The 72,089-nt window shown below is 32.3% G+C and overlaps 3 protein-coding genes, 1 long non-coding RNA gene and 1 pseudogene across 10 annotated transcripts in view; 3 read left to right on the top strand and 2 right to left on the bottom strand.

Moving 5' to 3' along the window:
• Positions 1-11,101, bottom strand: part of LOC145054261 (uncharacterized) — a 12,155-nt gene extending 1,054 nt beyond the window's left edge. The window contains exons 1-3 of one of the 6 annotated variants that reach the window (XM_079002413.1): positions 8,348-11,101; positions 8,133-8,222; positions 1-459 (exon numbers count right to left, since the gene is read on the bottom strand). The exon at positions 1-459 is cut by the window's left edge and continues 1,054 nt beyond it. In XM_079002413.1, the coding sequence (XP_078858539.1) occupies positions 1-167 (167 nt within the window). In that variant the 5' untranslated portion in view covers positions 168-459; positions 8,133-8,222; positions 8,348-11,101. Of the gene's footprint in view, positions 472-8,132 lie in introns of all 6 variants that reach the window. The other 5 variants (XM_079002412.1, XM_079002415.1, XM_079002411.1 and 2 more) reach the window with 5 other exon arrangements.
• Positions 496-2,542, top strand: LOC145054264 (uncharacterized). Of its 2 annotated transcripts, XR_013684743.1 has the most exons (4): positions 496-1,116; positions 1,560-1,607; positions 1,734-1,810; positions 2,144-2,542. It is a non-coding gene; the product is annotated as an uncharacterized LOC145054264 (long non-coding RNA). The 2 variants fall into 2 exon arrangements; XR_013684742.1 differs by lacking the exon at positions 2,144-2,542 and having other exon boundaries at positions 505-1,116; positions 1,734-2,140.
• Positions 11,102-11,280: 179 nt separating the features above from the next.
• Positions 11,281-12,169, top strand: LOC145054262 (pathogenesis-related protein PR-1 type pseudogene; annotated as a pseudogene).
• Positions 12,170-40,997: 28,828 nt separating this feature from the next.
• Positions 40,998-42,197, top strand: LOC145054260 (uncharacterized). The gene is made up of 3 exons (XM_079002410.1): positions 40,998-41,150; positions 41,579-41,781; positions 41,861-42,197. Exons 2-3 carry the CDS (start codon positions 41,590-41,592, stop codon positions 41,984-41,986), a joined length of 318 nt encoding a protein of 105 aa, XP_078858536.1. The 5' UTR covers positions 40,998-41,150; positions 41,579-41,589; the 3' UTR covers positions 41,987-42,197.
• LOC145050483 (protein NRT1/ PTR FAMILY 6.4-like) lies at positions 42,185-51,341 on the bottom strand. Its single transcript, XM_078998727.1, has 5 exons — positions 51,299-51,341; positions 50,830-50,954; positions 43,750-44,082; positions 43,103-43,644; positions 42,185-43,023 (listed from the first exon to the last, which is right to left on the bottom strand). The coding sequence occupies exons 1-5, from the start codon at positions 51,339-51,341 to the stop codon at positions 42,210-42,212; spliced, it is 1,857 nt and encodes a 618-aa protein (XP_078854853.1). The 3' UTR covers positions 42,185-42,209.
• Between the last annotated feature and the right edge of the window lie 20,748 nt (positions 51,342-72,089).

Below are 72,089 nucleotides of genomic sequence, written 5' to 3'. Positions count from 1 at the left end.
AACTCCTCACTAGTTTCTTCTTCATTTCTTTCGGGAACCGGATCGTCACTAGAACTATCAGATTCTACGTTCTGAGAATCACGGAACTGGAAATGCTCGGGTTGGGAAGATTGGAATTGAGTTTCTGGAACCCTTTGAGAAAACTGATTACATGGATTATAACTCATATTTTCCTCTGAAAGCGTAAATGTGTTGTAAGATTGTTGCACCGGGTAATATTGTTGTGGATAGTTTTGGTTTTGTTGGTAGTTTTGGTTTTGTTGGTAAATTTGGTATTGTTGATAGTTTGGATTTGGGTTATGAAAGGTTGGAGAAGAAAATGGAATATTTTGACTTGAACCGTCTTGCGTGGATTTGCGTCTTTAGTTAGAACCGGTTTGTTTGCCTTTGCCTCGGGAATCCATTGAAGGTTACTAGAGGAATTGAACCAACTTGTAAAGTATTTCCAGACAAATCACACTACAAATAACACTACAAATAAGTAAATTTTGCATTCATCGTAAACTTATAAAAAGAAAGCAAAAAAGTAGATAAATAAATAAAATAAATACTCATGAGTAGTTGGTGAATATTGTTCAAAAATACTCACATGCAATAAAAGTAAATTAAAGTTTAGCAGGAATCTTTACATACAATGATTGCATGCATGCATGAATAGTCAAAGAAAAGTTGAATGGTCAAGGAAATTGAATGCATTAACTCACGGGTTGGTGAACCCTATAGAAACAAACAACTCATCCAAGGCGCTAAACCCAATTAAAAGGAAGTTGTTTGCCGGCGGTACCGGGATACCGCCCTAACCCATTTCTAAATTTTGAAACGACTCCTTGTGGCCTTAGGAACAATGTCTTTTCTATGATTCTCATTTTGACCACACAATTTTGTTTTTTCTCAATTTCACCCTGGCACTTAAATACGTGACACGCATCACTATTAAACCGATTATCATTCCCCTTTGCCTTCGTCTTTCCCTTAATTTCTGATTTCTTCTTCGTCTTTTCTTTGCTTCCAAGAACTTTGTGGTTTGTCGATGCAGTGATTTTTGAGGTTTCGCAACGACGCGGACGCACCCAACCATCGGTTTCAAGCAAGTATCTATTTTAATTTGGGAGTTGGGTATGTTATCTATGTTCTGAACGTGGTCATACCTGTTTTTTTATGCTTAGAAGCAATTCTCTGTTTCGATTTTGGGTTAGTTGTTTTTTTTTTTTTTTTTCAAATTTTGGTCTCGGGCTCCACCCTCAATCACTTTGGGTTAGGGTTGGGTTTACTTTCACTATTTATGAATTGTCTAATTTTGGTCTCGGATACGTAGTATCACTGTTACAAATTGGATCAATTGTTCATCTTAGGATAGCAATCTTGATACAGCTATTTCAGATTAGCACTTAAAATCTGAAGGTAAGATGTAGAGGTTAAGGTATAGAAGATGGGTGAATTTCAGAGGTCTATTGTTTGTAGAATTGCTTCCTTAAGTATCTGTTGTTTCGTTTCTTTCTTGTCTGTTGGTGTGTTCCATATTTTTGTTTATTATGATGATGTTTTTCTGTGCTTTGCAGGTTACATAGTGCATCTGTGTGGTTTTTGTTGTCAATCTGCTTACTCTGGTATGTCTCCTATACCGTGTTTCTGCTGTTAATGGTATTTATTGTGGTAAATGTAAGCAAAATGAAATGATTCAAATCCAGTGATGTTGTAATTCATACCCTCTCCTTTTTGGTTTGTCTGTGCAGGTTTTACTAACATCCCATGGTTTTGGTTACAAATTGTAAAAAAAAAAAAAACAAAAAAAGTCCATCAATTGTTAAAGGTAAGAGTTGAGACTCCATAATTAATGAACAAAGTTTGTTTCCTTCCACTTCCAATATGCACACATTCAATTATATTGTTATCTTCTTTTATTCAAAATTACATTTACAAATGTGTTGTATGATTTCTTAGGTTTGCATATTGTTTATAGGAGGGGACTCTAGGTCATTTTGTATTTATATGTTTACAGAAAGTTATTTAGCTAAAATAATCTGATGCATGAGTGTGCTTTTTTTTTTTAACCAATTAGCTTGCTTATTGACATATTTTACTTGAGGGGTATTTTTGTCAATTACCATTCTTTTACCGAATTTGTTTGACTTTTGACCAACAGGGAAAGAATGAAAGTTTTCTGTCTACTCATGGAACTGAAACTCAAAGTTTAGCTACATAATAGGAACATATGTAATTATAATGGATCGTGTGTGTATGCACGTCAAAAATTAAAAAAAAAAAAAATATCCGTGGTTCACCACGGTTTCACTTACTAGTTCCAATTAAAGCTTCAAACTTTTTTAGTTTTTCTTTTTCTTTTACAACAATGTTACTTTTTGAAATATTATTTTATCAAGGCTTTTTTATATTTTTTTCACCTTTTTTTACTTTTCCATGCATTTTATTTTCACAGTTTAACAATTATAGCATTGTACTTCCAGTTTTCTTATCAAAAGCGTATTTCTCTTTACAGTTTTTATTTTCTTTCCTTCTATAACATTGTTACTTTCAAATATTTTTCATATCAAGACATTTTAATAAATAATCTTTATATGTTTTACTTTTTTTTCATTCTACTTTGAAAAATTTACCAGTTATAGCATTATACGACCAGTTTTCTTTTATAAAAGCACATTCGCTTTGAAAAAACATACCAATTAAAGTTTTACACATTTGTCTGTTTGTTTTTTTCTTTTACAACATTTTAATTGTTAAATATTCTGTTATCGAGACATTTTATTAAAATATCTTTTCATTTTTTACTTATCTAGACATTCTACTTTGATAAATCTACCAAATATAGCATTATACTTTAATTATTCATATTAAAATCACATTTCCTTAGAAAAATCACCTCAACAAAGTTTTGCACATTTTATTAAAAATCCTTAAAATTTTTACATCAGACATTTTATATACTTAGAAAATTTTACTAATTATAGCCTTGCACTTTTAGTTTTCTTAATAAATGCACATTTTCGCTTTTAAAATCATCCCTACCATAGCTTTCAATTTTTTGGTTTTTATTTCCTCTTTTATAACATTTTTAATCTAAAATAATCTTTTATCAAGACATTTAAAAAAACAATTGTTTTACATATCTAAGCCTTCTACTTTTAGCTATTTACCAATTATAGCATCGTAACTTATTTTTGTTATTAAAAGCACATTTTCCTCTTCTCTAATTATAGCATTGTACTTTAAGTTATATTATGAAAAGCACATTTCCATTTGAAAAATCATCCTAATTAAAACATTGCACTTTGTAAGATTTTTTTTTTACTTTTACCACATTTTAACTTTCAAATGTTGTTATATTAAGACATTTTATTAAAAAATCTTTGCATTTATTTACTTATCTAGGCATTTTACTTTGAAAATCTTACCAATTATAGCATTATACTTTATGTTTTCTTATTAAATGCACATTTTACTTTGAAAAATCATACAAGTTAAAGCTTTGCACTATCTAGGCATTTTTTTTGCTATCAATGCATTTTACTGTATCAAGTCGCTTTATTTTGAAAAATCTATCCAATTTTTTTACTTTGAAAAAATAATAATTCTTTTCTCATCAAAGCATGTTATTTTGAACAAACCATCAAATTTTTATGTATCTAGAGATTTTATTTTGAAGAATCTAGTTTTTTTTCTTTCAAAGCATTTACTTTGAAAAATTTATCATTTTATTTTATATCAAACCATTTTACTTTGGAAAACCTACACAACTATAGCATTGTACTTTCAGTTTTCTTTATATAAGCACATTTTCAAAAGTCAACCCATTTATAGCATTGCATTTTGCAGTTTTCTTTTTGTTCAACATTATTACTTTCATATTTTATTTTAATTAGTCTAATTGGTCTATCAACTTTTTTCTTATCAAGACATTTTTACTTTATAAAAGTTTAACCTATTTTTTTGCTCATCAAAGCACTTTTTTTTTTTGAATTATCCATCAAAAAAATCAAGTTTCTTTTTTATGCTATGATATTAAAATTTTCAAATCTCCTATTTTCAAATCAATTTACTTTAAAAGCTATATTATTTTTTTTATATAGGCATTTTACTCTGAAAAATCTACCAATTATAAGCACATGTCTCTTTGAAAAATCAACCCATTTGTTTTATTTTAGTTACAACATTACAAACATTATTTTTTTTTATCTTATCAGGTCATTTTACTTTAATCTATCATATTTTTTTATTATCAAGGCATTCATCTTTGAAAAATCTGACAAATATAGTATTGTATTTACAATTTTCTTATTATAAGCACATTTCCTCTTGAAAACTCAACCCATGTATAGCACTGCTTTTATCTTTATGTTACAACATTAAAACATTCAAATTTTATCTTATCAAGTCATTGTACTTTGAAAAATCAATCATATTTTTTTTTCAAATCTAGTCTTTTTACTTTGAAAAATCTCTCATTTATAGCACTGTACTTTCATTTTTCTTATTTTAAGCACATTTTCCTTGAAAAATCAACCCCATTTTAGCATTGCACTTTCAGTATGTTTCTTTCTATTATAGTTTTCAAAATTTTCTTATCAAGGCATTTAACATTGAAAAAACAATAAAAATCTTTTCTTATCAAGGCATTTTACTTTAAAAAATTCATCAATTTTTTCTTATGGAGGCCCTTTACCTTGAAAAATCTATGAAGTATTACATTACATTGCATTTTCAGTTGTATTATTATAAGCATATTTACCTTTGAAAAATCAACCCGTTTATAGCATTGCACTTTTCAATTTTCTTTCTATTATTGCATTGTAACTTTCATGATTTTTTCTTCATGTTGCCTTGAAAAATCTATCAATTTTTTTCTAATAAAGGCATGTTACTTGAAAAGTCTACCATATATAGGACTACACTATTCGGTTTTCTTTTTGTTACAACATGGTAAATGTCAAAAAAAGTTTACCTACCAATTATAACATTATTCTTTTAATTTTCGTATTATAAGTTACGATTTAAAATTGTAAAAACCACTTGTAAAATTCCATTTTTCAGTTTTTTTTCTGCTTCAAAATTGCAACTTCCAAAAATTTCTTACCAAGGTCTTTTTTTTTTTTGAAAAAAGTATCAAATATTTTCTTATGAAAGAAACTTACTTTGAAAATCAACCCAATTTTTAGCATTGTACTTTCATTTTTGTTATTATCAGCACATCTATGTTTATGACAAGTTTTGAAATGTATTCTATTCATTTCATTTTATTATGTTAATATTAATTATATTTATTTCTTTTTACTATTTTTTATATGATTTCATTGGTTTGGTATTTTTGTAAGAAATGTAAAAAGCTGTCGGTCCAAAACCAACACCGCAGGTTTATCGCTTTATTTAATTTATTGGTTAAATTACTGACTATCAGTTTCTTTTATTTTGTAAATTGGTTACTTGTTTTGATTGATGTATTTACCTGCTATATATAATTATATGATGTGATTTTAACTGTTGTTATTTTATGTTTTATGCATAAGTTTTGGCTCTTCTTGCATTTTGAATGTTACTGAAGTCAATATGTTTTATAAGTTAATTATCTGATTATTAAGTTTTATGTTCATAAACTCTCTTGTGTCAAGGACATTAAGTTATGGTTTTCTTTGTTTTGAAGTAAGCTGTTTGCTTATTTGATCTCAGTTTGAGAATTATTTTGGTTACAAGTTTTGTTGGTCATGTATTATTACCTACACTTACTTTTTTATTAAGTAGTTGTGTTATTTATTGTTTACTTTTGTTTGTTTAAATTTCTAGTAGGCACATGATTATCTGTAGTATGAATTTATTTTTATGTTTTTTCTTCATTTTATACTGCTTTTATATTAAAAGCCGATACAACTTTTTGTTGGTCAGACTTGACTTTTCACAACAAAAAATTATCCTGTTTACATGTTTTAATGTCTAATCGTGTAATTGTGGCTTTATGTGTAGGAGGTTCTACTTTGTTTATTTCTTGTGTGTTTGTTTGTAGGACCTGCTTCGGAATTCATGTATTAGTTCAGTTTGTAGGCCTTTTCTTTTTCTTGTGTGGCTTTGTATGTTGATTTTGCTTTGTTTGTAGAGTTATTGTGTGGCTTTGTTTATAGGATTCTAATTTGGAATTCATGTCTAGGGTTTGGTTTATAGGGTTCTGTTTTTGAATTTGTGTTCCTTTTCTCGTGTAGCTTTGTTTGCAGAGTTCTTACATGCCTTTGTTTTTACAGATCTTCTATATTGTATTTTATCGTGTCTATTTTGTTTGTAGGGTTCTACTATGTTTGATTTTGCTTTGCTTTGTTTATAAGGTTCTATTTTATATGTAGAGAGTTCTGGTGTGGCTTCGTTTGTAGGGTTCTACTTTGTTGTAGGATTCTGTTTTGAAATTCATGTCTTGGTTCTACTTTTGAATCCTTTTCCCTTTTCTTGTGTGGCTTTATTTGTAGGGTTGTGTTTTGTTTGTAGAGTTATTATGTGAGTTTTTTTATAGGATTTTTCTTTGGAGTTCTTGTCTCGGGTTATGTTTGTAGGAATCAACTTTGATATTCTTATCCATTTCAATATTCTTATGTGGCTTTATTTCTAGGGTTCTGATTCTTTATGTAGAGTTCTTATTGGTTCTATTTAGATGGTTCACCTTTGTTTTTAGACTTCTTGTGTGGCTCTATTTGTAGGATTCTTGTCTTAGGTTCTCTTTGTTTCTTTGTAGGGTTATGTTTCAAAATTCTTCTCCATTTTCTCTGTAGAGTTGTTCTTATGAATTCTTTGTATCGGGTTCTATTTGTGAAGCTTTGGAATTCCTGTTAATTTGTGTTTTCTTGTGTGAAATTTATAGGGTTATTTTTTGTTTGTAGAGTACTTGTGTGGCTTTGTTTTAGGGTTCTACTTTCTTGTCTTTAATTATGTTTGTAGGGTTCTACTTTGGAATTCTTATTCATTGCATTTTCTTGTGTGGCTTAGCAGCTTTGTTTGTAGACTTCTTGTATGACTTTCTTTGATCTTTGATTGTAGGGTTCTGCTTGTGAATTCTTGTCTTGGGTTCTCTATGTTGGGTTTTGCTTTAGATTTCTTTATCCATTTTGTATTTTCTTTGTAGGGTTTTTTGCTTTGTTTGTATAAATCTTATGTGGCTTTGTTTCAAGATTTCTTGTGTAACTTTGTTTGTAGAGTTCTTGTGTCTCTTTGATTGTAATCTTTGGAATTCTTGGGTTATGTTTGTAGGGTTTATTAACATTTAGTCTTCAACAAGGCTATAACTTCATGGTTGAATTAGATTTGATCTAATAACTTTAGGGTTGAATAATTTCTTGAAAAGTTTGGTCGTTAGGACCGAGTAACAAATGGTGAGTCTAGAACTAAAAAACACATGGTTCACTATTTAAGTAAAACCGATAGAAAATGAAAAAAAAAATATCTAAAAATACTAGTTGTATGTCCGGGTCGGATCATATTAACTTGATAGAAAATGTAAAAATAAAAATAAGAAAGTGTTACTTTTGTTACTATGCTCTTTTAATTTCAATCTCTCTAATTCACATATGATAAATTTTCATATTTGGTCGTTGTGTTGGATCAACAAGTAGTGAACTTCAACTAACTCTTATATGTTTATGTAGATCATTATCTTCTTCTACATTCATTTTTCATTCATTTAAAAAAAAAAACTTCTACATTCATTTTTCATTCATTTAAAAAAAAAAACTTGAATAAAGACATTTCTAATTCTAATTTCTTAAACAAATGGCAATTAACAAATCAACAATTAACTAACACAATTCTAAAACTTAGAAGTCAATGTAATTAAACAAGTCCAAAGAACCAATTGCTAAAATCATTAGTGTGAACCGTGGATCAAAGACTTGGAATTTGAAAGTGAATTTAAATAAAGTATTAAACAAAGACAAAAAAGATGAAAAATTAATTTTTCAAATTGTCAAATACATTAAGAAAATAGCCCCTTTGAATCAAATAACAAAATCGTCAACCTCGGTGAATCCGTAAAAAAATTCAAATAAAAAAGAACATTGGAAATGTTTAATTGAATGTAACTAAAAAAGTTACAAAGACCTTAAACCAAAGACAAAAGTAGCACAATTTTGAATTGAGAATTTTACAACCTGCTGGACTGGAGTGTAAGATTGGTCGGTTGGTGGTGTCGTAGGAAGAAGGCGGGCTGAAGGCCGACGGGAGTCGGTTGGTTGAGGGCACTGAGAACATTGAGGGCAATGATCACATTAATAGAGACCTTCGCAACCGTTTAAATTTTTTATAATTCTTTTTTTCTTTTCTGTTTAATTACAAATTTTTAATGGACAACTGTTTTTTGGCTTACAAATTTTTGGGGATCCAATAAACAATGCCACTTCCAAAACATACTAACCTTCATGTATTGCTATCCTTTTCTCTAAACAAAATTAATGGAAACAAAAGAATCAATTAACAGAATTCTTCTGGTTTTGGTTTAGGAAACCTTCGATATCCAAACTTTGCATCCACAAAACCTAATTCTGTCAAACTCCAACCACAATTTCTCCTTCCCTAATCCTTTCCGCTCTCCAAATCTCCTGCAAAAATTTGTTTCTCTTCACACTTGCTTATTTGTTAACACTTTTTTTTCCCTTCTTGAAACTTTTGTGGTTAGCATTGATTTTATTCTATGATATTAATGTGTGCGTAATCTTGGATTTTGAATAGAATTACTCTGGTTTCAGCTATCACACTTTGATTTAGTGTGGAAATCAATCACCAAGTATAACTGACGATTTCAATTTTGAATTTGGGGTTTTAATGTGTGCGTAAACTTAGATTCTGAGAGAGCGTGTCATATTGTTGTGATTTAGGGGGTGTTTGGCTTAACTTTTCACAGCCAAAATTTCTTTTTGGAAAATAAAAAAAAGCAAAAGATGTTTGGCAAACTAGTTTTAAAAGTTACTTTTGAAGTTTTTACATAAGAAAATGAACTTTTTGGAAAAGTCAGAAAACTTTTTATAACTTTTCCAAAAATGACTTTTGGGGTTTGAAAAGCTAAGCCAAACACCCCCTTAGAATTCATTGCAGAAGAAGGCTTATTAGGTATACATTTCTTCATTTCCTTCTACTTGTCTTCTCTTTTTAGCAATTAGGATAGGAAAGGATTGTAAAAGAATGATTCAATATTAAAATTAATAAAGGGTAGATTTGAGAGAATTTAAAAAAAAAAAAAAAAAAAAAAAAAAAAAAAAAAGTTCGTTGAAACGCTAGTCTAGTCTAAGTAGCTTTTTTAAAAATCTAGCATAAAAGTTCTATCTTTTTGGCTTGCCAAACATGACAGCCTAAAAAAACTTGAAAAATAAGCTAACTGTGACATGACAAACATAGTCATAGACTCGCTATTCATCTATTGTTTATGCAAAAGATGTTAATGTCATTTCCATTCTTATCATTGAAAATAGACATAGAAAGCTTGTGTAGTTGAGTCATGTTCCTTGTAACAAGGGACAATGTTTGGTAATGATATTTGACTTGTATACACCTTAACAGACCATTAAGCTTTGCTCATTTCTTCATATTGATTTCTCCTTGTCGATTATGGAAAATTTGCTTTTACAAGAATGAGACATCGTGCGAGTAAAGAATATGACCATTACAAAGGGTACATGTGTCAAATTGTAACCACACACATTCGACTTTCTCAACATTTCCAACCCAAAATCAATGTAAGTCAACAAGACATATATTAAAAGACCAATGTATTCTCATTATATATAATGAGCAGAATTAAAAAAAAATAAAAAAAATAAAAAAAAAAAAGTTTTTTCAAGTCATTTACGTTGAACTTTTCAGTTTTCTTTTTAATATCAAAATATTCCAAGTCCATTTTCATGTTACATCAAGTGCTCCAGTAGTTCCAACGAGGGAGGATTAGTTTTGTTTATTGAAAGGATTGTCGAATGTAGAGTTGGCATGTTAGCAAGTTTTGTCCCTAGACATATGTAGGTCGGAAAATGTGGTCTCCCCACAAATAAATAAATCCATTGTTCTATAAAACTGAACACTATTCCTCTCCTCAAATTTAATATAACATGATGACGGATTAATTGCTTTGATAAATCTAACAACATGACGGAATTAATAAAAATTAAGGGAAGATTATACCTGAATGATGCGTTGGATTATATTGATGATGGATTATGTTGAATGATTAGATGATTATATGGATAGTTTGGATAGAACTCTGTTATTCAAAAATAGAACAACTATTTCAACAGAGAAGACAATTGAGATCAACTCAAGTCTTAAACACTCAAACTTAGCTTGTTTATTTCATTTGGGCAAAGGCCCTATTTATAGGCTCAAGAGAGCCGGTTACAATTATTGTTGCAATCGTTTGATTGCAATATGACACATATATATTTACATTATAGCCCCCTAGACTATTGAGGGTTATACACTTTATGTTACATCAACCTACACTTAATAATTATTCTACCGACACTTATTTAATTACATAACAATCCTTCTACCGACACTTTACATAATGAAAAATATCCCCCCCCCCCCCCCCCCCCCCAACTTCCGCAGGGACTGGGCAATTTGTAGTTAATAATAGTTAGAAATGTCAAAAATAAATGAAAGATAAATTGAAGAAGACATTATAGTCATTTTACACAGTTTTGAAAATCGGATTATTGAGTTCGCCTGGACTACGCTGGCTTTGGGATGCCAGGCTTGATGCTTCAAGAAAGTTCCAAACCAATCTCTGGCACTTGGTAAAGATTTGTGATTTCAGGGTGATGACAAGTAACTCGTGAAGGTCTATAGTCAACTACGGCTATTGAGCGTCGAGACCAAGAATTTGAAGAAAGATCTCTGCTTAGGCTTAAAATCTCTTAACCTCTCAAAGTCACCACTCCGTCCAGATGTGGAGGTCAGAATCTCATCCTATCCACCCGGGCCGTCGTCACCACCTTCTTTTGTCCGATCCTTCTCCTCTTGAAAGGATGAAGCGGACACATTTATAATAACAAAGAATGAAGCATGCAACTCATTACTTAATTATATCTAACAATAAACAAATCATATTTATCTTATTTGGTAGTATTCGTCGATCGTTCTTGTATCTATTTGTATCCACAAGAATTTTCATATTATGGAAATATAAGCCAAGCAAAAAAGACTAAAAGGTGTGGAAAAAAGAATAAGTCAACAAAAAGACTAAAAGGTGTAGAAAAAAGAATAAGTCAACAAAAAGACTAAAAGGTTATATAATAAACTGTAGATGTGTGGTGCCAAAATTCATATGATTTATTCTTCATTTTGCATCCACGAGAATTTCCAAAGTGGGGAAAATAAGTCACCAAAACGACCGAAAAAGCTTTGAATTTGACAAAGTGTCCATTGAAAGATAAATTAGAATGATTTTTTTAAAAGAATATTTTTATGTATATACAACGTCACAATTTGAATTCTGTATTCTAGAGAATTCTACCTATAAATTCCCATCACCCATTTAACTCCCACAACCTTGAAGTGTCGTTGTGGTATCACTAAACAAAATCAAAAAATGGGCCATTGGAATAACATATTACTTCTTCTTGCTATGTTCACGAGAATTCTTAATATTTCCCGAGCCCAAAACTCGCCACAAGACTATGTTGATGCTCATAATCAAGCCCGAGCTCTGGTTGGTGTAGGGCCCATGACATGGGATAGCCGTGTGGCCAGTTTTGCACAAAACTATGCCAATCAAAGACGTGGTGACTGTCAGTTGGTGCACTCCCCAAACCGTCCCTATGGCGAGAATCTTGCCTCTGGGTCAGGGTTTGACTTGACCGGTGTAGATGCTGTGAACCTGTGGGTTGGTGAGAAGACAGATTATGATTTTAATTTGAACACTTGTGCTCCAGAAAAGGTGTGTGGGCATTATACTCAAGTAATTTGGAACAATTCGGTTCATCTTGGTTGTGCAAGAGTTCAATGTAATAATGGTGCTTGGTTCGTTACATGTAACTATGATCCTCCCGGCAACTATATTGGGGAAAGACCTTGCTTAAGTTGCAATTATGTTGGGGAAAAACCTTGCTTAAGTTGCATATATGGAATAATATGCATTCACATGAATTATAACTTTCAAATGCTTGATTAAATAAATTACACTTAAAATAAAGTTTTTTAAGTGACTGATTAAATAATTGTAAATAATCACATTTTTTTTTCCAAATAATTGTAATAATTAGATGGTTATAAGAAATATATATATATATATATATATATATATATATATATATATATATATATATATATATATATATATATATATTCTTCCATTCTTTTTCGTTGTCGTTTGGTCGTAATTACCCAATATATAGATAGGTATATACATTATGGTAATTGGTAAATAAACAATAAAACCTCAAATGGTTGTGTCGTTGTGCGTGTAATTTTATTTTTTCATAGATGTCAGTAGGACTACACTTTATGCTTACAAGTTACACCCCTTTTGATCAATACACATGAAAATCCGAAGGTCCAGAATGCTCTTTTCACGCCTGCCTATTATGATGTATTTAATTTCGGCCTTGGATAACACAAAAATGGGCTTCATAGAGAGTAAAAGATTCTGGTTATACTAAAATAATAAATGCCTTTGAAACATTCATGCACGTCATTGTCATATCATTTTCCCAACACTTCACAAAACTAATAGATGTCATACCACACCTTTATTATTATTATTATTATTTTTAAATTGAATAAAACATAATTTAATAAAATTTAATTATATAAAGTTAATACAAGAAAAGTACTTCACTAATTAAAAAAATACATATGAAATTAAAAACATAAATAAAAAAACATAATCGAAACATAGTAGAATTGTATGTGACGTCTAATCATCGTCGCTCTCCATGTCATCATAATCCTCGCCCGAATCATCTACAAACATGTCTAATTCATCGTCTGTATTGTCGAAATCTTCTTCAAAATTGTCGACAACGGGATTCACTTTAGCATTGAAGATGTGTTCCACCAAAACAATGCAAAGGTTGTGGTGTCCAACTCGGTTGTAATACTACCTCTTTGTTCGTCATGTACGTCGGCGTACCAATATCTACTCCTTCAACATTTGGTAAATTTTCATTTTCATTATAGCGACAAATCGTCTTCCCCTCATCTTGTATAATTATGCAATATGATGGATGCATACATCAAGTTACTTATTCTTTTTCACTCAAATGATCGTGGTAGTATTGAGAGTATCTACCAACGTCTCTTTAGAGCACCAAAGGGTTTCTAGATATCCTTCCTAGATGATTTGTGGGCGGGCTTAAACTTTAATCACTTTTCCCATTTTACCCTTTCACTCTAAAACACAAACCAAGACTTTAATCACTTATCCAACATTATCATCATCAAATAAGGTGTAAACTTCATTCCCTTGAATCACAAGGCCTTTACTTTATCCATTTATTTTCTACAATACCGAAATAAGAAATTTCTCGAAACAGGATGTTACAATGTGATCCCCGAGGCCTTTTTAAATGGATCAACAAATCCTACATATACCCATCCGCACCCTAGCTCCATTTATGTTTCATTTTCCAACTTTTAGTTTGTTTTACAAATTTACTCCATATTTTTAATAATTATTTTTCTAACTAGAAATTTCCCACTCCTTGCTTCATGGGATCGTACCGGTAATTTCCAATTGTCTTTGCTAAACTCATAAAGTTGTGTCCATTTTCGGGGGGCTCAATAATTCCTATTAAGCAGGGACTTTGTTTGTAATTTATAAGGACAATTTATTAGTTTATTTTATACAAAGGGACTAAACCTGTCAACATATGAAAGTTTTATGGTCAAAGTCTCAAACCCAAAGAGTATACTATTTGAACACATGGAACATTTTTATCAAAAAAAATCTACACAGAGACATTTTCTATAAATTATAAGGACGACTAATATTTTCAACACAATAACAAAACCTGCCAATATAGGAAAATATTGTAGCCAAAGTCTGAACTCTAAAACTATACTATTCATAAACCATTTTTAAACATGCTGATTATTTGCTGTAAAAATATTCTACACAAAGACCTTTTTGTAAATTACAAAGATAGACTTTTAATTTATATTCTACACATGGACCAAACCTGCTAACATACGAAAGTCTTGTAGCCAAAGTTTCAAACCCAAAGAGTATATTATTTAAACATATGGACCATCTTTAAACAAAACTGTCTAGGAATCTTTTCTGTGTTCAGTCATTGTATATTGACACCAAAAGTTTTTACATGTGTTCAGTCATTGTATATTGACACCAAAAATAGTTATAACAAAAACATAGAAGACATGACTCAAAACAACTCCATCTTCTCAAAAGGTCAGGGAGTACCTATCTACTCATTCCCTGAGAATATAAGTAAACAATGTTATGTATTAGTATTCCTTTGTAAAACCTGTAAAGTGAGAGTGTCTGGCTTCACCAGCTGTTATTGTAAACTGAGATGTAATACTATAAACTGTATTTTAGTAAACTAGTACTTTGAAAATGTACTCATGTTTAGTTAATTATACACTAACCGTATTTTGTTAATATCTTTTTAATGAGTTATTATAACCATACTGAGACTAGATGGCCTGAAACAATGTTTTGAAGGCGGCAAAACTGTTGATAACAACTGTCACTCGTAGGCGTGTATTCCCGGCTGTAGCTAGCAGTCTGAGTGCGAGGTTGTCAATCTCAATATAGATCTATACACACTTGTTTCGATCCCCAACTGGAGATTCTGGTTATAATGTCAGGACTTTAACTATATTGTTTAAATGAATAAACAACCTGAATCTATTGACTCATAAAAAGCATATAGACATTACGTGTATAATAGAAGTGAAAACCCAATAATTCTGAAATAAATGATTGATAGTATGCTCCTAAATTAGTTTTGAATCAAACCCTTGTTCTTGTAAAATGGTGTACTCTAGTATACTTGAATCGTGAATTAAGGTTCTTTGAATCATAAATTATACCTATCATAATTTATATGTGCTTTCTGAATTGATACTAACTGTTCATGAATGTAACCCCTTGCTCGACATGTTACAAAGGGTATTCAAACAGAATGAAATAACTATTATATTTATATACATATACAATATATATATATATATATATATATATATATATATATATATATATATATATATATATAACTAAAATTTAAACGGCATTCAGACAAATAACCGATACTATAAGCCCACATCCAAACAAGGAAAACGACATGTTACAAAGGGTATATATATATATATATATATATATATATATATATATATATATATATATATATATGATTTTTGGGGAAAATATAAGTTTATAAAATCATTTAAAGAATTTAACATTTTGAAATATTTTTGGTGACTTAATGTCATTTTAACACAATTTAAAACCATTTGATTTGATGACAATTGAAATCCATTTTGGTGAGATATTTTGAAACCATTTGTTTGTAACACAAAATCCTTGTGTTAGACCTGTATTCCCCTCCCCCCCCCCCCCCCCCCCCTTTAAAACTGTAAAAACTATGAAAATACGGGGGGTATGAACTCACCTTTTAGAGGGTGATTCAAATGATGATTTGATATAGGATGCTTGGTATGTCAAGTGAAGTCTCGAGCATAAATGGATCCTATTTAGCATATATTAACATATATATGATTGATATTAGGGCCTATAACAGTTAATATGTAAAGGAAACATCCTTAGGAACTAGGAAACACTTACAATAAAGTGTTAGAACCGAAAATGAGGGGCTGAAAGATGTTCACGACCACACAAGAAGGGTTCACATTCCAAGAACACTTGAAGTGTTCACAGCCCAGATGAAGGGTTCACTGCTATGAGTTCTTGATGAATGAAGAGCACTTGATGATCCTAAGCAAGTTCCTAAGAAGATTCAAAGATTTTTAGATGGGTGTTCTTCGTGAAAACGAGTGAAATTCATGGATTTCAGCCCAATATAAGAAGATTGAAGGATGTTATTGAAATGATAACAAGATCAAGAATGATACCTGTTAGATCTTAGGAAGAACTAGTGATTTTCACTTGAATATGATGAGAAAGGATGAATTTAGCATGTTCTTGAGGATAGAGGTTGTTCTTGGTTGATGATACTTGAGAGAATTTGGGGAAGTTCTCGGATGGGAGGTGAGAAATGAGGAGAAAATGGCTAACTCTCATATATATGGGCGAGGGTTCACGGTCGTGAACCTCGTTTGCGGTCCGAAGGCGATGGTGGCCAAGAAGCGAGTTTGCGGCCAGCGAAGGCATTCACGGAGGGTTTGCGGTCCTCGTTCACTGCCGAAGTCAATGCTTGTTCTTGGTTGCGAGGCTACTGTCCGAAGGGAAAGAAAGAATGGTCTTCGGACTCCAAGTTTTCACCTCTTAAACATATAACACCTTGAATACATGGTGTAAACACTTATAAAATACTAATCTAACCCATTTAAGATAGAATAAGATTTAAGTTGACTTTAGTTGACCCAAGTTTGGCTTTGATTGACTAGGGTTGACTTTACAAGAAGAAAATAACGAGATGTTACAGTTTTGCACAATACGAATTGTACGCGAACATCCTCAACACTCAAGGCAACTTTTTCAATCCCGCCTCACCCCACCATAATTCTCTACAACCCTTCCACAAAACCTTTTCAACCCATTCGCTAAAAATGCAACAAAATACCACACAACCACCACCCACCCAAGAAACGGTACTTGAGACACAAGCGGAGGGGGGAGGGGGAGCCGAAAAAAATGGACCAGGAGAGAACGAAGGAAAGGGAAAGCAGTTGCGGTGGAGCAATCGGAAGACGAACCTCCAACATGGTGGACTACGGAGGAGGAATACGCGTTGGCGGTGTCTTGGTGCGGGACATCAAAAAAACCAACACAAGGAAACGATATGAGAAAAGTTGCTTTTTGGGAAGTCGTGATCTGGAAATTTCGGACCATTTTGAAGAAGGATGAAAAGCATCGCAATCAGGACATGTTGAGTGGCAAATGGACACAAATAAGCAAGAAGTGCACAAGTTCAATTCTGTCTACAACAAACTTTCCTCACACAAGCAAATTGATGCGACCGATTTTGATGTTTATAGAGCGACGAGGGACCAATATCACGTCGAGACTGTTCACGTTTTCGAGCACGGAAAGATTTGGGAGATTGTCAAGGAAGACCCAAAGTGGAATAAAACGGACACATTTACGAAACAACAATCGAAGAGGTCTCACAGATCGGGTTCGGTTGACGTGTCGGACACACGTACGAACATCGACCTCAATGCGGACACGAATGAGATACCGGATGACTTGAACGACTTTGAAAAGATCTCCCCGCCTCGACGACCGATAGGCCACGACAAAGCGAGGCGTGCTCAATGATACGCGGAGGAAGGCGAAAGTAGACGTCGAGAGTAAGCCGAAATGAAACAAAATTTTGATGATCACAACGAAATCACGCATAAAAGATATGAGTTTCAATGGGAGCATTTGAAGTTCTTTCGTCGTAAAGTCGAGGAAGATCTCATTGTGAAAGATTCGACAATTCTTTAAACAAGCGAGAAGAATATGCCATCGAGACGGTTGGAGGTGCTCCGAAAATTGAAGGAGAAGATTCGAACGGAAATATTTAGACGAAGATTAGTGTTTTTTTTCCGTTGTAATGTTTTTTTATTCGGTCAATGTTATTTTTTTCATTGTAATGTCGTTTTTAATTAAGTATTTATTTTAATTATGTTTTATTTAATTTATATGTTTTTTAAAAATTATTATGACATAAATTAAAAAAATAAAACAAAATAGAAAAATAGAAATTAAAAACATCAAGTAAAATAGAAAATGATAGATGTTATCATGTGTTATTTGGTATTGTCATTTCCACTTTGGTTGTTATAACACCAAAAGTACGACTAGGATGATGAGGTAGACACTTTGGGTGTGATAACATGTAATAACGTGTTGTCCACATCCAATAGCCTAAAACAAACAAACTTCACTGTGCATAACCGTGATGGCTTATATATATATATATATATATATATATATATATATATATATATATATATATATATATATTCACCTTACAACTTTGTTTTTCTATATATTTTATAAAATTTTGTTTTTCTATATACATGTTATAACCCGTGTACAACATGGTAACAACCTAAAACATTTTTAAAAGTTAATAAGCATTATAATTAATAATACATTTGCAAAATTTGAGGGCAATTCATAGTTCATACACATTACCCTAAGAGTTAAACCCTTATATAAATTAAGATTTCTCCTCTTTATCAAACACATATTATTCTTTATTATTAACTAAAGCCTTCGCTTTTAAAAATAAAAATTATAAGACCCCACGTAAACAAAATCAAACCCTAACCCAATTTTGAAATCTCCTCCAAAAAATAAATCTCCATTCCTCAAAACCCATAGATAGTCAATTTTGTCATTTGCATTTATCTAGTGAGTTAGAAGATAGATAGAAAAAATTATCTATTTTAAATAAAAAAAATATAAAAAACGCAATAATATATAGATCAACAAAATCTATAAATTATTTTAAAAAATCATAAACTACAATCGTTGATAATTACAAGTCTGGACATTTTAAATGTAAATAAATTATGTTACACTTTAATTCTTTTTAAGTATTAAAAGTACATTCTTTTGTTATTTCATATGATGCATGTATAAAAAAACTATATAGTTTTTATATATCAAAGGTTAATCAAAGGGATACTTAAAAATGTTTTATTGTTCTTTGTTATTAGTGGAATCAATCTTCAACAATATAGGTATATGTTTGAAGTATAAACAATTTGAGCGGATTAATATAAGATGGTATTTGCCTATTATTTTAATATAAACATATTATGAACAAATATGTTTAAGTTAAAAAAACTTGTCATATTCCAAAAACTTAATATGCCCACTGCATATCCTTGTCAGATTTTAAATTTAAGATCATCACCCATTGTCTAGAATTTGCAGCATTATGCCAAAATTAATAACTCCAACACCCAAATAAATATCTCTACAGAATAACAAGAAGAAGTTTTAGGTTTGCATCAAAATTTCAATAACTCTCACAAAAAAAAATAACATTATAGATATGCATCAAAATTTTCAAAAACCCATTAAATATGAAGGGAAGTTGCATCAATAATATCAACAATTATCACAAATAAAGATAAATCGACATTTCACAATTTGTTACCTTATTGCATTCAAAACATTTCCGATAACCATTGTATTAAATAATTAATAAATATTGAAAAAGAAGCTTATCCTCTCACACTACAAGTCCTCAAGGGACTAAATAAACAAAAACACCAAAAGTGTTTGCAAGAACATCTATTATTGCAATGTGCAAAAACAACAATTATACAAAACCATTTTAATTTGAAGTATATAAAATATTGATGCAAGAAATCCATATTTTTTTCCAGCTACAATCCTTATAAAATCTACAAAACGGGTAAAAAATGACCAAAATACCAATTTCTTTTCTTTTTAACCCACCATTTGCTCCTATCACTACTATTCCATATTCAAATTTAATGCTCTTTAGTTTTGAACCAAGTATTTCAATTTTTATGCACTCAAAGTACCAAACATTTTATCGATACCCATTTTTCGTAAAATACCAAAAGTACCATTCCTTTTCAACCCTGTATTCTTCTTATATAAATAAAATTCGGACAATTCATGATTTTAAATGGTACCCTATACCAAAAATTCCTTTTACTTTTATTACTTCTCCCAATAATCCATCTTTTATTATTTTTCATTATTATTCATCCAAAACTCAAAATTAAAACTAATAACCTCTTCTTTTGGATCCTCTTTCCTTTCTTGCACCTTAAAAGCACCATAGCATCTTTCCTTTTTTGCCCATTTTCTTTGAGGAACTTTCTAAACGAAACCAAAAATCATTAAAAATAGGACTTACTTTAGTATCAGATAGTTGGTCCCGCTCAGGAAGAAAAGTTTGAAATCATGAAAGAAACACTAAAATCATGAAATTTTGAAGAAATAACTTATCTCGGCTTGTATCATAGACAAATATCCCTCATTTTAGACAAATTTACCCCTAATAGTTATGGAGTTTATTATTTGCATGTATAATTAGTTTTCATATTTGGTAGTAATAATAATCATCGACTTTGCAGCTCAAACACTCTCTAACGACCATAACGGATGTATGACCTCCCTACCTAAGTTTAAGCTTAAATAATTGGATTTTTTTAGACTACATTCGCTATCATTGGTAAGAGTAACCAATAGTCAAGAAGTGAGAAAGATGAATGCATAATACTATTAAAAGATGCGATCTTTACTAATGCATGTATAATAGTACCCACTCCCGAACTTGTAACAGGTTATTCCACACTCTTATATGATGCATCAACCAAATATATATGAATAAGAAATACACATTATACAAACAAGTCATGTTTGGAGGCAATGATGGGAAAAAAGAGAAAAAAAAAACTTTTGTTAACAAATTGGGGAATAAGTCATGAAACATTTATACTTATCACATTAGATAACACTAAAATGAATGTAATGTTACCTAGGAGGAGCAGAATCATTATCAGCCAAAAATCAGACTTCTTTGAATCATTTTGGTGACCTGGAACTAATTTTTCCGCTAAAAGAGAGATCGTCATATTTTCACTTGTTCCTTTATAGGACTACATTCGATATTATATCAAATTAAAATAGATTGAATAATTAATGCACATAAGAAGCCTGCGAAAACTTCAAATTCCACATATTAAAATTAAAGTCAAAATATGTAACTAACAAATTGTTTAAGAAGAGCTTTGTTACTTACCTTCAAGTAAATTTACGATAAATATAACAGTAACAAAACTGAAGAGGGGAACCCTGTAGCGATGGGGAAACTATGAGATTGACCTAATTATTGAAGAAATTAAATCAGGAAACACCTAGATTTAAGAAATGGAGAAGAAGAAATCGGAATGGATTTTGGTGACTTACTGATGACCAGAACGAGAAGCGATGGAGCACACTAAAATTACACATCTATATGAGTTTAAATAAATATAAGTAATAGAGATAACAAACTATTGTTGCTTAATTTATTCCAAAATCGAAAACATAAAATAAAGCACCATTAAAATTTGAGAAATTAAATATCCTCCTACTTTCCTTCCTACATATCTTCCTACCCATTTAAAATTATGACAAGTGTAATATGACATCACCAATTTCACGGCCAGAAAAGACCGATTTGTTTATGCTTTGTTTTAAAATCAGAGTAACATTTTAAAGAAAACAGTTGCGTAATTTGTTCCCAAACAAAATATGATAAAACTTTATCAAAACATTTCTCAAAGAGAATGTACTTTTCATTAAATAATAAAACATCGGGATGTCATGTTCCGATACAGACCAAAAGCATAAACAGTACCATATAGGCCTTACAACATTTATTTATATCTAATAGCCTATAATCCAAAATCCCTCATCATCGTCCAACTATGCTCTTTTTTTCCACTATCTATCATACATAAAAACTGAGTGGGTCAGGCTTGGGAGTCTGGTGAGCAGTAGGGTTTTCAACCCACAATAAAATATTATATTATATTTAATCATCACACAATCAACCCAATTACCCACCCCATTGTCTCCTTTTTATTTCTTAAAGATTACCCTACGAATCAACTATTCCTCTTTCATATATTCATAAGGATTATCCTAAGGAATCAACACAAAATCCATCGTTGCCAGGGTTTTCTCAACAAACACTATATCCGTAGTTAGCGGGCGCTAACTCCATAGTCGTCGGGGTTTATCTCGTTTATTGACAGTATTGGTTCCGAGACTCCTCTAGCAATACATATCAATGGGTTTTTAGAGTACAACGGTGAACATCAAGTCCACAACACCTACAAGTTGCGAGCTTGATTGTGTTCCACATGACTGTCTAGAATAGCCTGTGGTTGTCATCCATACTCTGCTGAATGACATGGGCAATCGTTTGGGTAAAGGTTTCACTTATTTTTCACCTGTCACCCTCATCTCATGATCTATATCATCTTTCGTGTCATCCTCAAACTCATCTTTCATCACACACCAACTATTTCATCTATTCATGTTTTACCCAACATATTTGTAGATATAAATTACGTATATAGTTTACATCATTTAAAAACCTGTATAAAACATTCATTCAACAACCATCTCAAGTAAAAAAACAATGTATAAACACATAGCACGTATTTCATAGCGAATACTTCATATCTATGCTGTAGAAGAAAATAACTACACACTCACATGATAATACAATGATTGGACAACACTACGGCTCTAAATGTAGTATTCTTCGGTGAAACTGTGATCTCTTCACACCTCGGGCTTCTCGCGGGCAGAGCTTCGGCTCGGAAACTCTTTTCTTCTCGGGATCTTCGGAGCTTTGGGACTCGCTTCGGGTCTCATATTCCAAAAACTTAATATGCCCACTGCATATCCTTGTCAGATTTTACGTTTAAGATCATCACCCATTGTCTAGAATTTGCAGCATTATGCCAAAATTATTAACTCCAACACCCAAATAAATATCTCTACAGAATAACCAGATGAAGTTTTAGGTTTGCATCAAAATTTCAATAACTCTCACAAAAAAAAATTATAGATATGCATCAAAATTTTGAAAAACTCATTCCATATAAAGGGAAGTTGCATCAATAATATCAACAATTATCACAAATAAAGATAAATCGACATTTCACAATTTGTTACCTTATTGCATTCAAAACATTTCCGATAACCATTGTATTAAATAATTAATAAATATTGAAAAAGAAGCTTATCCTCTCACACTACAAGTCCTCAAGGGACTAAATAAACAATAAACAAAGACACCAAAAGTGTTTGCAAAAACATTTATTATTGCAATGTGCAAAAACAACAATTATACAAAACCATTTTAATTTGAACTATATAAAAATTGATGCAAGAAATCCATATTTTTTTTTCCTGCTTCAATCCTTATAAAATCTACAAAACAGTTAAAAAAATGACCAAAATACCATTTTCTTTTCTTTTTAACCCACCATTTGCTCCTATCACTACTATTCCATATTCAAATTTAATGCCCTTTAGTTTTGAACCAAATATTTCAATTTTTATGCACTCAAAGTATCAAACATTTTATCAATACCCATTTTTCGTAAAATACGAAAAGTATCATTCCTTTTTAATGCTGCATTCTTCTTATATAAATAAAATTTGGACAATTCATGATTTTAAATGGTACCCTATACCAAAAATACCTTTTAATTTTTATTACTTCTCCTAATAATCCATCTTTTATTGTTTTTCATTATTATTCATCCAAAACTCAAAATTAAAACTAATAACCTCTTCTTTTGGATCCTCTTTCCTTTCTTGTACCTTAAAAGCACCATAACATCTTTGCTTTTTTGCCCATTTTCTTTGAGGAACTTTCTAAACGAAACCAAAAATAATTAAAAATAGGACTTACTTTAGTATCAGAGCTGATCCCGCTCAGGAAGAAAAGTTTGAAATCATGAAAGAAACACCAAAATCATGAAATTTTGAAGAACTAACTTATCTCGACTTGTATCATAGACAAATATCCCTCATTTTAGACAAATTTACCCCCAATAGTTATGGAGTTTATTATTTGCATGTATAATTAGTTTTCATGTTTGGTAGTAATAATAATCATTGACTTTGAAGCTCAAACACTCTCTAACGACCATAAAGGATGTATGACCTCCCTACCTAAGTTTAAGCTTAAATAATTGGATTTTCTTTGGACTACATTCGCTAACATTGGTAAGAGTAACCAATAGTCAAGAAGTGAGAAAGATGAATGCATAATACTATTAAAAGATGCGATCTTTACTAATGCATGTATAATAGTCCCCACTCCCGAACTTGTAACAGGTTATTCCACACTCTTATATGATGCATCAACCAAATATATATTCCACACTCTTATATGATGCATAATACTATTAAAAGATGCGATCTTTACTAATGCATGTATAATAGTCCCCACTCCCGAACTTGTAACAGGTTATTCCACACTCTTATATGATGCATCAACCAAATATATGTGAATGAGAAATACACATTATACAAACAAGTCATGTTTGGAGGCAATGATGGGAAAAAGAGAAAAAAACTTTTGTTAACAAATTGGGGAATAAGTCATGAAACATTTATACTTATTACATTAAATAACACTAAAATGAATGTGATGTTACCTAGGAGGAGCAGAATCATTATCAGCCAAAAAATCAGACTTCTTTGAATCATTGTGGTGACCTGGAACAGATTCTTCCGCTAAAAGAGAGATCGTCATATTTTCACTTGTTCCTTTATAGGACTACATTCGATATTATATCATATTAAAATAGATGGAATAATTGATGCACATAAGAAGCCTGCAAAAACTTCAAATTCCACATATTAAAATTAAAATCAAAATATGTAACTAACAAATCCTTAAAGAAGAGCTTTGTTACTTACCTTCAAGTAAATTTACGATAAATCTAACAGTAACAAAACTGAAGAGGGGAACCTGTAGCGATGGGGAAACTATGAGATTGACCTAATTATTGAAGAAATTAAATCAGGAAACACCTAGATTTAAGAAATAGCAAAGAAGAAATTGGAATGGATTTTGGTGACTTACTTATGACCAGAAGTTGAAGCGGTGGAGAATAGTAAAATTACACATCTATATGAGTTTAAATAAATATAAGTAATAGAGATAACAAACTATTGTTGCTTAATTTATTCCAAAATCGAAAACATAAAATAAAGGACCATTAAAATTTGAGAAATTAAATATCCTCCTACTTTCCTTTCTACATATTTTCCTACCCATTTAAAATGATGACAAGTGTATTAATATGACATCCCCAATTTCACGGCCAGAAAAGACCGATTTGTTTATGTTTTGTTTTAAAATCAGAATAATCTTGTAAAGAAAACAGTTGTGGAATTTGTTCCAAAACAAAATATGATAAAACTTTATCAGAACATTTCTCAATGAGAATGTACTTTTCATTAAATAATAAAACCTCGGGATGTCATGTTCTAATACAGACCAAAAGCATAAACAATACCATATAGGCCTTACAACATTTATTTATATCTAATGGCCTATAATCCAAAATCCGTTGTCATCGTCCAACTATGCTCTTTTTTTCCACTACCTGTCATACAGAAAAACTGAGTGGGTTAGGCTTGGGAGCCTGGTGAGCATATAGGGTTTTCAACCCACAATAAAATATTATATTATATTTAATCATCACACAATCAACCCAATTACCCACCCCATTATCTCCTTTTTATTTCTAAAAGATTACCCTAAGAATCAACTATTCCTCTTTCATATATTCCTAAGGATTATCCTAAGGAATCGGCACAAAATCCATCGTTGCGAGGGTTTTCTCAACAGACACTATATCCGTAGTTACCAAGTGCTAACTCCATAGTCATCGGGGTTTATCTCGTTTATTGACAGTATTGGTTCCGAGACTCCTCTAGAAATACATATCAATGGGTTTTTAGAGTACACCGGTGAACATCAAGTCCACAACACCTACAAGTTGCGAGCCTGCTAGTGTTCCACAGGACTGTCTAGAATAGTCCATGGTTGTCATTCCTACTCTGCTGAATGACGGGGGCCATTGTTTAGGTAAAGGTTTCACTCATTTTTCACCTGTCACCCTCATCTCATGATCTATATCATCTTTCATCTCATCCTCAAGCTCATCTTTCATCACACGCCAACTATTTCATCTACCCATGTTCTACCCAACATATTTGTATATATAAATTATATATATATAGTTTGCATCATTTAAAAACCTGTATAAGACATTCATTCAACAACCATCTCAAGTAAACAAACAACGTATAAACACATAACATGTATCTCATAGCAAATACTTCATATCTATGCGGTAAAAGAAAGTAACTACACCATGATCACATGATCATACGATGATCGGACAACACTACGGCTCTAAATGTAGTCTTCTTCGGTGAACCTGTGATCACTTTACACACCGGGCTTCTCGCGGGCAGAGCTTCGGCTCGGAAACTCTTTTCTTTCTCGGGATCTCCAAAGCTTCGGGTCTCGGGATGATATCAGGGCTTTGGGGGTACTTTAAGAGGGATAGAGATGGTATCGAGAGTGAGAGAGGGGGGAATTAGCAACCATGGCTGGCTGCCCTTCAACTTCTAGTTATAGGGCTGAAATTTTATGTTCACGTTGTGAGCCACTGTGCTCACGTCGTGAGCTCGATGTCATGGTGTTCGTCATCAGGCCACTTGCCCTAGAGATGTCTACCACCTGCTCACGTCGTGAGCCACTATGCTCACGTCGTGAGCTCTGACACAGGGGTTGAATTAAGTTCATGCCCCGAACTTTAGAAATTCATATCTTTCGCATACGAGCTCCGTTTTTGATGTTCTTGATGGGTTATTAGCAAAACATCGTTCCTATGGTGTACATGCAAACCCTAATAGCTTTTGGATCTAGTTTGTCTAATGAACATGCAATTGAATATCCAAAGCTATACACCCTACATTTAGCATACAATTAATCCTATTAACATATGAAAGGGTTTTAGATCTTACCTTGATTGTTATGTAGCAATAACAATCTCAAATCCTCCTTATAATGACTTTAGAAAGCTTAGAGTCACAAGTGTCACTCCTTTAATGGCTCACAAACACCAAGAGCAAGAGGATGAAGAATGATAAGAGAGGAGGCACCCAAAAACGTGTGGAAACCCTAAGGGATTATTTGGCCACGTTTTTGGTGCCCTAGGGGTCCTTAAATAGTGAGGCTATTAGGGTTATCTAACAAGGAAACCCTAATTTGACTGCTTAGGCCCTAAGCAACCCATGGACTCCCTCCTTAGAGGCCTTGGACGATTTCTAATGGGTTTCCCCATAGAATTCGTCCACTCCATCCTTTATGGAGTCCATTAGCCCAATATTCAACTATCACACAATTGACAGCTCTAGTTCCCTTTATTTAATTAATATCTTTTAGCCACAAAATTAATTATTATTAATTATTCACTAATATTAATTAAAAAAATATGATTTCTCCATTAATATATTATTCTTATAATATATTAATAAATCATAATTACTCCTCTCTCTCTCCATAATTCATCCTATCAAGTTGCTTTGGTGAAGGCAACCCAAAAGGACCATGTACCATCGGGTCAAGTACATACCAAAATAGTTATGGACTTAGACACTAATCCAACAGTCTCCCACTTGGATAATTCTAATAACTATTCTTCGTATGACTTTAGATCCTGATCTGCAATCATAGCTTTCAAAAAACCGCTGTCAACTCTGATCCTATCAGAAGCGTGTCCTTTAGATAAGGGATCATAAATTCCTCTATTCTAGATATCGTATAGATGTGAGACATGGATTGAAATCATTCTCTCAGTCTATGTGTTGTTTCCCGATTTCCGATTTATGACGACTGACAACAGACTACAATTGAACACATCAAATTAGTCCCGGCTTGGCCAAGCGCTTAGGTGTCATCACTAAATCATCGAGGGGCCCATAGATATCGCTTTCATCCCATGTTGGATAAAAGGAACGGATAAACTTTGATTCAATGCTTGCTTGCACTCACTCACCGAATCACACACAAAAATATGTTTTATGACACCAAATTACTGGTGCGTTTACATATTATCAATGTGTAACCTACTCGCAAGATACAACTCACACATCTCGGTTTCAAGAATATAAGATATTATCGTCCGTGATAAAATCCATGAAGTGAACCAAGTGAGCGTGGGTTTATTCTAATGCTCAAATCATATTCATAAGCACTCATGAACGTTGCATCAAACATTTGCTTATGTCTATTACTCTTTAGACAATCCACACACCAATTCACGACAGTCTTCATTCATACCTACTTCCAACATATGAACGATTGTGGTCCGTTCGAATAATTTGATTGTTCTGAACCAATTTATTTATTTAGGAAGTCAAAACATGCAAAGTGAAACACAAGAATAATACTAATCCCATATGCCCCCACACTCTGGGTATAAATAAAACATTTTATTTAATCACCATATTGATTACAAAATTATTTGTTGTTTCGAGTAATCAACTTCTTACTTGAATTATTACTACACTTGTCCCATGTTCTCAGCATGCACACAATGTTTACCTACGGTCCTTACTTTGTGAAATAGATCAAATGAACACATTTCCAATCATACTCATTTCACAAATCTCAATCCTTATCATAAGTATAAGAATATCAAATTCTTGTTACTTATGCTAGATTCTAACATTTTATGCAATGATTATTTCGTAAAGTCATAGCTCAAAATCATCAAGACTTGGCCAATCTCTATCAGATCCAATTCTATAGATATGATGTCTCTCACTCAAATTACATTCCTTTGAACATCCTTCTTGCATAAAAGTTTCTAATCTAGACATAGATTCCCAATATCCAACTCCCAATATGGAAACATTTCCATATTTGCCATATGACAATTCATTCTTAATAGAATCTTATCTATTCATAATAATGTCATCCAATACTATACTTCCAACTACTCACAAGCGACCAATCCTCAGCGAGCTTTGGATCGTCCTTTGATAGTTGTTTAATTATTTTAGTCAAAACGATTCTAGTCCTTTTTCCCTCTAAATGCGCTAGACATTTGGAAAATTTTAGAATGGTCAAATATAATAGCACTGGCAATCAATCCTATACCCAAAGCGTATGGGACACGATGCATAATGTCATACATAAAGATATGATACTCCATCAATCTTCTGCCATAATATTTTATGTGTCTCGTTCTTACAATTCGAACTATGAAGAGGGATACCGTAATCATAATTGAAATTTAAGAACACACTATGTATCCTTTGACTAAACTTATTAAAATTTCTCAATCTAAGCTTTAGATTTTGAAATGAAGTACAATATTCTCTCCCTTAATTATAGCAAAACAGCTTTTCAACCTTTACGACTTTGCAAAGTATAACTCTTGTTTTCTATAATTAATATTGCTAACTTGCAATACTTGCCTTAATAATCATACAAGCACAACATTTATGCTCCCACTATCATGATGATTATTATCATATAAGCATAACACTTATGCTCCCACTAGCTTTGACATGTTTTAGAAAACAACTGAACTTCCAGAAAACAATACTTATTGAATTTCTAATACATAATGCTTTGATAATCCTTTATCTAAGCTTCTTAAACTTATACACATTTGCCTTAGATAGCTCATATGTGTGTCTAAACAATTCAGACTAATTGTCAAATCTCACAATTCGAATTATGGAAAGGGATACTGTTACCATAATCGAATTCGAGAATACAATTTTCACAATCACTATCTTCTTAAAATCTCTCTTAGTGAAAGCATTTCCTCACAGTCATTTTCATGAAGGATGTAATCTTATGACACTTAGATTTTATGGTGTATGAGTTCCTATCCATGTGAATTTGCCAAAACCAAAGTTTGCGACAAATCCAAACTCATATGGACCGTACTTTCTTAATCTTGATTTTCTTGCCTTATGGTAACACGAGTGCCCACCATGTCTTCCAAGTAGTTAAGCAGCTCACCCTTTCTTATCAATGTACTTTTCATTGATCAAGGTGCTTGCCTTTTACGCGTTCAAATGAGAACTCATAGAACTCACATGCAAAATTAACTCAACTGAAATGGCACAGAAACAAGATAGTGTCAACATGATAGGTTGTAAACCTCAAGTCGTGTGCTAGTGATGATTGATAAGGCTTATTCTTGATTAGTTCTTGAAACCTTTCAAGACCATTAAGACTCCCACTGAATCCTTGACATATAAGATTCTTTTGTCAATAAACATTTCTCGACAAACAAATATTCAAGAGTTAGTGTAGCTTTTATCAAAAATACTTCACAAAATTGGTCCTAGTTGGTCTTTGTCTTATCCAAGACATCACAACTTTCCAATTTCAAATGTACAAGAATAAGAAAACCTTTTCAAATTCCACATTTGATGAATGTTATAAACCTTCTTAAGACTTGTCACTCAATTCACAATCTTAACTCTAAGACTTGTTTTTGGAACGAAGTATGATTGACCTCTTGATTTAACCATTTCTTCAATTCTTGAATCCTCTTCTCAAACATACAATTGTACTAAGACTCACTTAGAGGATCAATTGAGATATGGTTCTTAATCATTAATACCTATCATAAAACATAATAAAAGGTACTCTCCCTTCTTAGAATAGAGAAACTTTTATCTTTCTGCCTACTTGATTTTTCTCATTCGTTCTGCTATTTATTGAAACTCTTTCAATCAATTGAGAATTACACTTAATCTTATAAGTATAATCATATTTACTAAACCTTTAGTAAATCATGACGAATATCTTTGTCACTCTTGTGGTGGACTTGATCAACACACAACCTTGTGTACTCGATCTCCTAGTCCTTTCACTTGACACTTTGTCAACGAATTAGTCTAATTTCCAAATATAAAATTTCTCATTCATCATGCAACCAAGTTGTATGATTCCAAGTTTCTGTCCAATTGAAACTTGGGGGATGAGAAACTTTCTCTATTTGGTAAATTCTTGACATTTCCACAAATAACATAATTAAGAATCAAATCCATTATTGCTAATAATAGAAACCTTCAAACATCAATTTTTCATACACGCCATTGCAAGGATAAATAAATAATATAAAATCAAAATTTATTTTATCGCGGAAAAATTTGTCCTTACAATGCAATTCAATTGAAATATGTTAATACATATTTCTTAGCAATCTTATTCTAACTTCAAGTAGTAGCTCAAGAATCTAATCTTCAAGTAATGCGATCGAAATCCATTTCTTCACGATTAGATTCCTTAAGCTTCCTCTCTTTTCTTCTATCCTACAAACATCGAAATGTAATCTTATCACATCATGTATTAAGAATCTAGAATAGGAACTTAAAAAAGTTAGTTAATGGATTTTACCTAAAGTAGAGCCATACGTTTTGACTCTCTCATCTCTTAGATCTCTTAGGTAAATAGGGCAGCTTCATCTCCAATGCCCCTTCTTTTGGCAATAGAAGCAAATGGACTCTTTTGGAATGGCACAAGGAACTATCTCAGAATTTACCTTTTCTGGATCTCCAATGTCCCCATTTTCAATGTCCATTGAAGTTTGGGAGTTTGATTCACCAGACAAATTTGCTCGACCAGCTCACCAAATCATTGCTGATTCAGTAGTTATAAGCAAATAGGTCAAATCAATGAGGGTCACATCATGATCCATCATATAGTACTCTAGTCAATAGCCAACTTACCTGAAATCTCGACACCCAACATCCTTAACCTATCAATGTGTGACTTCATCTCTAAGACGTGTACACACATAGGTTTCCCATGTTTACTTGCCAAAAGGGCTTGAGTGAGCTTGAACTTTTCAAGCCTTCAAACTTGTGGGTTAGGGAGAATAATTGGAGGAGGTGGAGGAAGTGAAGCATGATCTCTTGTTCCCTGATCGAATCGTGGAATATCATCTTCATGTGGAAAGCTTGTTCCACGGGATTTGAGAGGACCATAGTTGTCATACTTTGACATCTACAAAATGGGAGAAAATTCAAGTTAAGTTGATTAGGATCTTCGATGTGACACCCAAATGAAACATCGAGGCTAGGATCCAACATAATACTCTACAACCTAGAAGAGGGATACCGTAATCCAGTTGCAGAATATTTGAAGGTAGGTAAATGACGATTTACCAATTTCCACCATGAAAAACGAAAAAGAAATTTAAGTTTTAAATCTATTGAAAATTCCTAGATCTTTTGAGATTCATTGAACATTTCAATGGCATGTTTAAATCTCGATATGCCCCTCGATTTGTGAATGGGATGCCGAGGATCACAAAACAGGGTGTGAATAACCATGCAAACTTACATGGTGCCCCCAATGTTACAGTCACCTATTCGATGTGCCGGTTAACCACACACGCTCCACCGAACTATGACAAACAATGAGTTGCCCTTTGCTACCTTTTCTTAGAACCATTTAGTGTTCCGGTTAACCACACACGCTCCACTAACGTCTTCGCAAGGGCACAAAGTGTAATTTCATGGAAGTGCATCAATTCACTTTTTCCTAAAGTAACTAAGACTGAGAATTTTGTAAAACATTTAGTTACTTTATACTTCATTATACTTTTAATGGAAAGGGTTTCTGTCCTATCCTACCCGTTCGGCTAACGACCCTCCACTAGTCAAGAGTGCGGTGGGTAAGAGTGGATACCCATTCAATCGCCATTTTATAGGCAATTTCCTTAAACACCCCTTATAGACCAGCTTCGTGAATGAGGCCTACTAACGGTAAGACTGACTCTTTACTCATATATATAATATTAGACTTTTAATGTTACATATATATAGTATATGGTGTATTTTACACTTTTAAAATACTAGGTGGTCTAATTTAATAAATTATACTTTTAATTTAATTAAATGTAAACCAAAACTTTATGGGTTTATTAAATCTCTTTTAATTATACACCTTAATTAATTAATAAAACCATATGGGTGTGATTTGAACTTTTCAAAACAATACTAGGGTTTTAGAATTTAACATTTCTAAATTAAACTTTTAATCAACTTTTAAATTCCAAAACTTGAGGGCAAGTTTTGAAACATTTCAAAACATTAGGGTTTAACTTATTTAAATTTCAAAACCAAAACTTGTAAGTTCAAATTTAAACTATAAAACCTAAAGGGATTAATTTGAAACTTTTCCAAACTTTGTCAAGAATATTCTAGATCACAAAATTCAAATAAGGCAATTAACAATTAATTGGTGGTTATCTAATTTGACCTAGTCCAAATCTTGCAAGATAATTCACCAAATAATTCAAATAATTAAATCTAATCTTATAAGGAAATAATTATCTAACTAATATGAAGTTATCTTTAATTTTGGCAAAGATAATCACCCAATATCATAAAAATCTGATTTATATCAATAAAAAATGTTTTGGTAACTATCCCACAGCCAAAAGAGCACAAAATCCCGATTTTCCCTCTTTCTGAACAGCTGACTCGACGAGTCAGGCATGGACTCGGTGAGTTAGCCCCCTGAAACCCTAAATTTCGATCTTTAAGCAAGGATAATTCACAATAGCATCAAATACATCAAACAAACAACCATGGCTCTGATGCCACTGTTGGGTTATTAGCAAAACATCATTCCTATGGTATACATGCAAACCCTAATAGCTTTTGGATCTAGTTTGTCTAATGAACATGCAATTGAATATCCAAAGCTATAAACCCTAAATTTAGCATACAATTAATCATATTAACATATGAAAGGGTTTTAGATCTTACCTTGATTGTTTTGTAGCAATAACAATCTCAAATCCTCCTTGTAATGGCTTTAGAAAACTTAGAGTCACAAGTGTCACTCCTCTAATGGCTCACAAACACCAAGAGCAAGAGGATGAAGAATGATAAGAGAGGCGGCACCAAAAACATGTGGAAACCCTAAGGGATTAGTTGGCCACATTTTTGGTGCCCTAGGGCTCCTTAAATAGTGAGGCTATTAGGGTTATCTAACAACGAAACCCTAATTTGACTGCTTAGGCCCTAAGCAACCCATGGAATCCCTCCTTAGAGGCCTTGGATGATATCTAATGGGTTTCCCCATAGAATTCGTCCACTCCATCCTTTATGGAGTCCATTAGCCCAATATTCAACTATCACACAAGTGACAGTTCTAGTCCCCTTTATTTAATTAATATCTTTTAGCCACAAAATCAATTCTTATTGATTATTAACTAATATTAATTAAACAATATGATTTCTCCATTAATATATTATTATTACAATATATTAATAAATCATAATTACTCCTCTCTCTCCATAATTCATCCTATCAAGTTGCTTTGGTGAAGGTAACCCAAAAGGACCATGCACCATCGGGTCAAGTACATACCAAAATCGTTACAGACTTAGACACTAATCCAACAGTTCTTTATATCCACGCGTAGGTGAGATTATGCTCTACAACTCTCATTTAGATTCTATCGGCTAATTTTGACTTTAACTTTTATTATGTTATTCTTATTAGGCCGAACAGAAAACCCCGTTAGAAATTCATAACTCCTTTATCTGACGTCCGTTTTCATCTGTCATTTTACCGTTGCATTACTATCGACGAGATCTTTGATTCTCGTTTAGATTGTTTCGGCTAGAACACACTCGATCTCATATTCGAACTTTGGGCTGCATATTGCTAAGTCGAAACTTCGAAAAATCATAACTTCCTCATACGAAGTCAGATTTAGACGTTCTTTTTATGAACACTCTCGGTTTAACGTATTCTACGACTTTTGTTTGGATCACTAAGGCTAAATATCGTGCAATCATAAATTCACCATATACATCACACCGTTTCGTACTGGTTCTGTCGCGAAACTTTGACAGGTCATAACTTCTTCGTTATAACTCGGATTTTGACATTCTTTATATGTTCGGAAACCTCGCCACGACTACTACAACCTAGTTAAGATTATTCATTCTAAATAATGTTTTATCTTAAGTCACTTTTGATACTTATCGTCTCTAAATTGACTAGCCCGGATCTACGGGCGTTACAATTATCTCCTCCTTAGGATGATTACGTCCCAGAATCATCAGCGAAAATAGGGCTTGTATAATGATTTCATACGTTATCTTTCCATCCTAAGTATTAATCGTAATTTCTATGTTCCTTCGAATGAGTATCTAACTCTTGGACTTCTTAACCGTAGGCGATGCTAAATCTTGCATCTGCTCTTCGTACTATGTTGGACTTTCAATCGTAACCTACGAGTTACAAAATAAATCCTTATTGAGGACTCCTTCTTCTTCTTAGGATAAGTACTTTCCCTTATCTATTGTAACAGATTGATGGGTCATGCTCTAGTGATCTCTCATCGTATGATGCAACGCTTAGACTCAAGTCTCTTAGAGTCAAATTCCAGAATGGAATATACCTTCATTGATATAATCACATTTTAGCATGTAGCATTTCTAGCTACAAGCTTCTTTAACAACGAGCGTGATGCTATTGATCGCATTGATTTCAATCTTCTGAATTAAGTCAGATGTTACATCGAACTTGGTTCTCCGAACCACATAACAAACTCATCATAGTCGGACTCAATTTGATATGACCACTAGGGTCAGATTATCAATCATCTTGTTAGTCATTACCAAAACAATGGTAACGACATACTTGAATAAAAAACGGAATCAATCACTAGCTTCTTGGTAACCTTGTAACTTTCCCTGATCCAAGCGTGAGTCATGTGCTTCCAGTAGTATAGATCTCTACTACTATTCACACCTACTCATACTCGTCCCAAGTATTGTCTCGCAGTCTCCAAGTCCTAAAATCATAAAACAATTTAACACATACGAATGTGTCCAAATAATCATAGAAATTTTACTAGACTCTACTAGGACTTCTTCCATGCGTATCTTCAATCATCAATTCTATTTCAGCTCGGTTGGTGATGGAAATTCCAGACGATGGGACAACTTCAAGAATTGCACCAATCGTTCCATCATCCTGCCAATCGAAGGTATACTTCAGACGTACCGTACTCCTCTAAACGTTCCGTTGTTTTATCAGACATATTCTAAGGCAAGATAACACCTTCGATATCATCCGATAGGTGTCATTCAACACATCAGATAACAAAACTAGGGTTTATATTAATTCTTCAAACTATTACACAAAAGTTCAAGTTCACCCTATACTATGCCTCTAATAGGCTACACTTCCTGATACTAGCTATACCTTGATACGAAGTCTTCATCCTTGATTCCTCGCATTGTCATCTGCTTCGTCAAGGATCATTTAAAATGCTTCTGCCTTTGGCTATGGCAGTGCATTTGGTTTTGCTCCCTCATTCTTCTTCAGGTAGTCCCTAGATAAATGCCCTTCTTCTTGGCATTCATAGCACACCCTCTTTTTGGATACACACTTGATGGTGTAATGCCCTGTCTTTCCACATATGTAACAAATCACCTCTTCGTCACATCTCTCATAATGCTTCAGTGGTACATTTGGATTTGTAGCTTCTTCCCTCTTTGGGCAGTCCTGCTTGAAGTTCCCTTCCTCATTACATTCGTAACATACCCTTTCGTTGAATGAACATTCGTCAGCGTAATGACCATGCTTTCCACACTTAAAACATGTCAGCTCCTCGCCACTTTTTCTAGAGTTTTTCTTTTTGCATTTCCTGCACCATTTTTCTTTACCTCCTCTTTTTCTAGACTTCGAGAACATGTTGCTCTTGTCAGACCTTGAAGACCCCTCAAATTTCCTCTCCTTGCCAACTTCAACCTTGTTGGCAATACTACCATTGATCACTTCTTCGACTGACTTAGCAACCCTGATAGTTATCTCATGAGTAGGTGCCTGGTGTATTGGCACAGTAAGTTCGTCCTTACTTTGTTGAAGTACACGTTTTGTCTCTTCCATCTTATGATCCAACATCATTCACACCATTGCGTATACTCCTGCCATCGTGATTGGCTCAGGTGCGGCTGTTAGTTCTGGTGCACTCCTAATCACTTGTGGCTCAGGCTGCGGGTTGCCGTTTCCCAATCCACTTTGTGTGCTTACCATTTCGATCTATACACCAAATTATGCGAATTTCGATCTCTATCATGATAGACATTCAAATCATCCTTATCACTACGAAACATTTACATGCTAGTTCTAATATCGTAGTCGTACTCCTAGAATCCTAAACACATAAGATTTCCAGATCCGGTCAGCAACAGACCATAGATCCGAACAAACAATTTCATATATGGAAAACATATAGAATTTAGCACATAAAAGCATTTTAGGCATATTTCCAAAAATTTACTCGTGCTCGTGTCTAAAATATGGTAGACACGCATCTCACAATCATCACTTAGCATTCTAAGTTTAAGTCTAGAAATCCTACAAATTCCTAGTTCGCTTAAACTAATGCTCTGATATCAACTATGACATCCCCAATTTCACGCCCAGAAAAGAACGATTTGTTTATGCTTTGTTTTAAAATCAGAGTAATCTTTTAAAGAAAACAGTTGCAGAATTTGTTCTCAAATAGAATGTACTTTTCATTAAATAATAAAACATCGGGATGTCATGTTCCGATACAGACCAAAAGCATAAATAGTACCATATAGGTCTTACAACATTTATTTATATCTAATGGCCTATAATCCAAAATCCCTCATCATCGTCCAACTATGCTCTTTTTTTTCCACTACCTGTCATACATAAAAATTGAGTGGGTCAGGCTTTGGAGTCTGGTGAGCAGTAGGGTTTTCAACCCACAATAAAATATTATATTATATTTAATCATCACAAAATCAACCCAATTACCCACCCCATCGTCTCTTTTTTATTTCTTAAAGATTACCCTACGAATCAACTATTCCTCTTTCATATATTCCTAAGGATTATTCTAAGGAATCGGCACGAAATCCATCGTTGCCAGGGTTTTCTCAACAAACACTATATCCGTAGTTACCACGCGCTAACTCCATAGTCGCCGGGGTTTATCTCGTTTATTGATAGTATTGGTTCCGAGACTCTTCTAGCAATACATATCAATGGGTTTTTAGAGTACACCGGTGATCATCAAGTCCACAACACCTACAAGTTGCGAACTTGCTAGTGTTCCACAGGACTGTCTAGAATAGCCTATGGTTGTCATCCCTACTCTGCTAAATGACATGGGCCATCGTTTGGGTAAAGGTTTCACTCGTTTTTCACCTGTCACCCTCATCTCATGATCTATATCATCTTTCATCTCATCCTCAAACTCATCTTTCATCACACACCAACTATTCCATCTACCCATGTTATACCCAGCATATTTGTATATATAAATTACATATATAGTTTACATCATTTAAAAACCTGTATAAAACATTCATTCAACAACCATATCAAGTAAACAAACAACGTATAAACACATAGCACGTATTTCATAGCAAATACTTCATATCTATGCGGTAAAAGAAAGTAACTACACACTCACATGATAATACGATGACCGGACAACACTATGGCTCTAAATGTAGTATTCTTTGGTGAAACTGTGATCTCTTCACATACCGGGCTTCTCGCGGGCAGAACTTCGGCTCGGAAACTCTTTTCTTCTCGGGATCTTCGGAGCTTCGGGACTCGCTTCGGGTCTCGGGATGATGCCGAGGCTTCGAGGGTACTTTAAGAGGTCTAGAGAGGGTATCGGGAGTGAGAGGGGGGGGGGGGAATTAGCAACCATGGCCGGCTGCCCTTCAACTTCTATTTATAGGGCTGAAATTTTATGCTCACGTTGTGAGCCACTGTGCTCACGTCGTGAGCTCGATGTCATGGCGTTCGTCATCAGGCCACCTTCCCTGGAAGATGTCTATCTCTTGCTCACGTCGTGAGCCACCATACTCACGTCGTGAGCTTTGACACAGGGGTTGAAGTTCGTGCCCTGAACTTCAGAAATTCATATCTTTCGCATATGAGCTCCGTTTTCGACGTTCTTTACATCCACGCGTAGGTGAGATTATGCTCTACAACTCTCATTTAGACTTCGTTGGCTAATTTTGATTTTAACTTTTATTATACTATTCTTAGTTGGCGAGGACAGGAAAACTCCATTAAAAATATATAACTCCTTTATCTGACATTCGTTTTCGTCTGTCTTTTTACCGTTGCGTTACTATCGACGAGATCTTCGATTCTCGTTTAGATTGTTTCGGCTAGAACCCACTCGATCTCATATTCGAACTTTGGGCTACATACTGCTAAGTCGAAACTTCAAAAAATCATAACTTCCTCATACGAAGTTAGATTTAGACGTTATTTTTATGCACACTCTCGGTTTAATGTATTCTACGACTTTCGTTTGGATCACTAAGGCTAAATATCGTTCAATCGTAAATTCACCATTTACATCACACCGTTTCGTACCGAATCTGTCGCGAAACTTCAACAGGTCATAACTTCTTCGTTATAACTCGGATTTCGGCATTCTTTATATATTCGGAAACCTCGCCACGACCACTACAACCTGGTTACGATTATTCATTCTAAATAATCTTTTATCAAAAGTCACTTTTGATGTTTATCGTCTCTAAATTGACTTTCCCGGATCTACGGGCGTTACAATTAAAATATCATTAATCTTATCCAAATATGACACATGTCATCATTTTACATGGGTAAGAAGATAAATATGAAGAAAAGGTGGGAGAATATTTAATTTCTTTTAAAATTTAGGTTAGGATGTGAAGAGAAGAGCGTATTCTAGCGAGAAACAGAAGAGACGAAGTTCAATGAGTGTTTCTAAATTCGTTCCTAATTTTAAGACATAAGATTCGTGATTTATTGTGATACGATAGATTGTTTCAAAATTTAGTTATTGGTTTTAAGTTATTCAAGAAAGAATTATATTTTAATTTCAAGGTGTATAAAGTTGTCGTGTTACAAGAATAAACTCTAGAAAGGATATGTGTCATTTCAAGAAGAGTCTTATTAGGATTATATAGATATAGATATATAGATTATAGAATTTTTTACAAATTTATTATTACAAAATTTATTTCTTATGATCTATAACTTTTTATTTCCATCAAATTTATTATTACAAAATTTATTTCTTATGATCTATAACTTTTTATTTCCATCATTTTTATGCCTTTCATTAATTCATTTCTATGGTACCCTTAGTTATAGGGGTGGAATTGGTATGGTACCGACTTTTTTTTTTCAAACCGCGTACCGTACCAACTATAGTTGGTAGGAGAATTTAACTACTAGTACCATACCAACTATACTTGCTACCAGTTTATTTGGCTACCAAAAAAATTGGTTGGTACATATTGGTACTGGTATATACCAAATGCTTTAACTAATTTTTATATTTGAAGAGTTTGACACATGATTAACTATATTAGGTTTCACATTGTAATCATCATCCAACCTAACAGTTAGAAAAATTTTCATAATCGAAAACAAATTAAACAAAAAAAAATTGTCATTGATGTTTAGCACCTTTTATATGCATATAAAATAAAATAACTATCATGCACAATACAAAGTAAATGTATTCAACTATGACGTTATATAGTAACTATACCGCTGTCTCACTGTCTTAATTGTAAACATTATATATAAAGAATTAACAAAAAAAAATATATACTAGTCTAAGAAGTGATTAGTTAATTGTTTTTGATTTTCTTGTTTTAAGTAATATACAAGTAATCGAGTAATGTATACGTAATGCCAAACTTGCTACTCTTAATTGAAACATAAAAATGTGATAATTAATATTTCTTTATATATATATATATATATATATATATATATATATATATATATATATATATATATATATATATATATATAGAGAGAGAGAGAGAGAGAGAGAGAGAGAGGGAGTTAGGTTCAAATGTTTTCACTATCTATTGTGTGCCCGTATGATTAATTCTAGACCAATCATTTTAGTTATTTTAAGAAAGTAATTAATGCATATTAAATGCTAAAGATGTAATTAATACCTATTATATCTTCAACATGTAATATGCATTAATTACTTTCTTAAAATAACTAAAATGATTGGTCCAGAATCAGTCATACGGGCACACAATAGATAATGAAAACAAAATAACCTAACCCTATATATATATATATATATATATATATATATATATATATATATATATATATATATATGAATTGGTTGGTACGGTACAACTGTGGTATTCAAAATTTTATACTGTTACTGTATCAAATTTACTTAATTGGTATGGTAATACCGACCAAACGTATTGGCTACAATTCAATTGGTTCGGTTGGTAACAATCTTGATTGGTTAGTCAACTACAAAATACATTGTTTGCAGCGTTACCTAGTACCACCGTCCACCAAAAGTGTTGATATTCCCGTCGGCGGCGACTCGACTTGTATTTTCTTATTGCAGCGCTCTCTCAGGTTCCTCCCCCACTCCCTCATCCGTTTTTTTTTTTTTTTTTTTTTTTTTTTTTTTTTTTTTTTTTTCTCGTATTCGGGTGGAATTGATTTCTGTTTGTTGGAAACTAGGCTTATTCAATCATGATTGAAATTAACGAGCTTGCTATTTAGTTACTCACTTACTCTATAAAGTGTTAATCTTGGGTATATGTATATGATGAAGCCTGATCAATTATTTGGTCGAATGCCTTATGCCCCCAAACTGTTTGTAGAAATGCCACCTTGATTATCAATAGTGCGTTCACGTGAATCAAGAGTCGAAAACCACATCGCAACTACAAAATCAATATGTTTAAGCAAAAGAATTCACAACTACAATTAACAATTACTGCAAATACCGTTATAATTTAGGTCATTAGGTGTTGTAATGATGTAAATCTTATGTGTAGGAAGAAGAAAGATGAATGCTTACAAAGCTTACAAAGCATGTGCTCCAATCGCATGGAGCCCTAACCTGTACATAACTCTAGTGAGGGGCATTCCAGGAACACGAAAACTTCACAGGCGTACCTTAGAAGCATTGCGTCTTGGGAAATGCAACAGAACTGTCATGCGATGGAATACTCCTACTCTCAGAGGAATGCTTCAACAGGTTTTCAAACATCTTCCATTTTCATCAAAATCTCACATCTTCTTACTTTCTAAATTAACAAATCTAGCCCTTAACACAGGTTAAAAGATTGGTTGTAATCGAGACTGAAGAAATGTTCAAAGCACGCAAACAAGAACAAGAAAAGCATTGTGCACTTCGTCCACCTTTGATTGTCACGCATCTTCCAACACCTGCAAGTGCTTGAAATTACGCATATGATATGAAAGAGACTCCATTGTTTCTTGAAGATATTAATATCTTTCTTCTTTTCTAGTTATTGAAATAGTTCATAATGTACCATTTTCGTGATATTTTTTTAGTAGAGAATGGTTTCTTACTTCCTTATCCTATATACATTATATGCTATTTCACTATTCAGCTTCTTTCTTTACAATAACGCTTACATCTTTGATTCATTTCCTATATGGCTATATGTCATCAATCCTTCTTGTCTCAATCTCATTTTGATAATGCTGTGATTTATACTGGTGTCTAGATGCCAAGATTAAAAACCCAAAAAAGTTAAACACTCCTAGAATTGCAAGCATCCAGTAGAAGTTATTCAACTCCCCTTGATCCAAATTGTTCTTGAGCCACCTCCCATGAGTTGCCATATTAGTCAATGACACCAACAAGCTACTCACAAAAAACCCCATAGCTAAAGTAGTCTGAAACAGACCTGTACTCATTGACTTCATCTTCTCAGGTGCTTCAGTGATGAAAAACTCAAGTTGACCAACATAAGCAAAAGCTTCACCAGCACCCACCAAGAAAAACTGAGGCACTAACCAAAAAGCATTCGTTTTGATACCATTTTTCATGTCTGATTTCCTTCTTATCTCACAAATGGCAGCAGCCACCATTCCTGCTACTGAAAACACAAGGCCAATTCCAATTCTTTGAAGACTTGTGAGACCTTTTGGATAATTTGTGATCCTTTTAGCAAAAGGAACAATTACCCTTTCGTTAAGGGAGGTAAATAGGAGAATGGATATGAAGAGGAAGAAGGAGAATGATCCTGGAGGGATGTTGAATCTTCCATGTTTTCTGTTCATGATGTTTGCTTGTTCTACTGTGAAAGTGTTCATTTGAGAGTAAATTGTCCAGAAGAGGATCCCTGTTGACCATATTGGGATTAGGTTTATAACCATTTTGACTTCTTCAACTTCAGTTACACTTGAAACTATCCATAAATCTTCATTTGCTTCATTTGTTGCCATTATTGCAGCCTTGTCAAGGCACCTATATATAATATACCACCACATAATTTATAAATTCATAGATGATTATAAATTCTTCTTCCTTTTAAAATTTTATTTACCTGAGTTTCTCAGTATGTTGAACTTTTGAGGAATCATAGCCATTCAATAAACTAGGATGATTAGGGTAAGACAATCTCCTATTCTTCATAGCTAAAAACACAACTCTCCATATAACACTCAAAGGGCTCCCTTGTGGTTTTTTATACCGATAAAACCGGGTCCCACACAACAGCAAAAAGACAGCTATACCCATAGTCCCAGCAGACACCCCATACCCCACCCCCCAACCCTTTTTATCTTGTAAATAAACCATTACAGTCACTGCAAAAAGAGATCCAACACTGATACAGAAATAAAACCTGTTGAAAAAGTAAACCATTTTCTTTTCATCTTCAGGTGTTGACTTGTCAAACTGGTCAGACCCAAACCCTGAGACATTTGACTTTATCCCACCACCACCCAGTGCCACCGTGTAAAGTGCTATGTAGAGCATCGCCAGTTGACTTCCGGTGGCTTCTATGCATTTCCACCCGCCTGAGGTCTCACATGATGGCGGCTTCAGGCGGTGGATGGTGGTTGCTAGTGTTAGTAACACCATACCCTGGTTCAAAATTCAAATTCAATTCAACATAGGGGGTGTTTGTTAAAATTTTTAGTTAATGATGTTAATGGAATGTAAGGGTAAAATGGTCATTTGGAAACTTACGAGAGCAGAAATAGATGAAAAGATAAGGATGGCTAAGAAACGGCCGATTTTAGCATCTGCTATGAATCCTCCAAAAAGGGCAAGCAGATTGAGAGTGCCCATGAAGTTTGAGACAATATTTGCAGATTTTGATGAAGAAAGATGCAAAGATCCATGGAGATATGTTACTAAATTCATTGATATCCCTATCACACAGATTCTCTCTGAGAGTTCAGTGCCTAAAATCAATCCAGCTGCAACCCATCCACCTGTTTTGGACATGTCAGCAGGATTCCCTTTGAAATCTACACATTCTTCTTCTTTCTCATTCTCATTCGTAGAAGTAGAACAAACCTGCTAAAATGGTAAATTTAAACATGAATTAGTAGTAGTATCAACTATCAAGTAAGAATATGATAAGTGAAGACTTACCATTTTTGGAATGTGTGTGTGAAATTGAGAGGGAGGAAGATATGAAATTATGAGGTGATGGTTTCACAATTTCACTCTAATTTATAGAAATTAAGACCATCTTTTTCGACAAGTATCTTTTATTGAATTATTGACATAACTAGTTTATAACCCGTGAGAACCACGGTTATAAAATTAATTAAATTTTCATATCAAAAAATCAAAATTATTAATTGATATTTTTAATAAATTATTACTTAAGAGATATTTTTTTAGTTATATAAAATTATAATCGTTGATTTAAATAAATACGTGAAGTTATATCATCTTATAATATGTATTAATTTTATTTTATTTTTCAATCTAATGTCATTAATATAATATAATTAGAGTGAGAAAATTAAAATTTGAAATTTAAAATGAAGAATCAATTATTAATTTAATATAGTTAGAATGAGAAAATTTAAAATTTGAAATTTGAAATGCATAATCAATTATTAATTTAATGTAATTAGAGTGGAAATTTAAATTTGAAATGGATAATTAATAAGTTGACAAGTGGCATGATAAATGATATATAACATTAATGAGGAGTTCTAATTATATGACACTTGTCAATATGAGATTAAATTTATTCTTTTATTAGAATTGGAAGATGTGTGCTTTGATCTATTGATATCATGCGAGGGGTATTTTTGTCTCTTAAGCATCTAGGTGTTGTGTGGTTAGAGAAGTTGGAAGTAGGTTGTTATACTGAACATTTGGGTATTGATATCATGTGAAGGGTATTTGTGTCTCTTTACCTTGTATGTGAGAATGCATGAGATTGTCACTGGAATTTACACAAAATATTATTTTACAGATTAGTGTAATAGCACGAGGTGTTGATAAATGACATATATACCCTTGGTCGATAGAAATTAAATTAGAAGATAGTTTTGTAATAGATAATTAGGGTTTAAGGTTGTTTCTCGTTTACAAACTACCTTTTTTTTTTCAAACAATATAAAACGGACTTCTAATATCAGAATGTGAAGTAATAGTATTTTGTAATATATGATTACAAGTTACAACTAGTTTAGTAAAAATGAAATGTATATAATGATGTATGTATATGCAAACTTATTTTTGAAAAGGTAGATATTGCAACTTGTAAGTGATACGTGTTAAAATTGTTATATTTCATTATTGGTTTAACCTTCTAATATAAATCATAAGGCAAATAGAACAAATGCGGCATATGCGTATTAGAACAAAATATGAGAAGGCATGTTCAAGTATATGTAAATGCATAATGCACTGTCATCTAATTAAATAACTAATGTATTTTTTGTTTTATTGTTTTGGTTTAGTTTGAATACAAAACGCAAACACTCCACTTTGAGCAAGTTTGTAACCCAAGTTTATTTTATGACAATTAATACATATATCTTAATTTAGTTTGTAAGATTTTTCTTTTATTTATATTTCATTATATCAAATGTCACCAAGCAACTATCGGAGGTTTGGATGTGTTTTCTTAATGTGAAATAAGAATAGGATACCCACGGGGAACAAATTGATAAAAGATAATTATGTCATCTTACATTTATTTTTATAAAAGATGTTTTGTCACAACAATTTCGTACATTCTTCTTTCTCATTATATTAAAATTCATTTTCTTTGAAAGATATCCTATCTCGGATTTTCCTAACAGTTCATGTTACATGGTTTCCACTTTCCACTTTCATCCCAAACTCAATTCCTTATTCAGTTTAAGGTTCGTCTTTGAAACTTTAGGATGAAAAAAACATGTTCTTTTAAATTAGGATAAATTAGGAGATAAAGAAGCAAATGGGTGCTAGATTATATAATGAAAAGAGGAAATGTTATATATATATATATATATATATATATATATATATATATATATATATATATATATATATATATATATATATATATATATATATATAGGGTTAGGTTCATGTGAGACAAGGGGATCAAATCTTGACCACTCATCTTGAATAATCTAAGGCTATAATTAAATCAGATTACACCACAAGGAAGTACAAGGAGGCGGTGATATTTTTGCAATTAAATGGAACTTCAGGATTAGAATAAGGACGCAGAGGGGCAGTAAGGGGATTTTACTGTCTATTTCATCCATGTCGCAAAAAACACTCCGTATTCTTTCAAATCTTCTTCATTCTGATTCATAAAACCCTAATCTCGATACAAACAATGAAACCTGTTTGATTCAATCTCGATCATCAACATCTTTTGTTTCCTTCAGATTTAGATTTGAACGCTCTGATTTTATCAACCTTTCATTCTGATTTTGATTCTGAAATCGCTCGAGCATCGATTGATCCTGCATCAAAAGCATTCCAAATTTCTTATTCCAACAAATGGATACAAAATCGGATTCAAATTAATTCATTCCAGGTAACGTATAATAGTATAATTTATCTGCATCATGATTCAAACATTTCTTTGTTTTTCTCATGTATAAAACCCTCCACCTCGATGAACACTAAAAATCCTTTTTTTCCTGATCTACAGTTCGATTGAAGAACTGTTAAATCGAGATTAAGTTTTTATTTTAACAATTAGATTCCTCTTATGCTTAAACATTATGATTACTCCCATTCTGATTACAGGAGAGATTTGCAATTGAAGAACCCTAAAAATCTTCTTTTTCACTATGATTAATATTATCAAATTTGTGATTCCGATTATGTTCCCTGATCAAGCTTTCAATCACATAGTATTACAGAATCAAAGAAATCAGATCAAGATCTCAAGAATACCTGGTTTAACATAATCAGATTCAGGTTCAACATAATCAGATTCAGGTTCTAATTGTCATATAAAATCTCTTTTTTTTTTTACTTCGCTTCATATCTACTCCAAATAACTATTTTTTTGTGTCAAAGAAGTCAAAGTAAAAATGAATAAACCATGATATATCTTTTTATATATAACTTTCTTCACATTTGAAATTTGAATGTATAATATTCTACCGATTCTATGAATTTTTAATGAGAATGCATACTATTCTACATTTTTTAGTATCATATTCTACATATTTGCACAAGTTAAACACCTTGTAATTCTACATAAACCTTGCACTTCCATGAAGCATAGTATGCCAGATATTTTAAAATATGAATATGTGATATTCTAATTATTTTATAAATTGTAATGTGGAACGGATAGTATTCTACATATGTTAATATAATATTCTATATATTATGTATATTTTCTATGGTATGTGCAATATTCTGCATATGTTAGTATAATATTCTATATATTCTGAATATGTATTCTTGTTCTTTAACTCTTTCTCCCAATTTGTCATGTACATCACAATCATTTGCTAAACAGGTTGTGAACTGATGATTAATTTCTAAAATCTTCATTGAATTGAATGTGTGATATCATATTCTACATATTTTCACCAGTTAAAGACCGTGCACTTTTGTATAAACCTTGAACTTCCACGCAATATAGAATCCTATATATATTTCAAAATATGAATTGTTATTACGTGATAGTTTGATAAGTCATATGGTATTTCTTAATTTGATCCATATGTTACTTTGTTTGATTATTTTGATGATCGATTAAAAATATTAGTAAAATAGTGTTCGGTAACATAATATTCTAGGTATTCTTATTTGTTAAGTTAGGTGTTACTTCATAATTTGGTTTCAGGTGTTATTTTATTGATTAATCAGATGTTACTGTTTACTTTGATAAATTAGAACTAATTCATACACGAATGACTTTATTGTGTAAAGTTAATGTCTTTATGTAGCACATTCTAACATTCTATATTTTCTTTTATCATAACTTGATGTATTATTCAAAGAACAGCTCTTTATACTTTACTAAGAGAATGTATGATATTGATTATTATTATAATGAAGTATATGATTAATAATGTTAATATTATAATATTCTAGATTTTATTTTATCATAACTTAATGTTCGAAAAGGCCTTCTAGAAAGTTTTTGTAGAAAAAGAGAATATGGAAGAAATTGTTTTTAATTGTATATCGATGTTTCCAAATGAAACTAGAACATGGAATTGGCAAAACAGTTCAATGACTTATTTTTTAGTACAATTTTTTGAAGTACCAATAAGCCAGAAAGTGGATAAGCGCATGTTGGAATGGTAGAAACTCAAAATCAAGGGACAGAGGAAAGGATTGAAACCGAAGATAGTGAAATGGAGGATAATGATCAAAATGCTTAAAATCAACATATATGGATACATTTGTGAAATTAAATAGGAAACTCACTTTGGTGCATTTTTTTTGTCAAATTCTAATTTAGATGTCGAAAAGATAAATACATAATGTAATTAGATGTACACAACATTGTTCAATTTATTCTAGTATGAAAAGATGATAATATATATAGAGAGAACATTGTGCAAACTATTCCTTGAAAATATTGTTCATTGTTAAAGATTTCCTTGTGCAAACTATTCTAATTAACATATAAAATGAACTTATATTACATAAGATTCTAATGTTATATTTAATATTCTGAATATATATACCATTCTAACAGAATAATTTAATTATGTTGTCTATATTCAAGTCACAACTTAATATTCTTATGGAATAATGTTATAGGATGTTTGTATATGTAGAACATTCTGAATAAAATGTAATACTAAATGATTATATGAACATCAAATATCGAACTAGAATATAACAATATATATGTAAGAAAATTAAAATAATGCACAATTTATTTGTAAATACTAATGTAAAAGTAAACACTTAGAATATAGTGTTATCGTTTTATTCAATTACCTCAAATACATCACTTGAAACCAAACAAAAAAAATATAAGCAAATTTACAACATCCCACTACATTGAATGAGACACTCCAGGAAATTATTATTGAACCACATTCTCTACAGTTCCATTCAAGATTTACCTAAAAAGTTGGAATGATAGAAAATATGAAAGTTTTATCTAATTTCATAACTGTATGTACCACTTTACACTATGAAAGGGTTGAAAGGGGTTTGATGGGTATTAGGATACATATCTGTTGCAATAACAATGTTTAAAGTTGCACAAATGTAGAGAACAATTTCAACAAGAAAGAAATAAAGAGAGTGCAGGGAGTAAATTAAACCATCTTCATTACAAATTTTGATTCTAAAGATGAACCAAGTCCTCATCATCCATCAACTTCTTAGCCACTTTAACTCTTTATGGACCAAGCACCATTGAAACCAACATGTCAATATGCTTCTTGAAGTTCTCATCATTAATTAATGGTGGCAAGATATGGATGATATGCTTCTTCCAACATATGCACTGAACAATTGCATTGATGACAGTTGTATGTCCTTCAATCACTGACAAAAAGAAATACACCGGTGATCACTAAGTTAAGAAAAACAACTTGGAATTTGGGGTCAATATCATTAAATAGTAACAAAGTTTAAGGGTGGGAAAGGAGTGATATATCAGACTCTACATCAAACTCTTTATTCATTCAGGACTTTCATCAAACAGGTAGAGTGCGTGTATAATGTAAGATAATTGGCTCAAGAACAATAATAGTTATGTACATACCTCATTGATTTTATAGAATGAGCACAAAATAACACGAAGATGCGTTATTTTTGCTTGCTTATCTTCATTTAATATGTGTTCGAATGCACAAAAAAAGCTTGAAATTGATAATCGATGGTTGAAATCAAAAACTTGAAATGATAATAGATTTAAGATGAAGTTAAATTGAAAAAACACCTGATTTGATAGTAAACTCCAAGCATCAATCTGATGGAAATCGATAGCAGTTGATGATTGATTACTAATGTTGATGAATGGCTAAGAATCGATGATCTGAAAGCGATGAAAACTCAGGGGAATAAAACAGAAAGCTTGATCAATTGATGAAATCATGATGTAGAGTAAAAGGTATAGCTTGAAAGATCGTTAGTTATTATTGAAGATGAAGATTAGCAGAAATCAACTGAACACTTGAACTTCTACCTTGGATGAAATTGATGATCACAGAGCTACAATCGATAAAAATCTTGTAATGAATTGTTGATGTCGATAGATGAACATAAACCTCAATACCCAAATCAAAGCAAATAGAAGATTGATCAGTGTGAATCGAAGATGAAGGAATGTTGATCGATTAGTATGAATTGGTAGAAAGAATAGAAGTAGCTGGGTTTTGTGATAACGTGAAGATAATAGATCTGATGATCTAAAGTTTAACCCAGTGACTAATCTACCCCTAATTAACTAATCTTTTAGATTAATTAGTGTTAATCACATTTTGTTATGAGCCACAAGATCAGTTTTGATCAAAGGCTCAGATTTGGTCCCCATGTCTCACAAAATATAGGTGGTCTCAAATGAACCTATATATATATATATATATATATATATATATATATATATATATATATATATATATATATATAGATAAAGGTTCAAATGAGAACCATAAAAAGTTAAGAACCTAAGAACTACTAATTTTAAAATTAGTTTTATAAATTGCAAAAAGATAAAAGGGCATAATGGTCTTTTTTTTAAACCCATTCTTTTGGTTCAAATCTAATAGATCGGATTACATTTTCTTCTAAATTTCCAAAACAAAATAATATCTTCTCTCAACTTCTCTTATTCTCTCTCCACCCATCTTCAAGAACACAAACTCTGCCACCATTTTCTCCGGCCAACACTACCGCCGGCCGCCACCACCACTGTTGACTACCACCGTCGACCGCCGCCACCGTCGAAGCTATCATGTCATTTTCTTTTACTATCAAATCTACAAGCTCTGTTCCAACCAAAAACCACTCAATGTATGTGATCTCCGACAAATGTTGATTCTGGAGACTTTCCTTTGTTCTACTTACTCAAATCTGGTTAGATCTGCGCGATTCTGATGGTTTTTCTTGTCTCTGATGGTGTTCCTAGTCCAGATCTATCTAGATCTAGTTAGATCTAAGAGAATTCGACTTTTGAAAGCTCTAATCTCTCATCTCCGATGTTGGTTATGTGATTTTGAGTCGTTGTCGGTGTTTCTACCGCCACCACCTCCGATGACCAACTTTATACCACCATTTTACAACAACCTGGTCTTCCTTGTCCACCATACTCATGATCTACCACCATTTTTACCTTGTCTGGCGGGTTCATCTTCACTGGAGACGAACCAGAACATTATTAATTTCGATGCCTCTCATTCCAAAATCCTAGGTAGAACATCATACTCACGATTTCATCAACGAGACTCTCAGATCTGAAGTTTTTTGGTCTAGATCTACAATCTCTGATGATAGATCTACACTCTCTGGTGACATATCTACGATGTCCTTCTCTAGATCTATGATTTATATCTCCAGATCAACGATCTCCGACTAGATTAAGAGATCACATCAAAGATTGCCATCAACCACCATCACTACTGCTACCTCCCCGCTCCGGTGAACCACCACTAGCTCACAACCATCTTTTAGGTATGTCAATGTTTGTGTTGCTTGTTTTTACTTCTGTTAAACTATGAATTTAATGTTTTAATTTCTTAATTGTTTATTTGTTTGTTTTTTTTTACTTTTGTTAATCTTATGTTTACCGGGCTATTAAGTTGTGAATCCAGGTTTATTATCTTATTTGTTCAAGTGTGAATTTAGTGTTTTAAACCGATTATGTTTTGTTGTTGTTGTTGTTATGATGTGAATTGAATTTATAATGTGGGTTATTATGTTAATGTTTTTTCAAATACTATGAGTTCAACTCTTTTTAAGTTGTAAATTGTTTTGTTTTAATGTTGTAATTATTGTTTAGTTATGTTAATGTTAGTTTTAACTATTATTAATAAGAAAATATAAGTTTTTAAGCTATGAATTCATGAGTTTTTAAAGTATTAAGCTGTGAATTAGTGTATTAACTAGTCTATTAAGCTGAGAGTGTGGTTGTAAATGTATAATTTTTATGTATTAAACTGTAAATTTATTATATTAAACTGTGAATTTTATGTATTAGATAGTAAATTAGTTGTATTAAGCTGTGAATTGATTATATTAAACTATAAATCAGCTGCATTACAATGTGATTTTTTTTGGTCTTTGTAAGCTGTTGATTAACTATATTAAGCTGCAAATTAATTGTATTAAGTTGTTGTTTTTTTAGGTCCTTATAAGGTGTGAATTGTGATGTTTAAATGTTTCCACTATTGTTTAGTTTTGTTAATGTACGTTTTAACTATTATTAATAAGAAAATCTAAGTTTTAAGCTGTGAATTCATAAATTTTTATATGTTTTAAGCTGTAAATTAGTGTATAAATTTATTAAGTTGAGAATAGGACTCTAAATGTATACTTTTTATATATTAAACTGTGAATTAACTGTATTAATCTGTGAATTGACGGTATTAAACTGTAATTTTTTTAATGAATTTTGTTTTTTGCTAATGAAATATGAGATGAAAGAAAACATTATACACATATATAATTTTCTCTAACTTTGAATAAAGTATGTAAACTTTAAATTGTTAATATTATGTAAATTAAACTTCAAGAGAAACATTAGCCTCCATATCTGAATGCATATATGTAAGTCTTAAGTTGAGAATATAGTTGTGAATGAATAATTTTTGTGTATTAAATTGTGAATTTTGTTTATTACACTGTAAATTAACTATATTAAGCTATGAATTTGACTCTAATATGCTACAAAATTTTTGTGAATTTTATGTTAAAATATGAATTATTTATGTATTTGTATTCATTTTTTGTGAATGTATTTATTTTTTGTGTTAAATAAATATGTAAAATTGTATTAATTTTTATAATTATTTGTATTAAACTTTGAATGAGTAAATTAATATGTTTATTAAACTGTGAATACATAATTTAAGATGCAAACACATGATTTTATCTATACATATATGATTTGGAAGGACGGTTACGACGATAGAACAAGTGGTTAATGGCAGCATGTGGTTGTTGGTAATGGTAGAGTTTATGTTTGACTTCTCTCAATATGTGAATTAATATATAATGGATTTTATTAAGTTGTGAATTTTGTGTATAAAACTATGAATGGACTGTATTAAGTTGTGTATTTTATATAAAATTTGTGTTTGAATATAAATGAATGTCTGAATGAAAATACTAGGCTGGAAAAATTATAATTTTGCCTTTTTCATACAAAAAAATCAGGTTTTAACATATTTAATAAGTATTTACAATACAAAGTTAATAAATATTTGTGAAATGAGGGTTCTTAGAGTTCTTAACCTTTTTTGGTTCTCATTTGAACCACTCCCTATATATATATATATATATATATATATATATATATATATATATATATATATATATATATATATATATATATAGGTTCAAATGTGGATTGACATCTATTGTGTGGACGTGTAAATATGCTATTCTGTGATAATTACAAAGAAAATATGTTGTTTGATAATATGAATACGTTCAATATTATATAATTATTTTAATTATTAAGCATTTTCACTAATTAAATCGTCTATAAGGTTATTATACATTTTTTTTATTATTCTCATTCTGTCAAATGTTATCAGGATGTTTATTGAGTCGTATTCTGTAAGAATTAAAATAAATAAAAAACGATGAATGAGAACAAAAATGAATTAGACTTGGTGAGAATCTATTAAAATAACAATAGTTCTATGCGATTGAATGTATTCACATTACTAAACAACATATTCTCTTAATAATTTTCATAAAATAGCATTATGCACACGTCCACACAATAGTTGTCCATCCACATTATAACCTAGCTATATATTTATATATATATATATATATATATATATATATATATATATATATATATATAGAGAGAGAGAGAGAGAGAGAGAAACAGGATTGGGTGACGGCTCTTTTTAAAGTGAGGACTTTTTAAAAAAATTGACAAAAAAATCTAAAAAAAATACAAATCATAAAATCGAACATAGATCTATGTCCGGGAGAAAAAAATTGGAAAAAAAATCGAATAATTAAAATTAAATCATGGATTATAATGATGCAAAATTAAAATTTAAAATTGAATCACTGATCAATTTTAATTATGCAAAAAAAAATCAATTTTTTTCTCCCGAACATAGATCTATGCTCGATTTTATGATCTGTATTTTTTTAGATTTTTTTTTCAATTTTTTTAAGGTGTCTTCACGAGTCCCCACTTTAAAATGAGTTCTCACAGGAATCGGACCCTATATATATATATATATATATATATATATATATATATATGTGTGTGTGTGTGTGTGTGTGTGTGTGTGTGTGTGTGTGAGAGAGAGAGAGAGAGAAGTAACATGAAAAATAAATAAATAAAAATCAAATTAAAATGGTAAAAGATAAATATTTATTTTGAACCAAAATTTTTTGAACTTTGAAAACAATCAAGTTATGATAAACATTAGGAGATAAAAGAAGCAAATTGGTAAAATATTAGAGAAAATGACGTAGAATAGTAACGAACTATCATTTTTGTTTATATTTATTTATTTTTTATACATTATTTACCATTGAACTTGTTTTTGTCTTTACAAAATACCATTATGACCAGCTATTATAGGTTAATCCGGTCAAGATGAATTTTTGAAACATCCCAAAAACACAGTCTAAAAATTTCGTTTAATTTAATAATAAAAATCATAGTCGATAAACCTCATATAAAAATCATAAGAAATGTATCTCAAAATATTATAACAACTATCAAGTATATCAAAGTATAAACATCCAAGGCTGAACAAATGGTGTGTACACTGCAATCTTCACGAGCTCCTCTTTTGAAAATTGAGTACCTGAAACCAAAACTGAAAACTGTAAGCACGAAGCTTAGTGAGTCTCCCCAAACTACCACATACCATACAATAACATATAAAGCACATACTGGGCCTTGCCCACTGCATCAGACCGAAGTCCGCAACTAACCAGGGCCTTGCCCTCTACATCAGACCGAAGTCTGGAAACTGCATCGGACCGAAGTCCGGAACTGACTGCATCAGACCGAAGTCCGGAACTGACTTAACATAACATAGCATAAACATATCAACTAGCATAAACACATATACTGCATATTGCATCGGACCAGGGTCCGGAACACATAATACAAAACATGCTTGAATCACAAAGACATCAAGCAATCTAACTACTGCATCAGACCGAGGTCCAGAACTACTGCTAACTAAACGGGCTGGCATTGTGGCCATAGATCCGTTCCTACTGGAAGGAAACTCACATCACACTGCTGAAGTCTCGATGACTCAATCCCACATTGCTGAAGTCCCGCAGACTCGACCCCAGCTACTAGATGACAGATTCCCGATCTGTCAACATCAAAATAACACCCAATTAATAATTGGGTTCCACTACATAACTATAATTACATACTTTGGATAATTACTACATTACCCTAAGCTTGGCTTACCCAAGCCCAAGGTCCAATCCATAGGCCCAAAGTCAACTAAGGATCAAAACCCAACATATGACCCAATTTTCCAAATTGGGCCCAAACCTCTACATGGGCTTCCCTTGAGGCCCAATTGTCCAGTCCAGTCCAACATGCCTCATTCTAAGCGCCCAAGTGAAACTAGGGTTTCACATAAAATGACAATTAGGGTTAAGTGTTTCTAACTTAACCCATTAAAGGCTTAACCCACCAAGGACTTAATCGATTAAGTCCATTATTGCTTAGATTAATTTCTACCAATGATTATTATTAAATAATTCTCATGTGCATGTCCCGATAACTTCTCAAAATTAGGGTTTTCTCACTTAGCCCATTAAGGACTTAATCCATGAATTCCTTTACCCTACTAGATAAATGGCATGGAATAATTTGGGTTTAGTTCACAATCCAATCCCAATGGCCCACAAGTGGGCCCAATAAGTCTAAGACCCACTACTCATAATTAGGGTTTTCCATCCAAACATGGCCCAATAGGCCCAAAATAACTCTTTAAGCCAATTAAGGTTTTGCTAGGGCAATTAGGGTTTGCTAGTGGGGCACCACCCACTACCACCTCGAGTAGTGGTGGTCAACGGTGACACACGGCAGCGGCCACCACATTACTGTGGTGGTTATTATTTTCATTATTCATTGCTAATTATAGATACAATGCTTGAACCCAAAAGTACACACACACTGACGAACATAATACACACAGCCACCCTAGTGGTGGCCGGTGGTGGAGGGTGGCAGTGGCTTTATCCGGCCAAACAACCACCTACAACCTTATGAAAACCAACACAGCAGGTCTACTAAGATACTGTAACAGCCCAAAATCTCAAGTATTGTTTAATTGCATTTTGGGGTGTTTTAAAGGGGAGACTCGGCGAGTTGGAGCCAGACTCGCCGAGTAGGGTCGCAGCTTTGGTCGCGGGTTCGCGACTGGACTCGACGAGTCCAGGTATGGACTCGGCGAGTCGACGCTGTTCAGTGGAAAACCCTAGCCGTTCAGTTTGGGACGTATATAAGGGATCTTATGCCGTCATTGTTTGTCTTTTGGCCGATTGAGGAGAACCCTAAACGACTGTGGCCTCTAGAGCAAGCTGGAAGGCCATTATTGACTTTGAAGGAATTGTGGTGCAAGAAGAGGAAGGATTTTGGCCAAAGGAAGATCAAGGGGATCGAGTTCTGAGGTTTGGGGACACAGAGAGTACGTTTTCAGGTTATGTTTCGGATCATTCCTGTTATTTTGATGTGTACACGAATTTAGGGTTTATGAAACCCATTTGGAGATTAGATGGATTGTTGTGTCGTTATCCAATGTTTATAACCTTGTATTAGGACCCTTAGAGGTCCAGAAGGTCCCATGTTTGTATATTCGGGAATATATGTATCTCAGGAAGCAGTTCGATCGACTGCATGGCGTGGACTCGCCGAGTCGGATGATCAGACTCGGCGAGTAGCTTGAAGGTTCACTGGGACTCGCCGAGTTTGTTCTTCAGACTCGGCGAGTAGAGTCGGGGTGGCCCCGCGATTCTTCCACGAGGACCTCGTCGAGTCAAGAGGGATACTCGACGAGTAGAAAGGGAACGTTCAGGAATTGGTGAGGACGACTAGACTCGCCGAGTCGCCAGGGTACTCGCCGAGTCCAGTTGAGATGGCCGTTGACCAGAGTTGACCTGTGTGTGATTTCTTAGGGTCAGTTAACGTGGAAGATAGAAGTGTTAATAAGAGATATATGATGTTACAGGGAGCTTGTAGCTCGGAGGATCAAGTGCAAGGGACTTCAGGAGTTGCTATCTCCCAGCGTCCGCGAGGTGAGTCTTCTCACTATACTGTACCCGGAAGGGTTTGATTGTGTGACCGGAAGGTCGAACATGTTATGCGTTATGTATTCATACTGTAAATGGAAGTTAGTAGCTACGCGTGATATGCATGTTATATGGGCCGGAAGGCAAAGTATTATGTGACAGAAAGGTCAGGTATGATATGTGATATATGTGCTTATGTGTTAGAGTATGTTTCGGGCCGGAAGGCAGGTTGATATATGATATATGTGCTTTATGTGTTAGAGTAATTGTATTATGTGTTATATATGTGTATGGGCCGGAAGGCAATTATTTTATGGGCCGGAAGGCAATTATCTTATGGGCCGGAAGGCAATTATCTTATGGGCCGGAAGGCAATTATCTTATGGGCCGGAAGGCAAATATTTTATGGGCCGGAAGGCGATTATCTCATGGGCCGGAAGGCATTGTGCAGTGGACCGGAAGGTCAGGGCCTGGAAAGGCGTACGTGCGTAAGGTGTATATTGGGGAACTCACTAAGCTTCGTGCTTACGTTGTTTATGTTATGTTGTTTCAGGTTCTCACAGTAACGCGGGATGGCAACGGTTCGATTGTACACACCGAAGAGAGAGTTGTGTTTTGGAGGATCCTGGTTTTCTATTTAACTGAAAATGAAACTACGTTTTGTAATTCTAATATGAACGAGGTTTTAAACAAGTGTATTAATATTAAATTGATTACTTAAACAAAATTTTTGTCTTGAAAATCACGGTGTTACAGATACACACCCAAACACAAACTCGTAGCAGCAACTGGTGGTGTCAATATCTGCCAGAAGGCGGCAGAAGGAGGCTTATACGGCAGTAGGAAGGTAATGGCCACCATGTAGCTGCCATGGTGGTTCCCACACTTTTCCAGCCAACAGCAAGCAGGCACGCACACATGGAGACGAGCTAAGCAAGGGAAAGCGCCCTAATCACAGCTACCCCTGCGGTGGCTCATGGCGGTCAGAAGAAAAGAAGCGATGGAACAGCCTCCTCGTGGTTGAACAGGCAATGGCGGCTAGCTGCACTCACGACGACAGATGGCGAGCAGCAGCAGCGAGATTAGCATCCACAGAGGCGGCGCCAATGACCGGGAAAGAGTGTCAGCTGCAACAGGAAAACGTCCAACGACAGGGGTGGTCTTCAACGAGAATGACAACAGCGCCTCCATGGTGCTTATACGACTGGCTACCGTGGTTCTTCCCCCTCTATACGCTACGTCCGGCGATTTGGCTTCACCGGTTTCCGTCTTCACGGCGGCTAGGAGATTGCGACGGCTAGAAGAGAGGTGAGGCGAGGGTGGCTGCTGGAGGATCTCCGATGATGGCGGCTGCCTTCATGGGCTAGGGTTAGAGTCACCGGGTGAAGGGTCTTTTATACCCTGATCCCATAAATAAGTTTCCCATATTGGCAGATTCGATCCCTCCTTCTTCTTTTCTTTCAAATAAGCTCATATTTTACACTTTTAACCCTGTCTTCAGAAATATTTACAACTGAATCGAAAACTTACCTTTTAAGCCTTGAGCCCATAAATTTCTTTCATAATAGGTCCCTAAATCACCAATAAACCCTTAAGCCTTCAAATCTCTTCAATTTAAGTCCCGAACGTACTTTTAACCCTCGACTTTCAAAATTCTTCACAACTTAGTCTGGGACTTACATTTATTAATTTATTTAAATAAACGGTGCGTTACAATTTCCCCCCGAATATATAAATTTTCTAGAGAATATATGAATATGCAGATGAAGCCATAAACACTGTGAATAATTTAAACACATTTTTCATGTCTGCTAAAATTTGAACTTCATTCCAGCATTAGATCGAGCTGAAAAAGATAACATGGCTACATGAAAAACATACAAGAAATCGGTGGGGTTCTAAGATCAAATATGAAAAATCAAACACTAATATGAACAGCTTAGAAACCCTAAAATTAAATATGGAAATCTTTGGGTTCTTGGTTCGTTCTTGTTCTTTGAACGATCTCAGAAATCCTAGAAAATCAAAAATTGAACCCTTAAATTTGAAAGATTCAAGAAATCCTAGGTTCGTGTTCATGGAATGTAACCTAAAATCAAAAACCTAGGTTCATGTTCTTATTCTTAGAACAATTTCAAAAACCCTAGAAATCAATAATCAAAGCTAATGAACAACATGAACTCAAAGTTGCCCTAGAAATCGAAAATCGAAGTTGATGAACAACCTGAACTCAAAGAGCCAAGAACTCACTGGAGAAGGTGACTTAAGTGTCGTCGGAGATGCCAAAGCCGCAGGAAACTTTTTACAACATGGCGTAATGATATTTTGTAAACATCAAAAACAAGTTCAGTACTTGTACAAAATGTACAAAAAATGACTAACAAAAACAATAGTTTCTTACATTTACGAGTCATTTTCCTAAAATATTCTATGAGAGACATAGGAATATATTTGTCAAGCAATATGTGATAAATATATAAAAATAGAATTAATATTTTAAAAAATAAATATTTATTTGAAATACATGGTTTCAGTGACTCCTTTATAAAAGACATTTAAAAAGTTGATAAAATGGAAAACCTCATCATGTAAACGATCAACATCAACCCGTTTTATGTCCACATAAAATATTTATCACATAACACTAACAATAGTTTACACGTGTCAGAGTTTGAACATTAGACTTCCTATGTGGATATATAAATATATGTTATATGTTAGAAATAAAATTAGAACCACAAACAATGTGGAACTTATTATAACAATATGCTGTAATAAGTGTGATTACATCAACACATTTTTTGTTTGAAAAAATCCCATTAATTAAGAGTCGATTTGACATACATTTAATTAAGAGTGGAAAACCTCCTTGTGCGTCAAATTCAACTTTCAATTTGTGACGATTTAGGGGGTATTTGGATATGGAAAAAATAGGCTGCTTATTGCTTATTGCTTAATCCCACCGCAATAAGCAAATTTAAGTGTTTGGATATTAGTCTTTAAAAATCAGCTTATTGTGGTAGGAATAAGCAAAATAAGCTGATTTTAATAAGCAAGGGGGGATGCTTATTGCTTATTGCTTATTGGTCATTTTACTCATATGAGCTGTTTTATTTTGCCAAACACTTAACTGCTTATTGCTTATTGCTTATTCCCACCGCAATAAGCTAATCCAAACACATTATAAAAAAAAGTTTATTCTCACCACAATAAGCAAATAAACAATAAGCTAATAAGCTAAAAACTATTTATCCAAACACCCCCGTATACTATCGACAATCACCGAGAATGATGATATCATTAGCCAACTCTAGTGCTTTTTTGTGACAACCTGAAATTTCAAATTGTATGAACCTCATCTATTCAATAGAAGCTAGTTCAGTTTCTATGATTTTCAAGCTTTTCCGAACAAGTTTGTGTACATTAGGGTTAATGTTTAGATGATATCAGGAGAGTGGATACTCCTGGTTTTGTGAAACTTAGGCATTTCAAGTTTCATACTGTTACAGTCCAACATCAGGAATAAAAACATTTTCTGTCAAAATATTCCAGGACTATAAATAGTTTTCTGAACTAAATTGATTCATTATTTACAATTCCAAATAGAGAAAAGCCATATTCTCTCTGACAGATCTTCGGGTTTTCATCCCAGATTGTGAGTCTACTTTTCTATATGTGTTTCAATACTTGTTTAATGCATATTAGCAACAATAGCATGTTTAGATTACAAGATCCGGGAGTTTACCGCCCAAGATCGTTCTTGGGGAGTAAACTCCAAAATGGAACATTATGGCTTCCTAGTCCCGATACCTTGTTAGACAACTTGTTTAGGAGATAGGGTATGATCTTTATAGGCCAAAAAGCATCCAAGAAACACAAGTTCTAGGAGTTTACGGCCAAGGAACTCCCTTGGGCCGTAAACCCCTTTTTAAGGGCAATTAGTGCCCTAAAACCTTCCCCAAATGCTTAAGGACTTTATCTTCTAGTGCTTGTGCTTATTTAGAACATCAAAAGCCCATAAAAACCATAACTTTTTAGGAGTTTACGGTCAAGAACTCTCTTGGGCCGTAAACCCCATTTTGTGGGACAAAAATCATTCCAAGCTACCCTTAAGCCTTTAGACAATTTACCTTGCACCTTTGGGACTAGAATGGAGAGTAGAACACATAGAAATCACTCCTTGAAAGGAGTTTACGGCCAAGGAACATGACTTGGGCCGTAAACTCCAAGTGAAGGCACCAAAGTGTGCCTCTTGTTCCTATTAGCCTTAGATAAAATCATGGATGCCATTCTTGATGTTTAAGTGCCTCAAATCAATTTATTTCTTAGAGTTTACGGCCGTAAACTCTAAGGTGAAGGACCTTAGGCCGTAAACTCCCATGTGGAGTGTTCTAAAGCCTTAAAACTACTTCATGTGTTATTCCAATAAAGCTAGGAGTGTTCTAGATGCAAGATAACACCACAAAACACCCAAAAACACCATTTGAAGAGTTCACGGCCATAAACCTATGAGTTTACGGCCGTAAACTCCAAGGTGTGGGGTTTGTTGGATGGTGAACTCCTATACAAGGCCCTTTGATGTTTCAAACCCTTTTGCCTTGTCCCGTAGCAACTTAGATGCAACCATTTGAACCTTAAACACTCATAAAAGTGTTTAAATGTTTTCTAAGTGTCTTAACTTATTTATTTAAGTTATTATATGTCTAATTAGTTATATATATGTTTATTATATGATAACTAGGCTCGTGCGTGTAAACCAGTCTCCGTTTGTCACCTAGCACGGTAGCCGACACTGCAATTCAAACGACTCACCACAAGTGAGTTCATACCCCTTGAATCAACCTTTGAAATGATTTTAAGTGTTTTAAATACTTTATGGGGGGGGGGGGATACAAGTCAAATAATTATAGTTATTGCTTCAATCACATGTGATTGCATTTAATCACATGTGATTAATAACTAGGAAAACAACGATTTTTACCACAATTCAAACTGTTTTCAACTGCTTTACTATTGAAATGTTTTACAAACTGTTTTACTATCCAAACTTACTTATAGACTGTGATTAAATCAAATGCTTCTTATACTTAAACTGTTTTATCAACTTATGCCTTCAAAATGTTTTATAGATCGACATCAAGTCGATCTTCTCTTGAAATTATATTACTGCTTCAAATGTTTTATGAAAACTTATTTATGCTTTTATATATCCAATTGCATGCCCATATATGTATAGATATATAAATAATGTTTAAAGGGCTTAGGAAGGCCATCCGCCCTATTTCCTTTTCCTCGATTTGGATGTGGTCTGGTGGGATTTCGGGTGACCATCCGAAGGTCGTTTCCATATTACTTATATATCATATATACATGTATAGACATAAAGGTACTTCCATATTCATACTCATCAGTACATCATTAGCTGGTTACCATCGGGGTAACGCAGGACAATACATATACAGATATACTAGAAACAATACATATACAGATATACTAGAAACAATACATATACAGATATACTAGAAACAATACATATACAGAAATACTAGAAACAATACATATACAGAAATACTAGAAACAATACATATACAGATATACTAGAAACAATACATATACAGATATACGAGAAACAATACATATACATGAATACTTAACAATTGTGATCCACTGTATCGGGCATGCCTTAAATGTCATGGCCCGAGTTGTAGCCAGAATTCTCTTGGAGGGAGAGCGTGAGTTTGCGTATAGATCTATACTGGATTGACTATCCTACACCTTGCTGCTAGCTACAGCCGGACCTGTAGGTCTGCGGGTGCCAAACGTCATTTCTTATTACGACCGTTCATTATGTCGTTGATTACCAGTCGATAGCATGGTGCAATTTATCACATTATGCCTTAATATAAATCCGGTTTAAGGTAATAGTATTTAGTACAGCAGTAGTCTTAATATACAAAGCTACAGTACTACAATGATTTACCCATTACATATTTTAGTGATAATCTCACTTAAGCATTAATGTACAAACTATATTTTTAACAAACGATAGTTATATTTGGGTAATCACACACTTTACAACAGACAAGTTTACAAAACAGCCTAGCCTTGGTAGAAGGTTACTTTTATAGAAAATATAGGATTTTCTGAGTGATTCAAACTTTTACAAACACTTTCAAACATTTACTTACATTTTTACAACTTATACATTGAGACAGGTTCAAACGTTTTTACAAGAAACATTGACACTAAAATACTTATGAACTCACCAGCTTAATGCTGATAAACTCTTTCAAAAAAACTTGTATTCTCAGGTCATCAGTAGACAGGTACCGAGGCCAGCTTTTGAGAAGATGGAGTGCATTCAAGACTCATCTCATATTATTTTGTGTTTCATTATTTTTGGTGTCTCTAACTGTACAGAACACACTTGTATTAAAATTATATATTTAATGCAATGGATGATTTTGTTTGCTTATTTACATTTACTGTGTTGTGATACTGTACATGACGTCCTCCGCCCCGGAACGTTTCCGCCGTTCTTGGTTTTGGGGTGTGACATTTTTTGGTTGAAATATGTATTTGAAATTCTTGTTATAACTTCGCATGAAACGAAGTTTAATAATGTATTTACAAAACTTGCATTGTTTGGCAAATGAAATAGCAAAAGGACAACTTTTTATGGCTTAGATTAAGCATACCAATCCATATTAATTCATATTTGCTTGACAACTAGGATATCTAAATTGTTATATATATATATATATATATATATATATATATATATATATATATATATAGAGAGAGAGAGAGAGAGAGATAGAGAGAGAGGTAGGTTCAAATATGGATTAAGAAATATTGTGTGGATGTAGGCATTAATATGTGTCAAGTATTATTTAATTTTAATAAATAATTAATTAAATCTTCCACCCTTTAACTTAGGCAAATTACTTTATTTAAAACCCTACTGCCTATTTCATCCACACCCACAAAATCGCCTCCCGCTTCCATCGAAGATGTCAAGATCGTCGGAGGGAAGTTCTCAGGTGCACTGTTCGCCATTCTGGTTGTCGTGACTAATCGAGATTGTCTCCAGGGTTCGAAGAGGTTGAAGAGACAGAAGGAAGAGAGGAGGTCGTCGTCTCCTAGGTATGCGAGGCCGAAGGGGAAATGCAGCGCAAGGTCTGCTTCGGCAATCAAATGTGAAGAGAAGGGAGAAGGCTGATCCGAGAGGGTCACGGAAAGCAGCAACAACACACAATCTGGGGAGATGCGAAGGAGGTTTGCTGCCCTCCTGACCACTGTGTGCTTCATCAATTCAGTCGACCCTATTCTCTTAGCCATCATCAATTTCTCCTAGGTGAGTTCTCGATTCCACAAAATCGGTATGTTGTTCGATCCCCAATCTAAATATGCATTTTTTAATTTTACTTTTTTGTCAATTCAATTGATCAAAGTTTTCTTCCTGCAATTCTAGATTCGTTTTACCTGTGAGTATTTTGGTTAACAGTATGCTTAATTGATCATTTCATAATTTGTTTTACATGTTATTCTATAAGATGCACTTCAAATCTTCTTCAAATGATAGTTGAAGAATGTTATTCTTCTTCAAGAATGACATTTTGAATCTCAACCAGTCAATAAAAAGTTTGTACTAAGAATGATGTATATTGAGGCAACAAGTTGTATGTATTTATATTCTTGAACTTCATTTTGTGTATGTGTTTTTTTTCAGGACCACTCGGAATGTAGCAAAGTTATTTGGAACAACAATGGTGGATGAAACAAGAATGAGAATGAAGATTCTTTGATGAATTGTATTCTTATAGAATGAAGATTGTTTTGAAGAACGACTTACTATAAAGCTTGTATTCTTATAGAATGTGGCAAAAATGCAAAAAAATGACATTGTATTTTTATAGAATGTGATAGTAAAAATTGTTTTTAGTTTATTTTTGGACCTTAGATTCTTCAATAATATTAATAACAGATGAATATTCTTTAAGAATATTGTTATTCTTCAACGCATGGTTCAAAAATTTGTTATTATTCAAAATGTTCATTCAAACAGAATATGTATTCTATTAGAATATGTATTTTAAACTCTTGGTCCACATTCATCCCTACATCCACACAATATTTACCATCCACATTATAACCTAGCCCTATATATATATATATATATATATATATATATATATATATATATATATATATATATATGTAGAGGTTCATTTGAGACCACCTATATTTTGTGAGACATGGAGACCAAATCTTAGCCTTTGATCAAAACTGATCTTGTGGCTCATAAAAAAAGTGATTAACCCTAATTAATCTAATTGAGTAGTTAATGGGGGTAGATTAGTCACTATGTTAAATTTTAGATGATTAGATCTGATTCAATGTTAGTGTTATCTTCATGTCATCAAGAAAATCACCGACTTCGATTCTTCTACCAAGATATTCGCTAGATCAACATTCATTTTTCTTCAATTCACTCCGATCAATCTTCCATCTCCTCAAATCTTCTTTTCTTTCAACCGATAATCAATTTGATTTGGACATTGATCGAACAATGCTAAATAATAGTTATTCAAGTTGCGATTTTTGTGCTTTTTGAGTTCATGTTCTTCATTTTTCTACATCTACAATTGATAATCTGAGTGATTGAGGTTTATTTTCATCTATCGACACCAATAATTCATTACAAAATTGGTATCGATTTTAGCTTTGTGATCATCGATTTCATCCAAGGTAGAGGTTCAAGTGTTCAACCAATTTCTACTTATCTTCATCTTTAACATTTGCTAACGATCTTGCAAATCGTGATTTTTACTCTACATCACGATTTCATCAATTAATCAAGGTTTGAGTTTTCTTCTATGTGTTCTCATTGCTTTCATTGTTACTTGCATATAACATGTTCAATTGTTAACCTTGTAACATGAACTGGTTGACTCATTAAGCTACTAGTCATTTCTCCAATTAATATATGTATAATTCATGATTTCAGCAATCAAACATCATATTGATTGATTGAAATCAATTATTGTTCTTGAGAAAATTCTCTTAAACTATACATGCATTCTACCTGTTTGATGAAATTCCTGAATGAATAAAGATTATGATATATCACCCCCTCATTTCCATAAATAAAGTCCTCTTTAAGAATGAGTATACTTTCAAAATATGAGTTAGTATTGGAGTAAAATAATCCAATATTGACTAATCTTAATAAATTTACCTTGGTTTTGTTAAAATATGTCATTTTCTTTTAACACAGATGGTTAGAGATGTATTTTACCACACTTTTTTTCAATATGCTCTTGTTAACCTGTAGGAAATGGGTTGCACTAAAAAAATATTATATACTATTAAATAAAGTATTGTTCTTATAAAGCTAGTGTATGTTAACAATGATTTATTTTATGATTAATTTCATAAGAATGTATATTGTTATGATTATATCCATTGGATACATACCATCAGTGATATGTTATTACATGATGTGATTATCTACTAGTGCATATTATTCTGATTAGACTAACTTAATTCTATCATTGAAATGTAATGAATATAATTTTGTAAATATTAATCCATCTGAATTTTGAATCACTTGTAAGAACATAGTATTTATTTTAATCAATGTCTATTATGAAATGTCCATTCATTTTTGTTGCAGAGAAATTTAGTTAATGAAGCTCAGCTTGAAAGGAACTTGAATGTTTCAAATTAGAAGTTGTTACAACATATGTTGAGATTAAAGAACATGCAATATCTTAGTGAAAGGTTCAGGTTAGTCATAGTCCTCCTTGTCAGTTGCATGTTAAGTAAAAGATGCATTGACTAGTTTTGCATGAAGTAGAACAGGTTCAGGTTAGTCATAATCCTTCTTGTCATGTAATTTTTTACTCTATTCATTAAAACCTGATTGAACTATAATGTTGACATTATACCATATGTTAAATATATCTTATAGTATTAACCATAACTAGAATATTACGCTACAAACTAGAACATTATCAGTAAAATTATGACTTTGTTTCAATAATAATTGACATCGTTACTGTGTTTAATGTTATACATTTTTCTTTTATCTGGTTTTCTATAGAAACCAACTCTTTAATACAATAAAATGGTTTTTTTATTTCAAACAAAAAAAGATTGAAGATGTTTTTTAGCATAATTTTGTTTAAATATATATAGCACTACATATTTTCATAATTAGAACAATACTATGTTTAGTGTTTTATGTTAAGTATTGGCGATTCAAATATTCTCCATCATGAGGAAAATCAATCGGAAACCCAAGGTAATTTTGTTACCAATATCAATTATTCTTATAGAATATTGATCATAGATTTATTAATTCCAATTATCAATATCGTGATGCTGATTAGTTTATGTTACCGCATATTTTCTTATAGAATATTGAACATACATTTATGATTAAAGTCATATGAATGCACATTATTTTTATTATATGTTAATGTGGTGGTATATTGTTTTTTGTAGTTCTAAGTGACAAGGTTGCAGCACAATATGGCTCTTGCAAACAAATCATTTGACCTGATGGTTATTTCTTTTGGATTCGAGAAGTTGAAAGGAACTTGAATGTTTGAAGCTAGACTTTTTAAACTATAAGTATTGAGATTAATGGATATGTAATAGATTTCATATGTCACAAACATAGATTTTTTTATGGTTTTTGGTGCATTGTTATCTGACTATAACTTGATAAGACTTTTTGAGATTCATATTCATCCTTTTGTCTAACCCGTTTGTCTAACAAGGTAACCAGATGATGAAGATTTATGATACTATCTTGAAATGTTGTTCTCAAATTATCAATGATTTTCTAATCATTGAGATTCTTTGCTTTAGTTTCATTGACTTTTGGCTTTTGATTTTTCCATTTATTTAGTTCATATACATAAACAAAATTAATATGAATATTCAAGATTCAACAATATTATGAAAAATATGTCTTTATAAACAACACATTAATAATTAAACTAACAACATTCTTGTAACGTTAACTCTTAATTCTATTATATTACATATTCTAAAATTATAATATGACACATAGTTTTAGAATATGACACATAATTCTAGAATATGACACATTACCTCAGTATTAATAAAGTGTTATCACAATACTTTCTAAAGAGGTTCAGAACAAATTGTTTCCAAAGAAAAGAAAAATGTATAAAATCATTTATTACATATTATTTAACAAAATGTTCGAATACATAACACAAATTGAATATCAACATTCATAGATCTTATATACTAAAATTACAACTATATTGTCATATATACTTGTTTCGTATTCTGTTGATCCGTCTTCGATCGGTTGACGATCTATCAGACGAGGTGCCGTGAACTAAGACTTTTTTTCCTTATCTATTTTTGATGGTAAACATTGTTGTACATTCTTTCCTTTAGGACAAAAACTCATTTTGCCTTAAATTTGGTAATTTCTTCATTTCCTTGTATCAAAAAATAAAACATGCTTTTGTTAAAACAATATGACTATGATATAAAGAAGAAATTTATTCTCAAACAAAAAATTATGTTCCAAACCTATTATAAAATAAAATGTAATGATACAATATTTCTAAAATCCTAAGAATTTAAAAGAATGAAAAATCATTTAACAAGCAATTTACAATTAAGGAATTGCATGTTGTTATTTCCAGGCATAATCACAATATGATAAAATACTTCACAAAAGGTTCAAAACATGTTATTTCCAGAAAAATGTTAAGTCTAAAATCATATATTACACAATAGTTAACAAAAAGGTTGAAAGCAGGTTGTTTCCAACAAAATCAGAATGTTAAAAATTAGATTACGACACACAATTTTAGAATATTTCACATAAGTTGATACTATATCGAATATTATCATAATATTACACATTACTTCATTAAAAAGGTTCAAAGAAAGTAGTTTCTAACAAAATATTAATGTCTAGAATACTTTATCCATACTTGGTTTGTTTATTAATACTGAATTTATCCGTCGAGCCTTACAATTATCTTTTCGTTAAGCCTTTGGCTATATACCTTAATCATTCCTGGTTTCTAACAAAATCAAAATGTCTAGAATATTTATACATCAATACCTATATCACAATATTTTTACGACATCATCTAATTAAACAACAAAATGTTTCGAAATTTTAGTAATAATATCATAATCTTACAAAACCAGAATACATAATGCCTAGATTTTCTAATAATACTTATCAACATGATACTATTGTGTTAAAGTTTGTACCTTTTCCTTGAAGTTGGTGCTCTAATGACATGCTAGATTTAGAAGTTAAATCCTTCTTCTTTCTTAGCTTTTTTTTTTGCTTTTAATTTCTTCACTATTTTACTTTTATCTGCATCAATAAATTATGGTTAATGTAAATAATTCCATAATATTAAGAATATAGATTCATATTAAAAGTTACAACTGCATGTCAATGAAAAATAAAACAAACTAATATACTATGTTGTTAAATCAATTAAAACCAAAGTAAAATATCTTAATACTAACGTAAATTGATTACTTATGTCAAACGTTATTAATACTCTAAGAGTAATTAGGATTATAGACCAAAATAGAATATCAGAATACTAGTGTTGTTATAAGCCTGGACATATATTGAAACTTAACATTCTATAACATCAATAATATCCAATTAGTCTTGTTCTAGATTTTGTTATAGAATATCTGATACATAATTTGATGTTATTCTTCAACAATTATATATAAATGTTTGGTTTAAACTTTTCCGGAATACTAACTCTAATTTCGAGGAATCAAAATAATAACATTAAAATTTAATGAAATGATGAATAATTAGTTAGATTATCATAACAATTTTGTTGATTTTGAGTTTTCATAAGAACTCAAAATCTTTAATTAAAACACTTTTAAGTTACATGTAGAGTTAAAATCTAAATGTAAATCTCTCAGGATTTCATATATTCTAGATGTAAATCTCTTTACAATTTCATATATTCTACATAAATATTTTATAAATATTTATAAGCATAAAAATTGAATATAAAACAAGTAATATACTATGTTGTTAAATCAATCATATCTAAAAACAAACAAACTTAACTTAATCACAAACATCAAACATTAGTAAAATTTACAACTTTACAACATACAAGAGATTCCATTAGCTACCAAATCAAAAAAAAACAATAATCAATGGATTTATAGGATTCATAATCATATAACAATGTCTAGAATACTATATCAACCCCTATTTTACTAATTTAGCACTAGATCATGTCATTAATTAACATATTAGCATCTCAAATTAAAATTACAGTTCATCAATAAACAAATTGAAGACTATTAAGAAATTAAAAAAAAAAAAGATAAAACCTAATTTATCAATTATTGAAACCTAAAATACCTACAATAGTTTTAACTTCTTCATGTTTTGGATCTTTTAATTTATCAACATCAAACATTCTCCTAATAAAGTATAAAGACTTGTTCTTTGACTAATACATAAAGTTATGATAAAAGAAAATGTAAAATATTATAATGTTCTATATATACATTAACTTTACACAATAAAGTCATTGGTGTAAGAATTAGTTTTACTTATCAAAATAGGCAGTAACATCTAGTTAATCAATAAAATAACATCTGAAATCAAATAATGAAGTAACACCTAGCTTAACAAATAAAAATACCAAGAATATTAAGTTATCAAAGACTATTTTACTAATATTTTTACTAGATCATCTAACTAATCAAACAAAGTAACATTTGAATCAAATTAAGAAGTACCATATGAATTATCAAACTAGAATACTGAGAATATAAAGTTATCCAACAATATTTCACTAAATATTTACTAGATAATCCAATTACTCAAACAAAATAACATTTAAAATCAATTTAAGAAGTAAGTTATGTCTTATCAAATTAAATTCATATAGAGATAAATTCGACGATTGTAACACATTAACTCAAAATCACACATTAAGATAAAACTGTGAAGAGATTATAGTATTATACATTACCAAGAATAACTCTAGATGCAAAATCTAAATCCAATTATCCAAAATAAGCCATTTGCTGGAATAACAAGCTTTAATTTCTTTTATTTAGGATTGGTTGATGATCCAAAACTTGATATGGTTTCAGAATCAGAATCACAAGGTTGAAAATCCAAATGAGAAGGAATCATAAATTGTGTTAAATCAAAATGCCTAGAATAGTTATGTATTAAACCTTATTTCAATGTATGTGTACTGCATTATCTAATAAATCAACAAAATAACATAAGAACTTAAATTTTACTAATCATAATACTTAGACTATTACATATTTTAAATTAGAATATGATATATAGTTTTAGAATATATGCCATTACTTCATTATTTTGACTAAAAACTATTCTATAATCAAAACACAGAATTTTATAGAATATTTTATAGATGGATACATTAACTCAAAATCATACAGAGAGACAAATTTGCCGATTATATCATAGTAACTCAAAATCACACGCGAAGATAAAACCGTGAAGAGATTAGAGTATTATATGTCACCTAGAATAACTTTCGATGCAAAATTTGAATTTGATTGTGTAGAATAAGCCATTTACTGGAATAACAAGCTTTAATTTCTTTTAT

The sequence above is a fragment of the Lactuca serriola genome, chromosome 5 (assembly GCF_051521515.1).
Source record: "Lactuca serriola cultivar US96UC23 chromosome 5, Lser_US96UC23_V15, whole genome shotgun sequence".
Taxonomy (NCBI): domain Eukaryota; kingdom Viridiplantae; phylum Streptophyta; class Magnoliopsida; order Asterales; family Asteraceae; genus Lactuca; species Lactuca serriola.
This window is presented reverse-complemented; position numbering and strand designations above follow the sequence as displayed.

What these genes read in the sequence shown, in the direction of transcription:
- LOC145054260 (XM_079002410.1), top strand. Translation starts at nt 41,590, where the DNA reads ATGAATGCTTACAAAGCTTACAAAGCATGTGCTCCAATCGCATGGAGC. An exon ending in TCAGAGGAATGCTTCAACAG is followed by an intron (nt 41,782 to 41,860) that starts GTTTTCAAACAT and finishes CCCTTAACACAG; the next exon opens with GTTAAAAGATTGGTTGTAAT.
- LOC145050483 (XM_078998727.1), bottom strand. Translation starts at nt 51,341, where the DNA reads ATGTTCTGGTTCGTCTCCAGTGAAGATGAACCCGCCAGACAAG. An exon ending in CCGGAGAAAATGGTGGCAGA is followed by an intron (nt 44,083 to 50,829) that starts GTTTGTGTTCTT and finishes CCATTTTAGCAG; the next exon opens with GTTTGTTCTACTTCTACGAA. An exon ending in TTTCATCTATTTCTGCTCTC is followed by an intron (nt 43,645 to 43,749) that starts GTAAGTTTCCAA and finishes ATTTTGAACCAG; the next exon opens with GGTATGGTGTTACTAACACT.